Here is a 70,075-nt window from a genome sequence, read left to right as displayed (position 1 = left end):
AGACTAAAAAAAAAATAGAAAGAAAAAGGAAAGGAAGAAAGAAGAGAGAAAGAAAGAAAGAAAAAGAAAGAAAGAAAGAAAAAAGAAAGAAAGAACGAACTAACGAACAAAAGAAAGAAAGAAAGAATGAACGAAAGAAAGAAAGAAAGGAAGAAAGGAAGAAAGAAAGAAAGAAAGAGAAAGAAAGAAAGAAAGAAAAAGAAAGAAAGAAAGAAAGGAAGAAAAGAAGAAAGAAAGAAAGAAAGAAAAAGAAAGAACGAAAGAAAGGAAGAAAGGAAGAAAGAAAGAGAAAGAAAGAACGAACGAATGAACAAATGAAAGAAAGAAAGAAAGAAAGAACGAACGAACAAAGGAAAGAAAGAAAGGAAGAAAGGAAGAAAGAAAGAGAGAAAGAAAGAAAGAACGAACGAACGAACGAAAGAAAGAAAGAAAGAAAGGAAGAAAGAAAGAACGAAAGAACGAAAGAAAGAACGAAAGAAAGGAAGAAAGGAAGAAAGAAAGAGAAAGAAAGAACAAAAGAAAGAAAGAAAGAAAGGAAGAAAGAAAGAAAAAGAAAGAAAGAACGAAAGAAAGAAAGAAAGGAAGGAAGAAAGGAAGAAAGAAAGAAAGAAAGAAAAAGAAAGAAAGAACGAAAGAAAGAAAGGAAGAAAGGAAGAAAGAAAGAGAAAGAAAGAAAGAAAAAGAAAGAACGAAAGAAAGAAAGAAAGAAAGGAAGAAAGAAAAAGAAAGAATCAGGCGTCCTAGGAGGAGGTGAGGTCAGGGAGGTGGGCAGGGGACCACGGATTTGCTTGTGAACAGGCTGCATTCCTCATCTGTGAAAAATGAAGCTGATAATAATATATTTCATAGATGTACCAACAGTACGTGATAAGACTCACCATTGTGTAATGTGCCGTCAAGAAAGAATAACAACTGTCAATTAAACTCTGCCATGTCATCAATTGTAAAATATACTCAACTGTAAAATTTTGAGATGTTAAAATGTGAAAAAGGAAACAAAAAGTGTGTGTGGTAGAACCATTGAAATCTGGTGGTAGCAACCTATGGGGCAGAGGCAGAACTGGGGTTTCCCTGCAGGATCCCTCTTTCTGTTCTTCCATTGTTGTTTGATATTTGTGTTTCTTCCAGTATTGTGAAATTGTTTCTGTAGTTTGTTAGGACCATATCTGAGAGTGGAGCCAAGAGGTTTGACTCACCTGATGGGATGGAAAAAGTCACATGGGCCGGCTGCGGTGGCTCACACCGGTGATCTCAGCATTGTGGGAGACAGAGGCGGGAGGATCACTTGTGCCCAGGAGTTTGAGATCAGCCTGGGCAAAATAAGGAGACCTGCTCTGTACAAAAACAATTAAAAGTCACCCTGGCTTGGTAGTATGTGCCTGTAGTCCCAGCTACTCATGAGGCTGAGGCAGGAGGATTGTTTGAGCCCAGGAGGTTGAGGCTGCAGTGAGCTATGATTGTGCACTACCCTCTAGTCTGGGTGATGGAGTGAAACCCTGTCTAAAAAAAAAAAAGAAAAGGAAAAGGAAAAAAAGTCACGTGGTATAGTGTGAAAACAACATAAGTTTGAATTCCTCTTGGGCCCCTCAGCTTTGATGGGACTTTGGGCAAGGCTCCTGCCTTCCCTGAGCCTCTTTCCTCTTCTCGCTCTCCTGGTTGCTGTGAGGATTCGCGGAAGTGGTGTGCAGGAGCCTTTTAGCTCATACTCAACACACAGTAGGTGCTCTATCTGTTCCCTTCCTAGAAAGTGGGGAGAGATTGGAAAATAGGTCCCCCGAGATAAAAATAACCTTTGTCTCAACTCTCCTTCAAAACCCACCTGCCCTAATGAAGCTCCATCTTGCATTTTGCCTTTGAGTCAACAGTTCCTAGAAATGGACACAGCTTCTCAGTACTCTGCATGGTGGCTGAATCAGCTCTCACCAATCTATCACATGCAGCCGGACGTACTTGCTATTTCAGTCACACTCGCTAAGTGCTTCCATCTAAACCTCTTGAGGCTACAAGGTACCAAATGTTTTGAATTAATTGGCTTCTATTTTCCTTTCTGTACATGTGCTTCAGTGCCTTTTTAGGGTGAGATTGACTCACAGAGTCCTTCCTGAATTCTGGCAGCCCTGATTCAACTTGGAGTTAATTATCTCTAATATGCTGTACAATTCCCTCTGTACCTTTTATGACATGGAGTTGAGGCATAATTTATCCAAGTCTATCATTGGAGAATTTTTTTTTTTTTTTTAGAAAAAAAGAATGATGTGTGTGCCTTGTAAGAAAATCCACTCAGCCCATTAATTGTTTATTCACTGGGTGTTTCTTGAGGACAATCCTCTTTGCCCAGCATTGTGCAAATATGTCCCTTATAATTCATGACCAAGTGATAGGCATGTCACAAGCCTAGCAGTCAGTATTCTTACTCCCATTTTGCCAGGGAAATACTTAGTTTGGAATGGGGAATGGCTTGCTGTAGTAGTTCTTCTCCATTTGCTGTCTCTGTCATCTCTTTGTGCTGGGGTCCTTGTCCTCTGGGCTTCCTGCTGGGTTCAGCCGATGGAGGCACTAGCAGGAGAAGAGAGAAGTTGAAGTCTTTCTTCCCCATCCTTACCTAGTTAGGTGCCACCTGTCTGCCAGTCATTGAGTCCCTCCATGTGCGTAATGCCTGATAGACGCCAATACCACTGTTTCCTCCCTCTGTCCCGTCTGCTCTGGAGGGGTAACAACTCCTCCCTGTTGCTCTTCTTTGCGTGCTTCGTCATTCCTGGTTTGCTTCCTCATCCTCCCAGCACCTGTGTGGTCCCTTCCCTCTTTTTCTTTTCTTTTTTTCATTTTAGAGTAGAGAGATGGGGTTTCGCTCTGTCACCTGGGCTGGAGTGCAGTGGTGCAATCATAGTTCGCCGCAGCCTTGAACTCCTGGGCTCATGTGATCCTCCCACCTCAGCCTCCCAAGTAGCTGGGATGATAGGTGGGAGCCACAGCACACAGCATGTGGTCCCTTCCTTAACGTCTCTTCACCTGACCCATCTGCAGTGAGTGGCGTTTCCTCCAGGACCCTGACTGACACACTCAATCAAGACCACGCAGCTGATAGCCACATGGTGGGCCTGGGATTCCACATTCACCACAAGTCCACTGTCTCTTGAGTTCTGCCCTCCAGTGTCTGTTATCCTGAGAACTTGGGGTTTTCTCGGATAAGGAAAAGAAAGGTGTGTTTTATCTTCAAATGTCTTTATATTTTTGATAGGACACTTGGAGGAAATCAGGCTTTTTGAGAATTCAATGACAGCATATGTGTTTCACTCCCAAAACTCTATTCAAATTCATCCCATTGAAATCAAACCCCTAGTTCCTTTTGAAAGACTATTGTCCAGCGGTAGCTTCAAAGGCAATAGCAGGAAGCTATATCAACCTGCTAGGGCTGCCATAACGAAGTACCACAAACTGGGTGGCTGAAAACAATGGAAACGTGTTCTCCCACAGCTCTGGAGGCCAGGGTTGGAAAATCATGGTGTCAGTAGGTCCCTGTTCCTCTGAAACTCTGGGCAGATGCTTCCTTGCCTCTCCTCGCTTCCGGTGGTTTGCTGGTGATCTTTGATGTTCCCCGGCCTGCAGCTGCATCACTCCAGCCCCTTCCTCCGGTGTCATATGGTGTTCTTCCCTTATGTGACTGCATGTATGTCTCTTCTCCTCTTCTGGGAAGGCACCAGTCATATTGGATTAACAGCCCACCCTACTCCAGTATGACCTCATCTTAACTAATGACATCTTCAACAGCCCTACTGTCAAAGAAGGTCACACTCCAAGGTATGGGGGTCAGGGATTCAACACGTCTTTTTGGATGACACAACTTAACCCATAGCAGAGCTGTCACTGAGGACGGTACTGACTTGGGGCAAAGAGGGTCTGATGGCCACTTGGAGACTGGTTTAGCTCCAAGTGACAGTCAGACCCTCCTTGCCCCAAGTCAAAAGAAGAAGAAAAGATTTAATAAAAGAAAAAAATCAGGAGCTATGATAAACATTTAAGGGTGGGCAGACCTTTTTTTCTTAATGGCCACAGGCAACATTGTTTTCTGAGCAAAGCCATCTTTATATGAATTTCTTATCTGGAGTGACAGGGATGGGGTAGTGGAGACTTAGAGAAGTAAATGATTGGATAGTTCATCATTTTCACAGAGCTGAGAGGACCTGTGGAGGCATTCAATGTGTGTGTGTGTATTGGTGGCTGGGCAGTGGGGAGCTGGGGAATGAAGCAGATGTTTAAAAAAATTCCCTTTCCTGTCTTTCAGAGCAATATTTCTCAGTCTGCACCAGCCTGTACAATACGCAGGAGTGGGAGACTGCAAGGGTAGAGAGGACAAGAGAATCCCAGGGCAAGGGGAGAAAGGGGCATGGAGGAAAAGAGACTTTGGAGAGGTTCTAGAAAATTGCAAGAATCAGCACCTCTTCCTTCCTCTTTCCTCCTTCCCTTCCTGCCCTTCTTTCATCTGTTCCTCTTCCAGACTTCCCCTCCCCATCCTTGACTGGCTCCCAGTGCATCACATATCATGATCTTGCTAAAGAAAGATGAGGAATTAGGCTGCCTGGAGTCTGCAAATTAAATGATTGAGCCAAACACAAGTGAGGGCCACCGAGGCGGCATGTGGCAAGGAAGCTGTGACAGTATATCGAACATGTCATGTCCAGCAATGACAGGACATTGCCTGAGCTGTCTCCAGTCTGAGCAGGCATTTAATGAACAAATGCAGAAGCACCCCAAGGATCTGAGAGGAAACTGCCACAGGGGTGGAGAGATAGGAAGCCTCAGAGCCCCACTCTGGGTGCTCTTTTCAAGGCTTCTTGTTACAGGAAAAATGTGATTTACATCTTTTTTTGTGGCTGTGAATTATATTAATGAACAGCTATGTGCTCACTGAAGTCATTGTGACCCAGAAGAAATTGTTTCAACAGTATTTGAATTCCTCATATTTAAATTCTCTTTCTCTCTCTCTCTCTTTGGAGAGAGAGACCTGTTAAGAGAAATATTCACACAGTGCCAACAAGTACAGAGTAAAGCACACACTTCCCTTCCATCTCTGATTCCTGGTTCCCCAGAGGCAACCTCTATTACTCGTTTTCTTCAATTAGTTATCTTCAAAAAACAAAAAGTCTATGTCTTGTTTGTTTGTAGTGTTGTGACTGTTTCAAATGAAAGTGCTCTAAAGTAACACAAGAGGGTCCGCCACCCCTGCACCACCAAAATAAAACTTGTTTCTCTGGGGAGTAAGTTTTTCTTCTACCGGGTCATATCACCTCAAAGTGAACAAGCAGGGCTAGAACACATGACCAATTAAACCTGGAAATACCCTGTGAGGTGGGTGTTGTTACTGTCATCTGTAGGCGTAGTTATCCCCATTTTACTGATGAGGAAACTGAGTTCCAAAGACTAAGCAACTTACCTAAGTTCATAAGAAAGACAAAGTCTGACCATAGGTCTGGTGGACTCTCTTCAGCGCATTGAGCTGCATTCTAGTGTTTTCCAAGACTATTGGTCTATTTCATGGTCAATGATTCCCAAATAAATGAATAAATAAATGATTAAATCAGGCTGGACACGGTGGCTCATGCCTGTTATCCCAGCACTTTGGGAGGCTGAGGCGGGTGGATCACTTGAGATCAGGGTTCCAGACCAACCTGGCCAACATGGCAAAACCCTGTCTCTACTAAAAACACACACAAAAAATTAGCCATGCATGGTGGTGAGTGCCTGTAGTTCTAGCTACTAGGGAGGCTGAGACAGGAGAATTGCTTGAACCCAGGAGGCGGAGGTCGCAATGAGCTGAGATTGCATCACTGCACTCCGGCCACCATCTCTAAATAAATAAATAAATAATTGAATACATTGATCCCCAACAAATTTTTATTAAGCACCTATTATGTATCCTACTAGGTGATTTAGGAGGATATACAAGTAAGGGATGGTGCATATAAAGACGGCTGCACATTTTTGCTTCTCCTTTCATGAAGGAGAGGAGTCTATTTTGAATCTGAACTGGCCCTCTTGCTTTGCTTTGACCAAAAGAATGCAACAGAAGTGCTTCTGTGTAATTCTCAAGGTTGGGCCATAGGAGATCTGCAGCTTTCATTTTCACACCCTTTGAATATTCCCTTTTAGAATCCAGCTGCACATGCCACATAGAAAGACCACAAGGAGAACTGAAAAGCTCAGTTGACACCCCCAGCTGAGTTCCTACCTGACAGCCAGGACCAACCACCAGTCATGAGAATGAGCCATCTCAGCTGAGTTGAGCCTCTGGGAGGCTACAGCTCCTGCCAAAACCATGAGGACCAGAAGAACTGCCCAGCAGAGCCCAGTCAGCCCTGAGTCATGCTATACAATTGGTATTGTTTTAAGCCACTAAGTTTTGAGATGGTTTGTTACACAACAGATGACTGAAACATAAGGCACATCCTTTGCCAAACAAAAGGATGATGATTTACAAACAAAATTCTGATGATCTGCTGTGCTGCTGTATATCCTTTTTATACAGCTATTTTCTGTTTAAATAGATAGAGTTCTGATTGCAGTAGGAATCCTGACTGACACAGGAGACACTGAAGGGCTTTTTAAAAATTTTTTTCTGCTAAGAAATGCCAAGATTAAGTCTGCACTTTAGGAAGACCATGGCTGTGATGTAGAGAATAGCTAGAAGAAGAAGAAGCTGCAGGCAGGAGAACATCAGGAGGCCATTGGAGGTTATGATGGTGGGGAAGTTGGAGGATGAGCATGTTGGAGAGATACTGAGAATGCAGACTCTGTAAGTCTTGGTGATGCTGAGGTAAGACAGAGGCAGATGTTAAGGAGGATGTCCCTGACTTGATCAACTGGGTGGATGGCAGTGTCATTTCCAGAGATAGTAAACCCTGGAGAAGGAGGGCAAGTAAGTTTCCTTCTTTCTTTAGTGGGCAATAGCACAGAGTAGTTGCTGGGCTCCTATCCACCCTCCAATCATCTGGTCATGTCACATCTCTCCTTAAGGCCCTTCATGGTGTCTCCATTCTTTCAGGATGAAGCCCACCATCCTCAGTGACTTGCTTCTTACTCCCACAGCCTCATCCACAGCCTTCCTCTTTGGTTCCAGGGACATGTCAGTCCACACATACACCATGTTCATGCCTACTTCCAGGCCTTTGCTCCCGCTGTTCCTTTTGCCTGGATTGCCCTTCTCTTCTTTGTTTGGCTGATTCTTATTTCAAGATTCAGTCACCACCTCCTCCAGAAACTTCCCCATCTCAGGATAGGTGCCAGTCCTCCAAGACCCAAGAACACCCTATGTTTACCTACGGAGCTGCCCTGATCAGATTGCATGGTCATGAGCTGTTTCTCTCATGGCTCCCCTGCCAGACTGAGAGTCCCCTGAGTTTGGGTCTTCAGAGCTGGCACAGAGCTGGGATAGGGCTTTTCCCATGCAGGACCTCACTTCTCAGCTATACTATTATCAGCACTGTTCTTGTTGTTGTTGCTTCTACTTTGTAGTGAAGTGCTTCTGGGGAAATACCATCCAGATGAATTTATACATGGACTTAAAGAGTGGAAGAGGGGATGATACGGTTTGGATGTTTATTCCCTCCTAATCTCATGTTGAAATGTAATCCCCAGCACTGGAGGTGGGGCCTAGGGGCAGGTGTTTGGGTCATGGTCAGATGCCTCATGAACAGCTTGCTGCCCTCCCCGTGGAAATGAGTTCACATGAGAGCTGATAGTCTTATGTTTTGGTTTTTGTTGTTTCGAGGCAAGGTCTCACTCTGTTACCCAGGCTGGAGTGCAGTGGCACGATCTCAGCTTACTGCAGCCTTGACCTCCTAGGCCCAGGTAATCCTCCCATCTCAGCCTCCCAAGTATCTGGGACCACAGGCATGCGCCATGCCTGGCTAATTTTATTTTTTTGTACAGGTGGGGTCTCACTCTGTGGCCCTGGCTGGTCTCAAACTCCTGGGTTCAAGTGATCCTCCTACCTTGGCCTCCCACAGTGCTGGGATTACAGGCATGAGAGAACTGGTTGTTTAAAAGTGTGTGGCATCTCTTTCTCCCTCTTTTGCCCCCTCTCTTGACACATGATATGCCTGCTCCCCCTTCATCTTCCACCAGGATTGTAAGTTTCCTGAGGCCTCATCAGAAGCAGATGCCAGCACCATGCTGCTTGTTCAGCCTGTAGAACTGTGAGCCAAATAAACCTCTTTTCTTTATAAATTACCCAGCCTCAGGTATTTCCTTATAGCATTGCAAATGAACTAACACAGGGTACCAGCATTTCAGAGTTGAAAAGTAAGATCAAGAAATAGGTCCAAAGTTTATACACAACTTCTTCTGGTAGTGACTTGAGCTGGAGGACAATTAGTCCCCAGGTGGTGTTTTACAACTACAAGTCTCAGAGGGCATACGGAGACTGAAGAATATAAAATTGCATAGGAAAATTGGGGAACTTCAGGGGAAGCTAGCTTCTGGGAAGTAAAGTAGCCCGGCTTGTCCCTACCTCCTTAATTCCAGACCCTATCCCCAAACTGCTTGCTGGTTCAGGGCCCTCAAATGACACCCAGAGCTTTATATCCCAGCCCTGCCTTCTGGAGTCATGTCTCAAACTGCAGAGCAGTGGCTATAGAAGAGTCCTAGGGAGTCACAGTGATGTAGGCCCTGCAGGAAAATTCAAATTCACTCTGAAAGCTCCTACTGTCTTTTTTCTTTCTCTGGAACATTTGGCTGCAGGTTTTTGGGGCTAAAGAGGGGAATAGATGCTATTGGACCTTACCATTGGCATTGCAGTATTGGACACATGGGCACAGGATTCAGGTTGGGGGGCAACATGCCTGCTAGGACAAAGCAAGTGATGCAAATAGGTGAACTGGGCCAGGTGTAAGGCCATAGAGAATGATGGGAAATGAGGAAAATTAGGAAGCCCTGCTCCATCCAAAGGGAGCAGGCACCACTCAGCTCCCACAGATTCTTGCCACAAGGGCATGTTGGTCCAGGGTGGCCAGATCCTCTCATTTTTCTTCAAATGAATTTAGAAGTCAGAATTTGTATGTGAAGTCTTCCAATATTAAACATGGAACATGAATTTAAAAATCTTTTTAAAACTTTTTACCAAATGAAGCACAAGGCCCACAGGTATCCAGGTGGTGACCTCTCTTCTACTGACATCCTGTGCTCCAACTTATCATCCATATCTCCATGTTTGCTACTGCATAAAGTCACAGAATCTACCTCTTATACTTTCCAGCATTTGGGTCACTGGTAAATTTGCAGGTGAAGTAAGGTAGCAGAAAGATTTTGGGAGTCAGAAACAAAAGTGAGCTTTGAATCTCAGCTCCCCTATTTCCTAGCTATGTAGTCTTCACTGAGCTTTACTTTCCACATCTGTAAACCAGGGACAATAATTGTAGTAGACACTGTTAGTTGCATGCAAACAACCATCCCTACCCCCATGCCTTGATCCTTTCATGGTAATAGGAAATAATTTTGTTCAGGCATTGGAGGAGCAGCAGTGAGCTCAAGGGGATGAATTGTGCTCAGTTTAAGTCATTGTGGGGACCGTATTCCACTTTGCCAATGATTTGCCTAGGGACAGCCATGAGACCCGGCTTGGAGAATGAGTTGGGAAAGGAAGTCTGCTGAGGAGGTTCCTGAGATATATTTTCCTCTCAATAAAAGAGAAAGTCCAAATGAAGAAGAGTCCCCTTTCTGCCATCACCCTGACCTTCCTGTCTGGGATGCTGCAAGGTGAGACTGTGATGCTTAAAAGCTGTGGCAGCCATTTTGTGACCGTGAGGGAAAGGTCAAAAGAATCACAGAGTTGCTGAGCCAGAGTGCTGGCCGTGTGGAGCTTCTTCTGAACATTTTGTTGAGAAATGTTAGTGTCTCTATTGTTGAAACCACTTTTCCCAAACCTGCACATGCACCAGAATCATCTGGAGGGCTTGTTCAAACACAAATTGTTGCCCTCACTCCCCAGGTTTCTTATTCAGTAGGTCTAGGGTGGAGCCCAAGAATGTGCATTTCTGACAAGTTCCTGGGGGATGCAGATGATTCCAGTGAACCACATTTATTTTGTTTTATTTTTTTTTTTGAGACAGTCTCACTCTGTCACCCAGGCTGAGTGTAGTGATATGATCACAGCTTACTGCAGCCTCGATCTCCTAGACTCAAGTGATCCTTCTGCCTCAGCCTCCTGAGTAGTTGGGACTATAGGCACGCACCACCACACTCGGCTAATTTTTATTTTTTTATTTCTTTTGTAGAGATAAGGTCTTGCTGTATTGCCCAGGCTGGCCTCAAACTTCTGGATGCAAGCTATCCTCCTGTCTCGGCCTCCTAAAGTGCTGTGATTATAGGTGTAAGCTACCATACCTGGCGTGAACTATGTTTTGAGAGACATTTTTTAAGCCACTGTTAGCCAGATGTCCTATTAGTTGCTGCTGAACACCTCCTGACTGATGTAACGACACTTACCTGAGAGAGGCATGGTGGACGTGAATGGAGATATCATATGTATCAAGCAAAAGCATAGTGTTTATTTGCATAGACTTTAGCTTCTTTCTGCCTCTCGTTTTCATCTGAAGGTACTGTTGTCCATTCAACTGTCATCTAGCTTGAACCAACAGTAAAATGAACCTAGAGAGCTGCTCTCTCTCTCCCCCACCAAAAAAAAAAAATCCATGATGCCAATCATAAAGACAACGAAGTTTCCACAATGTAACTTCTAGAAGAAGATCTCACGTCCAGCATGTCTGGGAAATCTCAATGAAAAGCACATTATGGGACTGGCTTCCACCCTTAGTACAAGATGTCAGTTTACACCATTGGTAAATTTAATCTGTTGAGACACAGCTCTGATTTTACAATGTAAGGGCTTGTGATCAAGAATTCAATGTGTGAAATTTCCCTATATAGCTCTCTTCAGAAGCCTCCCATGGGCTTATCTCGTAGACTAGACACCTACCTGGTCATGCTCAGAAACCAGCACAAACTATTTACCGCCATCTCCCATCCCAGCCAGAGCCTTTGTAAAGCTTCCTGTTCTAGACCTGCCTCTGGGACTCTTGGCCTGCTGTGCCCCTGTGATCATGCTCTTTCTTGTCTTTTTTCCTTTTCACAGATGTCTCCACTCCTACTGCCTAGGAAGCCTGTTCCTATTCACTGAGCCCTCAGCAGTCTCTTTTTTCAGGCTATGCTGGTCTTTTCTGCCCAAGGTCAAGGGCCTTAAGGGGAGGCATTGTGGATCAGTAGGAAGAGTCTGGCAAAACTGCCCTTAAGAGGACCCCAACCCTGCCCCCAGTTCAGCTCTGGTCCTCTCTGGGTCGAGTCAGCAGGTCAAAGGGGTATGCTCAGGAACCTTCTACAGCAGCCAGCCTCTTTAGCTCTAATGTGCAGATCATCACCTGGCGATCTCGCTAAAATGCTAATTTTGTCTAGGTGGGGGCCTGAGATTCTACAGGTGCCACAGCTCCTACTTGACGACAGATGACACTCACAGTAGCAAAGTTTTAGACCTGCACTGCCAAACAAGGCAGCCACTCACCCAAGTGGCTACTGAGTGTCCAAAATGTGGCCAGCCCAATTGAGATGTGCTGTCAATGCAGAATACACACTGGATTTAAAAGATTTCGTACAAAATAATCTGTTGTTGTCAGGGGCTGAGAGGAATGGGGAGTGACTGCTCACAGGTACACAGCTTCATTTGGAGATGATGAAATGGTTCTGAAATTAGGTAGTGGTGATAGTTGTACAACTTTGTGAATATACTAAAATCCATTGCATTGTGTACTGTTAATGGTGAATTTTATGGTTTTTTGTTTGTTTTTGTTTTTCAGACAGAGTCTCACTCTGTCGCACAGGCTGGAGTGGAGTGCGATCTTGGCTCACTGCAGCCTCCGCCTCCTGGGTTCAAGCGATTATCTTGCTTCAGTCTCCTGAGTACCTGGGATCACAGGTGTGCACCACCATGCCCAGCTAACTTTTTTTTTTTTTTTGAGACAGAGTTTCGCTCTTGTTGCCCAGGCTGGAGTGGAATGGTGCGATCTCCGCTCACTGCAACCTCCGCCTCCCGGTTTCAAGCAATTCTCATGTCTCAGCCTCTTGAGTAGCTGGGATTACAGGCATGCGCCACCACTGCCAGCCAATTTTGTATTTTTAGTAGACACGGGGTTTCTCCATGTTGGTCAGGCTAGTCTCGAACTCCCAACCTCAGGTGATCTGCCCACCTCAACCTCCCAAAGTGCTGGGATTACAGGCTTGAGCCACCGCGCCCAGCCATGAATTTTTGTAGTTTTAGCAGAGACGGGGTTTTGCCATGTTGGCTAGGCTGGTCTTAAACTCCTGGTTTCAAGCGATCTACCCGCCTCAGCCTCCCAAAGTGTGGGATTAAAGGTGTGAACCACCGCCCCTGGCCTAAAATTGGTTTTTAAAAAAGAAAAAAAAATTAGTGCAAAATAGGATGTAACATTTCTATCACTGATTACATGTTGGAATAATATTTTGGATACATTGGGTTAGATAAGATATACTGCTAAAATTAATTTCACATGCTTTTTTTTTTCTTTTTGAGACACACGCAGTCTCCCTCTGTCACCCAGGCTGGAGTGCAGTGGCGCCATCTCGGTTCACTGCAATCTCCACCTTCCAGGTTCAAGCAATTCTCGTGCCTCAGCCTCTCAAGTAGCTGGGACTAGAGGCGTGTGCCACCACGCCCAGCTAATTTTTTGTATTTTGATAGAGATGGGGTTTCACTGTGTTTCCCAGGCTGGTCTCAAACTCTCGAGCTTGGGCAATCTGCCCAACCTCAGCCTCCCAAATTGCTAGGATTACAGGCATGAGCCACTGCACCCAGCACTTTTTTTTATTAAAAAAAAAAAAAAATGTGAGCTATTAGTATACAGTTGACCCTTGAACAACACAGGGTGTCAGTTGAACTGCATGGGTCCACTTACCCATGAATTTTCTTCTGCCTTTCCCACCCCTGAGACAGCAAGATCAGCTCCTCTTCTTCCTCCCCCTCCTCAGCCTACTCAACCTGAAGACAACAAGGATGGAGACCTTTATGCTGATCCACTTCCACTTAATGAATAGTAAATATTTTTCTCTTCTTTATGATTTTTTAATAACATTTTCTTTTCTCTAGCTTGCTTTATTGTAGGAATACAGTGTATAATACCTATAACATACAAAATATATGTTTATTGGTAAGGCTTCTGGTCAATAGCAGGCTATTAGTAGTTTGTTTTTGTTTTTGTTTTTGTTTGTTTTTGAGACAGGGTTTTGCTCTGTCACCCAGGCTGGAGTGCAGTGGCGTGATCACAGCTCACTGTAGCCTCAGCCTCCCAGGCTCAAGTGATCCTTCCTCCTCAGCCTCCCAAATAGCTGGAACTACAGGCTGCACTACCACACCCAGATAATTTTTCTTTATTTTTTTTTTTTGTAGAGACAGGATCTCACTAGGTTGCTAGGTCTGGTCTCAAACTCCTGGGCTCAAGCAATCCTCCTGCTTCAGCTTAGTAGATAGGTTTTAAGGAAGTCAAGTTATAAGCTGGTTTGACTGTGATCGGGGGGTACTGCACTAACCTCTGTGTTATTCAAAGATTAACTATATTTTAAATTACACATGTGGCTTGCATTTACGACTCACATTATGTTTCTATTAGATACCAATGTTGTAGATCATGGTCTACGCACACATTGGGGACTAGAATGCCTTGCCCAAACAGCTATGAGCTTATTTCCAGAAACTGCATGGACTCCTTCCCCAGGTCTGTCCTCCCAAAGGCTGAGCAAGCCGCCCATGCGCAAACCTTGAAGCCCGTTGGTGGCCAAGGGTAGCTGTTGGTCGGAGGGGAAATAGACAATGGAGTTTGGCTATGAGGCCGGGGCACCCTCAGGTGTTTTTGCCTGCACAAGGCCCATCTCAGTACAGATACAGACCAAGGCGGGGAGAGAAGTGGGGCAGGAGTCGGGCCTGGGGCTGGGGATTGGCTTTCCAACGTCACCACCTGTAGGCACAAAATGCTGAGGCATCTGAGATTTCTAAATTCAGTCTTGGCCTTCCAGATTGTTAGGCAGATATATTTTGTCAAGGTATGCAGCTAGAACATATTTTATTTAACAGTTCATTAGCTTGATTTATAACTTTTAATATTTAGACGTATAATATGTGGGTCTCTGTTTGTACTCTTGCCCTGGGCAAGTAAAGTAATTACCATACAGGTTTATAAGGGCCGAGATACAGGATGTACGTGGTGCAGTGGGAGGCTAAAGGAGGGACATGCTCTGCCTGGGACGGAGTGGCCTCTGAATAACAATGAAATCTAGGGGAAAGGGTCATGGCTTGGGACCACGACTACAGTGAAAAGAAGTCAAACCTATTTTTCTTTTCCTTGGCAGAAGGCAGGAGGAATACCTGGGCATCTGGCTGCTGGGCTGGGGACCCTGGTGAGCCAGCCAGTCTTACCCCCCTGCACTGCCTCACATTTGCAGCCATGGGGCACCTGCTTGTGCCCCATCTGTCTGGTTCTTCAGAGTAAGAAGAAGATGGATTCAATGCTGAGGGGGCCCAGAGTCTCATCTGGACCTTTTACCAGCCCTAGTTCTTTTACACTTCCCAAAGGCAGTACCATGCACAAGATGATACGACATCCTGGGGAAGACTTTGGGATAGACCTCGGTGTGGGACTGCTTGGGATTGAACTTCAGGTCCCTTTCTCTGGGTCTCAGTTTACCCATCAGTAAAATGGATTTGAAAATAATAGTACCATAAGAGAGTTCTTAGGAGATGAGCTGAGATAATATTTGTAAAGAACGCAAAGCACTGTATACACCCCAGTCCTTACTAATTTTATTGACAGATGGAATGCTGTGGGGTAGAAGGTAAGGAACCTGGCTTAAAGACCACACTAGGTTTCAGGACCGAGGTTTCAACCGTGTTCTCCTCTCCAAAGCTTGTGTTCTTTCCCGCTCTCACATGTGAGCATTTCTCAGCCACAAAGATAAATTCATCTTCTCTTGCGTGTGAGGTGTATTCATTGAGCTGGAGAGAGAAGACTAAAAATAACATTAGGTGTAAATTTTATCCAGTGAGAAGGGCTGTGCCTTGGTTGGGCTGGGCATGAAAGGAAAGGCTTAGCTCTCCATTTTCTCCTTGATTTTCAACCAAAGGCCTTTGGCCTGAAAACACACCTGAGCCTGTGATGAGTTTTGGAAACCACAATTGTGATGACAGGGCAGGAGACCTTGCCAAGGCTCTCCGAGACTTGACCCTGCCATCCCCGCTACAGAACTCCCCTCCTGCCCTCTCCTTCTCCTCAGAGTGCTAGAAGGAGCCAAGCGGGTGCTCTTCTCAAGATCTCATGTGCATGCAAAGACCCAGATCTTCCCAACGCTAGCCACTGCTCAAATGTCACAACCAGAGAGTCTCCCCGACCACCCTACCTCAAGCCTCTTCTACCTCCCCACCCCAACCCACTCTCCAGCATGGTGCCCCCTTTTTAAGTCTCATAGCCCTTAGAGCAATCTGAAATTATCTTGTTCATTTCTGCGTCAGTCTGTTTCTTGCATCCTGCCCCTTTAGCGTGGGAGCTGGAAGACAGCAGACCCGGTGTGTCGCTCACTGCTATGTCTCCAGAGCCTCCAACGTGCCTGATGCCTATTAGTCCTCAAAATTTTTTAGTAAATAAATGTATGCATGGAGGAATGAATGAACGAATAAATGAAACCTCAGTTTTGGTCCCGACTGTGCCACCAAATTGCTTTACCTCTGGGTCGCATTCTTCTCAATTATGAAATGAGAGGGCTGCATTCGATTAGGAAATTTTTAGCGGTACTTTGTGGGTAACACTGAAGGGTTTAAGCAGGAGCATCATGTGGTCACATTTGTAGTGAAGACAAAAAGAAAATGACCCTGGGACCCAGTAGAAAGTGGATTGAAGGTGCCTATTCTGGAGTCCAGGGAGTGGCCAGGAGCTGTGACAGACATACAGGCCAGAGACAAGTGAGTCACCCAGGTTTATCAGGAGACAGCAGATAAAGCTCACAAACCCTCTCTCAAGTGACAAACTGCTACCAGGAACCCAAGCAGATTCTGGAGTTCTATATGGGGTGGTTGAAGCCTCTCTGTCTCTATCTCTTCCCCACACACATATAAACACTGGCCATCCCCTCCCCTGCTTCATTGTCACCTGGGGCTTACCATATGATGACAGGTAAATCAGGTGATTGTGACAGATTACAAGAATATTTAATATTGATGAATCTTCTTCCTAGTGACTACTTATATATCATTGACCCTTTTCCATGTGGAGCTTACAGTAGTACCTATAATATTATGTATGTACAGTAACACAATACAATACAATAGTAAACTAGAAAGCTATACATAGAGAACAAATCAGGATTAGGGAAAGATAGATTTAATAGATCAGGACCAGGAAGGAAGTTAGGACATAAACAAGCAGACAAAGGATTCTAGGCGTTTATCAAAGTTGGCCACATATTTAGATTGAGCTTCCCAGTGGCCAGAACAAAAAGGAAAACATGATGATGCTTGAGAATATGAAAAAAAATATGATGCTACATTATTTGTGCCATATAAGGAAAAAGTATACTAATGTCTCAGGAGTAAAACTTTCTTTTTTTTTTTTTTTGAGACGTAGTCTCGCTCTCTCACTCAGGCTGGAGTGCAGTGGCATGATCTCAGCTCACTGCAACATCTGCCTCCTGGGTTCAAGCAATTCTCTGCCTCATCCTCCTGAGTAGCTGGGATTACAGGTGCCCACCACCATGCCCGGCTAATTTTTGTATTTTTAGTAGAGATGGGATTTCACCATCTTGGCCAGGCTGGTCTTGAACTCCTGACCTTGTGATCCACCCGCCTCAGCCTCCCAAAGTGCTGGGATTACAGGCGTGAGCCACTGTGCCCTGCCCAGAAGTAAAAATTTCTTTTGCACCTGAATTGGAAATGACTTACATTTTTTTAACATGAGATAATCCTATTTATTTTTAAAAACATAAGTATACATAGACAGAAAATTTTGAGGAAATACACCAAATCATTGATTATAACTATTTAGGTAGTAGGATGAGAATGTTAGTGACATATTACTTTCTCAGTGACCTTATGAATTTTCTAAATTTTCTGGAATACATGGTTATTGAATTTTTTTTTTTTTTTTGTATTTTATATATTCAGGCTGGAGTGCAATGGCATGATCAGCGCTCACTGCAGCCTTGAACTCCTGGGCTCAAGCAATCGTCCTTCTTTAGCTTACCAAATAGCTGGGACTACGGACACATGTCATCATGCCTGGCTAAGTTGATTTTTTTTTTTTTTTTTTTTTTTGTAGATTCTTGCTATGTTGACCAGGTCTTGAGCTTCTGGCTTCAAGTGATCCTCCTGCCTCAGCCTCCCAAAGTGCTGGGATTACAGATGTGAGCCACTGTGCCTGGCCCGGATGTTGAATATATAATCAGAAAACTACAATGAGTTTTTTCCAATTTTTAAATTTGTGGTAAATATACATGATATAAAATTTTACTACCTTAACTGTGTTTAATATATACAGTTTAGTGCCATTAAATATATTCATAGTATTGTGCAACCATCACCACCATCCATGTCCATAATTCTTTTCATTGCGTAAAACTAAAACTATGTACCCATTAAACTAGAACTCCCCATTTCCACCTCCCTCCAGCCGCTGACAACCACCATTCTGCTTTCTGTCTCTGTGATTTCTGGTACCTCTAAGTACCTCATCATGGGTTTTTATACAGGGAGAAATAAGTGATGTCATGTGCATTTTCCAATTTAAAAAAATAGAAATCAGTGGTAACAAAGACTTTCCTGAGACTGGGTAATTTATAAAGAAAAAGAGGTTTCATGGACTCACAGTTCCAGGTGGCTGGGAAGGCCTCACAATCATGGCGGAAGGCAGGTCTGAGAATGAGAGGCAAGTGAAAGCAGAAACCCCTTATAAAACCAACAGATCTCATGAGACTTATTCACTACCACAAGAACTGTATGGGGGTAACTGCCCCCATGATTCAATTATCTCCCACTGATTCCCTCCCACAACACATGGGAATTATGGGAGCTACAGTGCAAGATCAGATTTGGGTGGGGACACAGCCAAACCCTATCAGTGGTGTTAGCAATCATTCTATAGGAGGAGTAATTTTTTTTTATTAAGAAAGGGAGACAGGGCTGGGTGCAGTGGCTCACACCTGTAATCCCAGCACTTTGGGAGGCCGAGGTGGGTGGATCACGAGGTCAGGAGATCGAGACCATCCTGGCTAACACAGTGAAACCCTGTCTCTACTAAAAATACAAAAAAAATTAGCCAGGCGTGGTGGCGGGCACCTGTAGTCCCAGCTACTCGGGAGGCTGAGGCAGGAGAATGGTGTGAACCCGGGAGGCAGAGCTTGCAGTAAGCCGAGATTGCGCCACTGCACCCCAGTCTGGGTGACAGAGAAAGACTCTGTCTCAAAAAAAAAAAAAAAAAGAAATGGAGGCAAAAAGTGGAAGGACTGAGCTACTTATGTATCAGCAACATGTGTCTGAATTTTGGGGTATAAATTAATTAAGCCAATAATCATGAGTTTAAAATCAACTCTTCCTCTCAGTAGAACAGTGAATAAAAATAGCTACAATTTACTGAGTCTTTAGGAGGATATGTGCCAGGCACTTGACTAAGCATGGACAGAAATGAGCGCAGCCCTCCTCCAGCCCTGAGAGGTAGGGTTCTTGTCCCATTGAGAGATGGGTTTAGCTAGCTCCTGTGCTGTGTTGGAGTTACACAGCTCTTCACACTGGTCCTTCTGATCCCAGATTCCTGGCCCAGTGCACAATGGGACTCTTCCTCTCTTGGGACAGCCTGCTAAGTGTGCTGAGGATATGGGTAATGGTGGCAAAGCCCGTTGTGTTTCATACCAAACCAAAAAGGAGGAATCTTGCAGGAGGTTCCATCCCAGGATAAATGCAAAAAAATGTCCAGATCAATTTCAGGAGGAGAAACTGAGCAGTCCACCAAGATGTAGCAGATTACTACAGTTAGGGGGCATATATGCCTTACCTTGCTTGTAGGAGAGAGGACAATCTCGCTGATAAGCCCTGAGTAGCCAGGCTGTTCAGCAGGTCCCCCCAGCCCCTGTTTTTTGTTTTTGGTTTTGTCTACATGGCACCACAACACTGACCTCACTGGAAGACATAGTGAAAAGTGTTGTTGTTGGGAGAAAACAGCCACAGGGTGCTCTGTGTCTTCGTTCACACTTCATTGTAAGCATGGGTTCTGGAGTTAGAAAGCATTGAATTCAGGTTCTGACACTTTTCTCACTAGATTCCTGTGGCAAGCTACTAACCCCCTCTAATAATAATAGTGCTGACCTCATAGGAGTATTGTGAGGGTAAAGTGAGATGCTGGTTGTCAGGGGTTTTGCCCCATGTCTGGCACACAGCAAGTGCTTAAAAGGTGAGAGTTATAATTATTCACTAGCTTAGATTACAGGCCATCCCTCAACCAGCCATGCTGGCCAGGCGATGTCATGCTCTGATTGGGTAGCCCTGGGTCACAGTTGCATTCTGAAAAGATGATACTGTTGCATGGACTAGGTATTGCAGGAAGGCAAGGGTGTGGACAGTGACTAGGAGATATTGCAGGTATTCAAACAAGAGATGATGTGGCTTGAAAGAGGGGAGCGACTGTGGTGCCAGAGGTGAGGGCCAGGCATTCTGCTTCTGGAAAGCTGTAGGGAGTAAGTCATGAATTCTCTTTCGGTGCCCCAGTAGCTCTGCTTCTTCTTCTCCATGGGAACAGGGAAGGAGGAAAACACTAAGTATCAAAGGTAGAGGAACACATACCATCAGGCTAGCTTTCCTGTACCAGATCAGGCCACCAACATTGCCCTTCTTGGCATCTTGGATTTCTAAGAAAATGCAACCCCATGGAGGGAGGGCATATTGTTAAGCCAGAAATAGGCTCAAGAGCACACTGTCAGCCATGCAAACCACACACCACAACCAGCCCTTTATTCATGGGGTGCTGGGAACTATCTTCCTCAAGCCTCTACAACCCATCCTTGATTGCAAGCAAGTCCCTGGGTTTCAAAACAGGAAGTAGCCCAACTTGAGTTGCTCTTCTTCCTGGCAGCTTCCCTTCCCGGCAGTTCCTCCTCCAGACACAGAAAGAGGCAGATGTTTTGCAAAGAGCAAGACGACACTCTTCATGGAGCTCTGGGGCAGGAGACAAGATGTACAATGGCACAGGACAGGGGACCCGAGTAGAGGACAGCATGGCAGGGCTGAGGCATGGCCCAGCAATTCCGTATGAGGCACACCTGGAATTGATAAAGCAAGTATCATACAAGATGGAGAGGGACGTGTCTCATTTGACAGGCTTTGAGTTAGAACAGCCAGGATTCACATCTCAGTCTGACTCCAAAGGCCCAGACTTTCTTAGTCAACCACCTGATTGTTTTCACCTGCATAATACCTCATGACTCCAGCTGATATTTTTCCCGCTGGGTTGGATGAACCAGTGGGAGAGCAATCAGAGACCACTGGCATCCATTGCCAGGAGAAAAGAATGGCCTTGTAGCTGTCTATACACTTATATGCATGTACTTTGCATATTGCAGAACGTAATGAAAATGTTAGGGCTTATCACTATGAGCAGTTCTACCATTTATCATACTGATTCCTCTCTAAATTAGGACAGTCTAATTTCCTTGAAGTCAGAAAGCACCTCTATCAGTTTCATCTTGTTCATCCAAAGGATGGTACCCCATCAGTATCTCACACATGGCAGTTCATTGTATATTGCTTTAAATGGAAATGAATTGAATTATGCGTTTTATCTGTGCTCCACAGTTCTTCAGAATTTAAATGATTGCCTCATCGATGTTAAAGAGCTTTTCAGAAGCGAACATTTTCTCTAAACTCTGAAGGGGGTTGCTAAACATTAGTTTCAAGGAGTGTAAGGCCATGATATTGGGTCTCAATACACAGGGGCACGTTTCTCAGAAGGAGACTAAGACACGCATGACGGTGCTGTGTCCAAGACACTCATTGTGCCTCCCAGTTTGACTTTGACAAGAGTCTGACCAACACCCAAAGCCCTCCTCAGCTTAAACTAAGGCTTGTCTTGCCAGAAACCAAAGTTCCCAGCCATTAATCAATGTCTATTCCCTACCAGGCTGAGAATAGACTCCTTGCTTGTAAAGACATTCAAGGAAGCTGCCAGTGGCTTCTGGTAATCACCAGTGTGAGTGGGAAAGACACAAACTATCAGCGGGTTGGGGGAGAAATGGAACATGAGGGGCTACTGTTTTTGGCTTCATGAAAAGCAGGGTGTAATTTTTCAGAAAAAAATAAAATAGTGAAACACGAAGAACATAAGAAGGTCAGTGTCACTTCCTAGTTCACCCTGAGTTAGACTTCAAACAGTGAGTCCTTGTTTTCCGTCTTTTCTGTGGGGCAAGATGTGATTGCAACTGAAGTACATTGATTAACCCAAAATAACTTTCCCTCAATTTGCTGGATGCCTAGGAATACTCCGGAGACCCTGCTTTTGTTTTGAGTTAGCCATTTGGGAGCTTGGCACCGATCCCCGTGTAGCGATTCAAACTGAGTGAACCAGAAAAATGTCAGGAACTACACAAGGACATATAGTACAGTTTAATTAGTTTAGAGAGAGGGTGGGTCCCCCCCCTTCTCCCTAAACATCACTCAAGCAAATTGTTTTTTTTATGGTCTTGTTAAAATAATTTCATGGTTGCAGTTTTGTTCTCATACTAACTAAGCAGGACCGCGTGGGTTATTAAAAATGGTAGTCAGCCTGGAGAAGGTGGGTGCATTCTGTTTGCTTTTAAAAAACATAGGAGTTTAATCACCTGGCTTGTGCAATGACATATTAAAGAATGTCAGCGCAAGGCTGAAGCTCCTATTAATAATAGTCGTTAGCTAGGAAATTCTTCTGCTGACTTTAATCGGGAATTTTCCATAGTAACCAAGGCTGCCCACGGGTAGCCAGGCAGTACGGATTTTCATTCCATCACGCACATTTTTCTGTTCATTGTGATACAGAGAACATTACTTACTGGAACATGTGAGCAGAGCTATGCTCTCTGGGAGTGGAAATCTTTTACTGCTCCTCTTTCTTGGAACAGTTCCTCAAAAAGATTGGAGAACTGTCGTCTTTCAAGGAAGACGAGCCACCTGTTTCAAAATACAGGCCTGTGCAGTTAATTCCAGGCTTCTGCATCTTTCTGGCATTTCTCTCTCTTCTGACATAAATCTTGTAGTCGTGACAAAGATGAGAAATCAGGGCAACCCTTCTACCTTTTGTGGGAACCAGATTCTGATTGCACAGAGACATCATTCCCCGGCTGAAGAAACTTCCATGGCTCCCCATGGCCCATGCGATAAAGTTTGGACTTTTTTAGCCTGATGTTCAAGGCTGTTCATAATCTGGCCACAAACAGTTTCTGGCTTTCTCGTCCCACCAGGATAGACCTTAGTCACACTAAGCAGCTTTTTGGGGCTTCCTTAACGTAGGCCCTTCTCTTCACCTTGGAACATCATTCTCCATGTCTGTTGGACAAAATCCTTCTCATCTTTTGAGGCAAAGCTCAAACGGCATCTCCTATAGGGAGTCTTCCTTAAAGCCTGTGCAGTAGGGACATTGAAGCTGCCTCAACGGCGCCTTGTGTAGCTACTCCTGGCTATGGCATTTAGAGATGGTATGTGCGTTTCTGTGTGTGAGTGTGTAACATAAAACTACTTTTTATGACATCTACCCTTCAGAGAAGATGGTGACTCCCCAGAGTATTGCTGCTCTAAATGAGGTTGACCGCATCAGCTTCCTCTGGGAGTATATTCGAAATGCACAATCTCAGGCCTCACCCCAGATCTACTGAATCAGAATCTGCATTTCATCAGATCCCCAGGTGAATCCTTTGTGCATTCAAGCTTGAGAAGCACAGGTCTACAGGGCCCAAACATCATGAGGGTCTTGAATTCCTCCACAGTACATGGCTGCATAGCAAAATCAGCAAGAAATGCTTTCAATAGCACATATACTTAGGCCTTCCTTGATTCAGTAGGTCTGGGGTAAGCCCTGTGCATGTTTGTATTTTTAAAGACCACAGGTGATAAAGGTGCACAGCCAAGATAGAGAACCACTGGCTGAGCCCAGTGATCCCTAAACTTGAGTGTTATATTAGAAATCACCCAGAAGGCTTGTTAATATAGATTGCTGGGCCCCATCTCTGAGTTTCTGAACCATCAGGTCTGAGGTGGGCCTTAGAATTTGCATTTCTAACAAGCTTCTAACAAGATGCTTATGTTGCTGATGTGGGGACCATGCTGCAAGCCATTGTCTTAACACATAGGTAGGACATTTTTTTGGATGTGTAAGTGGAAGAGATGATTAGAAAGAAAATTTCGATTCAAAAAAGTCTAGTGTTGTAGTTATCAATCGCTGCATAATGAACCATTCCAAAACACAGGGGCTTAAAACAATTCATGTGTTATTTCTCACAATCTTGTGGGTTGCCTGGGCTTAGCTGGTATGGTTCTTTTGTTTCATAAGGGGTAGCTGAGGGCACTAATGGAGCTGCCTTCCACTGGAAGCTTATCTGCAGCCGCAATGCCGAGGGTGGCCTCTGATCTTCAAGGACTCTTTCCATGCTGTCCCCTCCTACCCCTTAGCAGTCTGGCTTAAGCTTCTTTACAGCATGCAGTTGACTTCAAAGTGGGAGAAGGTAGAAGCTGTTGGTTATTTTAAGGCCTAGGCTGGGAAGCCCTAAAATGTCATTTTTGCCACATTCTATTGATATAAACCAAACAAGTCTAAAGGCAACTTTAGATTCAAGGGGAGGGGAGACGGAATTCACCTCTTAATGGGAGGAACAGTAAATAATTTGTAGCTCACTGCATTTAGTTTATTGTAGAGGAAAAAGCAAGGGAGCTAATGAGAAATACCTAAATTCTGCTAATCTGTCATTTGGCCAGATTAGCAATATCTACTGCAGCCATCTGTTGCTCTCTATGCTGAGCCTCAATGGCTGGGAGTTCAGAGGTGGGCATTAGCTTTGCTTGGTCTTCCTGCTCTCCTTGTGATATCTTTTTTCGAGGTGGGGGAGATCCAACCCTGTTTCATCTATTTTGCCAAAGATGGAAGGGGCTTGGGAGAACTGTTTGTGGGTATTAAACAACACTTCACAGAGGGTTCTATAGGGCTCGGAGGCTGAGGTAGTGAAGGTCTCTATAAATAAAACACTGTGATGAATCTCTTTACCCTTGGTCATCAGGTAGACGGTTTTAAAAAAAGTTTGGGAATGAATGAAAAATGGAATGACAGCAACATAAGACCCTCCCCACTGCCCATTCAACTGGGAGTTTTTATGGTAATGATATTATTATTTAACAACAAATGGCTTTAATAGCTGAACTTTTGGTACAGTCTGCAGAGCCCTTTTCATGGGCATTTTCACATCTACTCTTTTGCAATCACCTGCCAGTGGATACTATTATCCTCATTCTGAAGATGAGGAAACTGAGTTTCTAAAAGTAGAAGTTGCCCAAGGTCATGAGAACTAAATGGTTGCTGAAATTCAAACCCAGGACTCTAGCCACAGGCCTTTTCCATGATTCTATTTCAGGAGATTCCTTCCTGGAAAAAATTTAACTGAACACCCTGCAGTCATCCTAACAGGTCAGGAGGAACAATAGGGTGATCTAGATCGACATGGCTTAAAGTGTCTGCTCAGACTGGTTAGCATCAACATGATGTGAACACTTTTTAGAAATGCTAGATCTTAGGCCCCAACCTAAATCTACTGAATCAGCACTTGTGTCAGGTTTTCAAAGTGATTTGTATGTACCAAAAAGTTCAAAGCACCCATTAAGGGTACAGTTTTGGAGTGGAACAGGCTAGAGTCAGATCCTGCCTTTGTCACTTACTAGCATTTGCATGACTTGGGCAAGTTATTCTCTAAGCTGCACTCTTATTGTCTGTAAAACAGTGATTTTTAAAAGCACCTGACTTCCCAAGGTTATTTAGAACATTCTACACGTTAATTCACGTAAAATGCTCAGCAGACTGCCTGGTTTATAGTAAATGCTCAGTACATGTGAGCTTCTGCTATTATTGTTAAAAATAATAACCTTCTTGATCAGCCAGCCAGATGGCTCATGATTTCTTTCTGTGAAGAGCAAAAGCCTATACACACACACACACACACACACACACGCAAGTACACACATACACACATGCACACACTGCAAAAGAAAGACAGTGCCTTTGCTTTTGAGTTGGTCTCAGAGCATTGAGGAAGGAAGGGCAGAAGCACAGAAGAACAGACAAGACAGCTTCTCCCTCAGAAGCACCCCGCTGGAGCCCACACTCTCACTAGCTAGATGGGCTGTGTGATGAGATGTCCTAAGGAGGAGGAACAGTTCTGGAGCTTGTTAACTAACTGATGAGTCAGGGGCGACAGCAACTGAAGCATGAAGGTGGAAATACACAAACAAGGCTCAGCGTGGCCAGGCCTGCCAGGGCACACTGCCCTCCCTTAGTTCCCCAGCCACGAGCACACAGAGAGGGCAGGAGGTGGGGGACAAGCCCGGGGGTGACAGGGTAGTGTGCAGTCAGGCTCGTCCTACCTGGGCCCTGAGGGGCTGGCTAAGTCAGGATTTATAGGGGAATGCTGGGCTTCAAATTGCTGGGAGCAAAAAAAGGAATTTCAAATCTGGGGACACCTCTCTGAGATGCATGTGCTATGAGTACTATAAGCTAAAGTGGGCTCGGCATGAGGGGCAAGGTCCTGAGTCAGGATAATAATAAATAATCACAACAGCATTTATCACGTGCTTGGTGTATGTCAGGATTGTCTATGAATGAACTCACTTCATTCTCACAAGCACAGTCCACACGAAGTGGGTGCTATATGCAACAGATGAGAAAATAGAGACATAGAGATGTTAAACTATTTGCCCAACATCACACAGCTAGTAAGTGGCAGAGCCGGGCAGTTTGGTTTTCAGAACTAGCACTCTGAACTATCAAACTAAGTTGAATCACCTGAAATAGAATCATGGAAAAGGTTTGTGGTTTTTGATGGGGGAAGAGATGTGTGGATGGGTCTGTTCGGCTGAGAAAAAAATTGGGATGACTTGTGATCCTGTCTTTTGAGGAGGTGCCCACCCCAGAGGTGAGCTCACCCTAGTTTCGCTTTGTCTCAAGTTTCAGTCCATACAGGGCAGATGCTGACTAAGCACCCATTCTGTGTCATGCAGTGAGCCTGACTCTGAGAGAGTGGTTGAGTGAGGCCCTGCAGTGGCCCTGAGGAGCTCAGGGCCTCCTGGATGCCTGTGGTGAAATGGAGTCAGATAGGTGCAGACCCTGGAGAGGCAGGAGAGGTTGCTGGGGTTCCCACTTTCTTCTCAGACAATGAAACCAAGATGGTGGAAGGGTTGGCACCATCCTTCTGTTTGTAATTTCCTCCATGCCTTGTGTCTTTGTGAGTCTTTTCCCCAAGTTCAATTCAGCCATACCATCTCTCACCTTTGCACCTTCTCCCATGTCCCTACATACCTCCTCAAGTCTTCTTGTTTCTGAAGATCACAGATCTGATTCCAAATAAGGAAGATTTGGCCAAATCTCAACTTCTCCAGCATGTAGTTAGAAATGACCCATAGGCCAAGAGAATCCTCTTGTGGGGATTGACTAGGGCTATTTGGTTGTAGAGGCAAATTGCCCTACACAGTGGTAGGAAGAGACTTGGACTCCACTTGGAGGATCTCTGTGCAAATCTCAGCTCTGACACCTATTAGCAGTAGGATTCTGGGTAGTGACTTACCTTCTTTAAACCTGAGCTTCCTTTTCCTATGTAAAATCCTTCACTTACCCCAGTTGCCTTTAAGGGCCCTGCATAATCTAGGCCCTGTTAACCCCTCCAGTCTCATTCCTCACAATTCCTTCATTAGCTAAGATTCGTGGAGCAAATAACAAATGAGCAGCGGCTTAAATCGCAAGGATGTCTGTTGTTTCTGTATTGAGAAGTCTGAGGGGTACACCCTTGCCGCGTGGCTTCAGCAGTAGCTCAGTGTCCGGATATCTGGATGGTCCCTTGGGTCCATGTCTCTCCAGTTCTCTTGGTTTTCCCCTTGTTATCTCAAGATGGCTGCCATGGCTCCAGGCATTGCACCCGCATGGGACAGTGACAAACTCTCTTCATGTACTTCTTTACTTTAACCTGAAGCTCCCCAGGAGACTTCTTCTGATACTTTTTTAGATGAGACCATATTACGTGGCCACTCTAGCTGCAAGGGAAGCTGATGAAGCACACATCTTGCTTTTCTTCTGTAAGGTAAGGCTGGTGAGGGAGAAATGGATTGCAAATGCCTGCTGAGTGGCTGAGCAACGTTGGCTGCTGCATCCCTAACCAATATCCTGTCCCTCTATCACACCAATCTGCTCAGTGTTCCCCCAAAACAGCATAGAATTTCAGGCCTCTGTATCATTTTATATGATGGTTTTCTCTGCCTATAATGCCCTTCCTTCCCTTCTTCATCTGGTAAACCCCTACTTAACTTCTAAGGTTCAACTCAGAGATGCCTTTGTTTAATATCACCTACACTCTCAAGTGTGTGTTAGATGGACCTCTGCTCTCTGGACAGAAAGTGTCCCTTTCCCACCTTCTTATCCTATTGTCAAGCATATAACCATATAAAACAGGTGTTCATTAAGTGTTCATTGAATAAATGAAGTTAATAGTCACTACCTTGCAGTCATTATGAAGTTGAAAATGAAATAAGAAATAAGAAATAATATACATTTTAATAATAATTGACATACTATTAATAACTTCAACTAGCATTAACTGTGTACTTAGCTAAGTGTCAGCCACTGGTCTAAACATCTAAAACACCTAACTCATCAGATCCTAACAAAAACCTTATGAAGTAAGCCAGTTTGTTGGCGTGAGCTAGGTTTTGCTGAAGTAAATACCAAAGATTTATTTCTCACTCCTGCTTAATATTCTTTGTGAGTTGAGGGGATCTCTCTTCACTGTAATCGCTTGGGAATCCAAGCTGGCCATCCTGTAGTTGCAACACTCAAATCACCTGGCCTGCCTCCTTGGTCAACATGGCAAGGTAGAGAGTGTGGAGAACCCATACCAGCTCTGAATGCTTCTATCTAGAAGTGATGTACACCACTTCCCCTTATATTTCCTGGTCATGGAAAGTCACATAGTCCAAGTTCACAGTCCATGCCCAAGTTCAAAAGATTATGTGTGATGAAAAAGTTGTTGGTGAGCTCTAGTGTATCTACCGCATAGGTGCTCTTAACAGCTTTACTTAACAGATGAAGAAACTGAAGAAGAAAATGAGGGTGAAACCATTTGCCCAAGGTCACATAGCTAGTAAGGGGTTAATGCAGAATTCAAATTTGGCCTTTGTGAATTAGGGCAGAGGTCATCAAACTCTTTCTGTAAATGGTAGGAGAGTGAATATTTTAGGTTTTGCAAGCCATATGATCTCTGTCACAGCTACTCAACTCTACTGTTATAGCACAAAAACAGCCACAGATGATATGTATATGAGCGAGTATGGCTATGTTCCAATAAAACTTTATTTACAGAAGTATGGGGTGGGCCAGGTTTGGCCAGTGGGCCATGGTTTGCTGACGCCTAAGTGAGAGTCCTTGCTCATGACCTCAGGGTTACCTTGAGCTCTGCAAATTGTGAGATAATGAACCAATGTGAGTTCTTACATCCATTTTCCACCAAATATCTGCTACAACATTACCTCCCTAGCTGCTCAGAGTTAAGCGGTTTCACAGACTTTAATGGGTCACTGAGCTTTCATCTAGCCAAGGTTAAGGGTAACCAGCTTCTCTTTGGGGCCTGGTTAATTATTACTGTGCAAGTTTAAAGGGAATGACAGACAGGTAATTTTCTTACTAAAAATGACAACAGGAACCATACCAAGGAGCAAGCAAGCCACTATTAAACTCCCATTAGCTGGTGGGGTCATTTCTAATGGCACATTCACCGATGGGACAATCGTTCTGCTGGCCTATGCTAACCAGCAATTGAAATCAATGGGAGGCTCTGGGCACCAAAGCGGGTGTTTTTCTGGGCCACCTAACCCAGACCTTGTTTTTCCAGCTGACACTCTGCCTGTGTCAGCTAATTCCTGCTTTGGAAAATGCATTCCAGGGCTAATAAGGACTTTAAAGTCACACTATTTTCTCACCATGTTATTAAAACCCAAACGGCTTTGCTTATTCCTAACATGAGCAGGAGATTCTCTGGCTAGCTTAGAAATTGCCCGAATGTCACAGAAGCTGGGGTTTCAATTGGGAAGACAAATCCTGAGGTTTATTTATTGATTTTATTAAATTAAGAATTTTGTTTTTAAATATTCAAGTGCTGTAATGGCAAAGCAGTGAGTTAGGTGCCATAAAAGAATCACATGAAGACCACGATTGGACTAGAAGGTTGATATGTTTGAACATCTGCAAGGCAGCGTTCACCTGCACCACTTACTTACTTGTGGTGGGAAGCTGGGCAAACCTTTTCACCTTACTGAGCCTCAGTTTCCCCACGTGTGAAATGGCGACAACGAGACCAGCTTCACGGTGTTGTCATTGATGGTGGCAATGTGTAAGTGGCCCTGAGGCCATTCCTGAATTGCAGCTACCATGGAAGCAGGAAGGTCCTAGGTCTGGCCAAGCCAGAAATAGCTGAGAACTGGCTCCGGAAAACTGGCAGAATCAAACCCAAGCTGTGTTCCCCAGTGCTAATTGGGAATTAATCAGGAGAAACAATGACCAGCCAGAACAATTAGGAGAATGAGCTAATGGAACCTGCCCACCCCAAGCTTTGTTCATTCTAGGATGGCAACCAGTCCTCCCCCAGGCTGGTCCACAGCTGCCTCGAGGGAGGAGGGCTGTGTGGGGGCAGAGGCAGAGTGTGCCTCATTTCAGCATGCCTATCTTTATCTCCACCATCAGTTCTCACGAATGCTGCGCTGAGCTTACCAGACGGGGCAGCTGGGGCCAATCATCCCAGCCTTAGGGAGACCTGTGGATGCTGGCAGCAAGGCAGGGCCGTAGGATGCAGACTAGAGTCAGGCGTTTCCCGGGCCCCTGCTCCTCAGTGGCGGAGCTACAAGCAGAATTTTCAGAAGCATGGATGGGATTTCTGAGTTCATCTAGACTTCACATCCACTTTGTTCAGATAAGAAAACTCAGGCCCAGAGACGGACAGTTAGTGATTTGCCAAAGGTCGTCTAGACATCAGGATTGCTGCCATCCCAGGAGCCAGACTCAAATCTCCTTACTGACCTGTCTATCTCAACATCCCTTTAGAAAGAGGACCGCCAACACTGGAGTTGGAAAGGCTAGGGGTTTGTTTGAACAGAGAAGGGATAGTGTGAGGTCAAGGATGCAAATTTCTAAAATTCTGAGCTGGGTTAAAAGAAAAATCTTTCTCTACTGTGGTAATATCCACATTGGAACAAGGGACCCTCCTCTCATCCCTTCATCACCAGACTATATTCAAGTCACGTATCCCCACCCAGAGGGAAAGCTTAGCTGCAGATGAAGAAGATGGAGCACAAACACTATTATTGCCTGATTCACTTCGTGGAAAATTTTCTAATCCTGGCCCTGCCATTTCCTGCCTGTGTGTCCTTGGGTAAGTTACTTCTCTGCTCTGAGCTCTGATTTCCCCACCTGCCAAACTGGGGTAGTGGCAGAACTGAGAATCTTTTGTAAGCTGTAATTTGTTAGATGAATGGAAGGTTTTGACCAAGGGGATTTTACATGTAAAGCAGACTGAGGCAGAGAATTTTTAGTTCATAGCAGGTGCCCCTGTTCCTTAAAAGAGGGTAAAGAAAAATAATGCCTGGCAGCCATCCTGCAGAGTCTGGAACCTCCTTCCTGTTTTAACAACCTCCCTGTAAACAGTCCAGGGGGTGATAACGTCTCCTTCACTGAAATTCTCTGGTAAGCTGCATTCCAGGCAGACTCACCAATCATTAGCCATGCGATCTTGTTTATCCTGCCCCAGCCTGGAATTTGGCCTCTTACAAAATCCCAGCTACAAAAGGAAAACAGGTTGGACCAAAACTGCTTAGTGAGTAAAGGAAGGCTTCCAAGAGGAAGGCTGGGGGATGTTTACTAAACAGACGCCAGGCCCAGGCCCACGCACCAGACCCTGGCCTGAAAGTTCCAGCTGACCTTCCTGTTGACATTGATTTGAAAGTTTGAGGTATGATCTGACCCCCAGAGACGACAGCTCCCAAACTTGGGTAATTGACTAGGCTCTGCCAAAAGTCAGGTCTTCGCTGCCAGTGATGGCCATGTTGCCTTCCATTTGCCCAATGGAGGGATTAACATTTGTTGGGTACCTTTTATGGGGCAGGGATTGTGCAGTTCTCATCATTTCCCTCAGAAGTTTTGACAGAGGCATAACTCGAGTCTCTTCTCATCTATTGAGTCATTTGCCCAAGGTCACAGGGCCGGGAGGGTGAAATAGACAGGGGTGGCTGCTGTTTGTGTCAGCCGACACATTTTCTGCCCTCTCCACTTTTTAGGATAGCAGACCAAGATAGCCTGTCCACGGAGTCTGGGCACAAGACCCAGGCTGATCCAATCCTAAGACCATATCCTCCTGGCAAAATCAGAGAGGAGCGTGCGACCAAGAGGGGCCATTCAGATGCTGTTTCAAACATTTAACGTATGTAACTACATTTATGCCTCACGCAATGGACTAAATGTTTCTGTCTCCCCAGATTTGTATGTTAAAATCCTAACCTCCAATGTGGTGATATTTGGAGATGGGTCCTTTGGGAGATGACTGAGTCATGAGAGTGGATCCCTCACGGAAGAGATTAGTGCCCTTTTAAGAGGGACTCCAGAGAGCTCTCTTGCCTCTTTCCACCCTGCAATGACACAATAACAATCTGCAGCCTGCAGCAGGGCCCTGGAGCCAAACCATGCTGGCACCCTGACCTCAGGCGCCCAGCCTCCAGAACTGTGAGAATAAAGTTCTCTGGTTTATGGTACCTATTAGGTTGGTACAAAAGTAATTGCAGTTTTTACCATTAGTTGTTTTTTTTGTTTGTTTGTTTGTTTTGTTTTGTTTTTCTTTTTTTTTGTGAGATGGAGTCTCGCTCTGTCGCCCAGGCTGGAGTGCAGTGGCATGATCTCGGCTCACTGCAAGCTCTGCCTCCTGGGTTCATGCCATTCTCCTACCTCAGCCTCCCGAGTAGCTGGGACCACAGGCACCTGCCACCACGCCTGGCTAATTTTTTGTATTTTTAGTAGATACGGGGTTTCACCGTGTTAGCCAGGATGGTCTCAATCTCCTGACCTCATGATCCGCCCACCTCAGCCTCCCAGAGTCCTGGGATTACAGGCGTGAGCCACCGCACCCAGCTTGCCATTAGTTTCAATGACAAGAACTGTAATTACTTTTGCATCAACCATATAGTTATTGCAGCCCAAACTAAGATACCTTTTAGCAACCCAATGATATAGATCCTTACTGTACAGACAAACAGAGTTGTTATGTAACTTACTGGAAGCTTACATAGCTAGTTAGTGGGAGGGCTAAGATTCAAACTCCGGAACCCACACTCTTAGCCACTAGGCTAGCCTGAGCCTAGTGACTGTCCTCTTTCTGTTCCACCACAAAGCTTCTTGTGACTTTGTTTTTCGTGAGACCTTCTAGGCCCTCCCCAACTCTGCTTTGAGGTGTTATTTAAACAATGTAATCGGGCCAATCTGCTTCTCATAACGCCTGACTCATACTCTGTCTTCTACAGTGTCAAGTCCAAGTAGCTCCTCTACTCTTGGGTCCGTGCTGCCTCCCCTCAATGGCTCACCTACACCCCCACACACACATACACACCCACACACACACACCCCACCCATGCTGACAGATCAGGCCACTGATGATTTCTGGAAAATGTCAGCTTCCTAGGGTGGCATCGTCCATACATATAATGTAAGTCACCTATGTAATTTTACATTTTCTAGCAGCTGCATTAAAAAAGTAAAAAGAGGCCAGGCGCACCTGTAATCCTAGCACTTTGGGAGGCTGTGGCAGGCAGATCACAAGGTCAGGAGTTCGAGACCAGCCCGACCAACATGGTGAAACCTCATCTCTACTAAAAATAAAAAAATTATCCGGGCATGGTGGCACGTGCCTGTAATCTCAGCTACTCAGGAGAATGAGGCAAGAGAATTGCTTGAACCTGGGAGGCGGAGGTTGCAGTGAGCCGAGATCGCGCTATTGCACTCCAGCCTGAGCAACAGAGCAAGACTCCATCTCAAAAAAAAAAAAAGTAAAAAGAAACTGGTAAAATCCCTTTAGTAGCATATTAAATATATGTACAATATTGACATTTCAACATGTAATCAACAGAAAACAAATTATGAATGAGTTTCTTGTTTTTGTTCTAAATTTTAGCAATCTGGCATATATCTTAAACTTATGGGCCATCTCAAATTGGAGTAGCTGCGTGTTCCTAGTGGCTACAGTACTGGACAGTGCAATTCACCAAATTTTTTAGGTCACAGCACATCTAGGAAATGACCATACTTGTATGGCGTCCCAGGGTAAATAGTCGAGCCTGTTAGGGGCCGGAGGCAACAGGCCAGATGCCCCAAGTTCCCATCGCCCCACCTTCTTCACTGTTCCAAAAGAAACCCCCCTTAAGGGCTGGACATTCAGAGGCTTTATGCATATTAGGAAAAGGCATCCTGTCTGGGGATTTCAGTCCCACTGCTCTTGAAGCTGAAGCTGGATGCCCTTGTTTTGTGCACAGCATGTACAACTATCTTCAGGTGTCTGCTGAGGGATGAGGGATCAATTTCTGGGCGCACATGTATCTAGCCATGGTAGCACAGGCTGGGAAGCTCTGTGCTGGAACTTGCAAGTTTGTGTGTGTGTGTGTATGTGTTACCTTTCTTCCTTCTCTTTACTCTCCTTTTCTGCCTTCTGTCAAGCACAGCCTGCCTGTGACCTCACAGCAATAAGTTAGGCCAGTGGTTTTCAAAGTGCAGTTCCCAGAATAGTAACAGCAGCATCACCTGGTTCCTGTTAGAAATGCAAATTCTCAGGCCCCACCCCAGACCTACTGAATCAGAAACTCTGGGAGTGGGGCCCAGAGCTCTGTGTTTGACAAGCCCTCGCTGTGATCCCGATGCTGTCTACACAGAATAGAAATACTGTGATAATAACACCACCACCACCTGCCTTTCACTGAGTGCTTTCTGGGAACACTTACTAAATGACGATGACCCTCATAGCCAGTCTGATGAGGGTGCCATAACTTGCCCCATGTTACAGAAGGGAAACTGAGGTGTGGAGGCCAGTGGTTTGAACAGGCCCCACAGCTGGTGTATGACAGTGCAGACACAGGACTTGAATTGAGTTATCTTTACTGGAGCACCCATGGTTGCAACTGTTTGGCTATGCAGCTTCTTTTTCTACTTCAGCCCAACTGATGGCTTGAAGTCTTTGGCTTGGAAATATTCTGTCCTAATCTCTCATTCGTTCATTCATTTATTCTGGATTGAGCTCCTAATCTGTGCCAGGTCCCATATGAGGCACTGGAGCTGCAAAGATAACTAGGATTTGGTCCTTACTCATAAGAAGCTTATAGAATAGTTAATTTCGGTCTTGGGAAGGCAAAACAAACCAAGAACAGTCCGGATTAAGATGAATTGGGGTCAATTGAATAATTGGAAATTTGGTAGTCATAGTGGTAATTTCTTAGTGGGAAACACATGTGCTTGGATTTTTCAGGATAGTATTGATTATGACTCAACCCCTCCCCTTTCTCGTGTAACCATTTCTTCATCATTGATTTCTCTGGAAGCAGAAATTTCATTTTATTGCTTTAGATAATAACTTGGCCTCACTTTGTTTGTCAGCTGAGTTCTAATGGTGCAAAGTGGAATGATTTTCCTGGACCCACTTTTTAGGGGTATGGATGTTGTGACACTTTGGGAAACTGGAAGTGATCCTATACGACAGTTTTGTAGGTCAGAATATACATGCAACCTGGAAGTCCACTGGGACTTCTCTGCTCCTTGGAGATAGATAAGCATTGTATCTGTTAGAAATGCCTTTGGATGCAAGTAACTAAAAACAAAGCCCAGTAGTTTATTCTTATTTATAACAAAAAGTCTAGAATGAACAGACAATAGCCTTGGTTCAGCAGCTTGTTAATGCCAGGGCCGGTGACTCTGATTGCCTCGGCCTCTCCCCTCATGCTTGTCCCTCAGAATCACAAGATGCCCTCATAGCACCAGACATCACATCTGTGTTCAAGGCAGGATGAAGCTCTGGGGACAGTGTTGTTATAGACAGGTTTTCTTTCTTTCTTTTATTCTTGCTGGGTGCTGTAGTTTGAATGTATCTTCCAAATTTCATGTGCTGGAAACTTAATCCCTAAATTCATATGTTGATTAGAGATGGAGCTTTTGGGAGGTAACTAGGACTAGATACGGTCATTAGAGTGGGGCCTCCATGATGGGACTGGTGGCTTTATAAGAAGAGGAAGAGAGACCTGAACATACACACAGTCTCTTGCCCTCTCTCCATGTGATACCTCCTGCCACATTTTGACTCAGAACAAGGCCCTCCCCAGGGCCCATGCCATGCTCTTGGACTTCCCATCCTCCAGAACTGTGAGCTACCTACATTTCTTTTCTTTATAATTTACTCAGTATGTGGTACTCTGTTATAGCAACAGAAAATGGACTAAGACACCAGGTAAGCAAAGCTTTCCCAAAGCCCCCACAATAGGCTTCCTCTTAAGCCCTATTGGTCAAAACTGTGTCATGTGGCCTTAAGGGATGCTGGGAAAATATTTGTCACAATTGGCTCAGACTCATAGTGATTTATCACTGCGGCTGGGCATGGTTCTGTGAGCAAGAAAATGGGGAGAATGGACAATCTGTAGGAGACTAAGAGTGTGTACTACAATCACCATCTTCACTGTCGTTGTCTTCCTTCTTTTTGCCATGCTAGCAAACAATGCTTTTGCCATGTGCTGGCCCCTATAGTAATTGTTTTGTAGGTGTTTCCTCATCTAATTCTCAGAACAATGGTAGAGATCGTTCTTAGAGATAAAGGAAGGTGATTAAGAAAGGCCATGTGATCTGCCCAATATCACTCAGCTACTAAGTGGAAAAACTGGGATTTGGATCCAGGCTGTATGTTGCCAGAGCCCACATTTTATTATTATTGTTTTTTTGAAATGGAGTCTCGCTCTGTTGCCAGGCTGGAGTGCAGTGGTGCAATTTCGGCTCACTGCAAACTCCGCCTCCCGGATTCAAGTGATTCTCCTGCCTCAGCCTCTCGAGTAGCTGGGACTACAGGCGCACGCCACCACACCCGGCTAATTTTTGTATTTTTAGTAGAGACGGGGTTTCACCTTGTTGCCCAGGATGGTCTCGATCTCCTGACCTCGTAATCTGCCTACCTTTGCTTCCCAAAGTGCTGGGATTACAGGCGTGAGCCACCGTGCCCAGCCCAGAGCCCACATTACTTACGCTTCAAGAGACTGTCCCCAGAAAGATGGGCATCTCTGGGCTGGAGCAACCCAGGGTCACAGCCTTGAAAGCCACAGCACCTTTCCATCCTTTTTTGTGATTTCTCTAGGGCCATGTCCTCAAGGTCCCCAGTGTCTCCAGCTTTTCCATGCTGATCTGATGCCTATTTTAGATCCATGTGGGCTGGAAACTGAGGCTTCATTATTAGTTTTTACAAATTATCAACTGACAACAAGCAGTTAGTTGGCTGAGTAGTTTTTACTGGACATTTGGAGGGACCAAGAGAGGAGGATCACCTCGGAGTACACGGCCTTCCACCATCTTGCTGACTCATACTGTCTTTTCCCTTTTCCAATCTCTGTTACTTCCTCCCCCCTTTCCAGAATTCCTCAGGAATTACGAATTCTTTTCCTTCTGTGATACCAAGTATTTGGGCATCTTCTCCCAAATGTGGGTAGCACGAAGTAGCAGTTGGTGTCAGCGTGGATGGGAGCTTATAAGACCAGGAGTCCTCTCTATTATTCCTGGTGTCCATTCCGCTGTGGACTTCCTATTCTAGTCTGAGGGTGACTGGTCTCAACTGGCCTTTGGGACATCATGTGGTCACCCATCGCTGAAATCCGTGGTCCCAATCATTGGCTTCTGGTTCTAAAGTCTACTCACCATCAGGCCTCCTCAGTGTCTGAATGTCCCTCATGGGGAGCCTGGGAACTTGCAGAAAACTTGCATACTGTCTGCTGCCTAAGGCTCATTTATCCAGCAGTTTCCTTCTGAAAAGGCTGTATGTTGTCCCTGCACCTGCTGGACATGGCCTTGTCCCACTCCCTTTCAGCCATGCAGCCTGCTTTCCAGGTCCAGGGGAGCTGCCACAAGCTGCCCACCTCCCCCACCCCGTCCCATGTTCTCAGAATCCTCTTCCCACCTGGATGTTTCCACCACACCTCCTCCAGGCTCCTCCCAGATCTAGGAAAAACAGCTTCACATATGGCTGGTCTCTTTATCCCCCACCACCATCTTCTCTGCAGAACAGTCTCAGGGGAGCAGAAGGACCAGAGCTGCCCTTCCTCGCCTCTTCTCAGCCCAAGACTTCCTCTAAGTTGTACCCTCTTCTCTACCCTAAGGTGGCCTTCATCCTGAGTCCTTCCCTGAGTCCTTGACAGACAGGCTGCAGGCGAATAGCAACAGCAACAAACCCAACAAGTTGCCAATCAATGACGGGAGATCCGCAAATGTGATTCTGGTTTTAGTTCCTTTTTCAAACCCTTCAAAGTGCTCAGCAGAATAAAGGGTGCCTATTTAACAGTCGCCATCCTTCTGAAAAGCCAGTCAGGGTTAGAAAAGACAATTTTTTTTCCCTGTTACATGCATTCAGTGGTGATGATTCTGGTGTTAATTATTCATTTAGTCAGTCCTGGAAGAGAGGTAAAATACAAACAATGCAATTAAGAAATGCAGCTAGTGTCAGCATGTAGGTCTCCTCTTCCTGCATCTTAGTGAGACAAACCCCTCCCAAATCCACTACCTGCAGTCACAGTTTCCTGCACTCTCTTGCCCTTGTATCCATCCAAGATATTCATTTTATTCAGTTTTCCCTGCCAAACAACTCATCAAGGAAATGGAAATTAAAACAACATTGAAGTACCAGTTTTACCTGTTCTGACAAAATACATAAAATTATGGTAATATCCAGTGTGTGAACCCTTTGACAACAACTTGGCAGTGAGCTGTGGGAGCTATTAAAAAATGTTCATACCCTTTGACCTAGAATTTATCTTGCAGAAATAATTCCTGAAAGAAAAAACTGTCACATGCATGTTCATTGTAGCAATATCTATAATAGCTCCAAATTGGTAACCTCAAAATCAAATGACAGGGAAGAGGTGAAGGAAAATACAGTACTTCGAAGCAGTGTGATATTATGCAGTCATTAAAAATGACGGGAAGATTATGTAGCAACATCAGAAGTGCTTGTAATTTGATGTTCGGTGTGAAAAAGCAGAATACCAAATTGTGTCTCTGCAAGTTCTCCCAACCGCTCACGGCCTGTGTTAACCAAATCCTGACCCGTTTGCTCTTTCCTTTCTATCTTCCAGGCCCAACTCAGTTCAGGCCTCATCACTGCCAGCACACATGTGATGGGAGTCCTTCGTATACCACACACTCACTGTCTGCTTATGTCCCCACCTCTGGCCCTAGATGATGAGATGTATTTTTGGAGGACAGGCACTCTGTCTTATCCTCTGCTCTCTGGCACATGATAAAGGCTTGCTAAATGTTTGTTGAATTACAGGATCAATGGAAATAATTTTGGCTACTCTTTATTAAGCACCTACTATGCAGTGGGCACTGTCGTTGGCGTTTTCCATATATTATGCCACATTATTTTATCCTGAAATAATCCTATGAAGTAGATACTATTATTACACCCGTTGTACAAATGAAAACTGAAGTTCAGAGGCATTTGCATAACTGAGGCCATGCATTTGTTAAGGTAGAGGGACAAGATTTGAATCCGAGTCTGTCTGACTTCAGAGCCAGTGATCTGCTCATTTCAAGATATATAAATGTGTTTGTGTGTGTGTGTGCGTGTGTGTGTGTATCTGCCTATGATGACACAAACAGGAGGAAAACATGGAAAAATAAAAAAGGATGATTTATTTGGCTGGTGAGGAGTGAGACGGTGGGTGGGTGAGTTTTTTTTCCTGTTTTGTATTTCTTGAAATGTTAAGGTGGGTTGAAAAGAAAGGGATCCACTGAGGTTCCAAGTCCTTCTGAGGTTGTCTCCGGTAGACTGAACATCTTAAAGGGAGGCAAACCATGTTGGTCAGCTAACTCCCTTTCTGTCTCCTTTTCAGGGCCCAGGGGACGTTCTGTTCCAGAGACACGATCATATGCAAGACCTGGGCCTGGGGTGCAGAAAGTATCTGCTGCAGCGCAGCATGCTGTGGCCAGCCTGGCCCACCTGGCCCGTGGCACAGGGGCAATTATTTTCTCCCCACTCCTGCCATTCTGCTCTCACTGCCTTTAGGGGAAGTTGCACAGTTGTTGTTCCAGGTCCCAACTCACTGCCGGGGTGTGTGTGCTGGGTGGAGGCAGGGGTGCGTGCGGGAGCGGACGGAGCATAAACCATGGCCACCATAGCAGTGGAAATCCTAACATTTAGAAGGCAGATATTATCTCTAAATGAATTGAGACCAAATTCAAAGAAGATATTCATCACACTGGTTTAAGCTTGCATCACATTCCTGTATCATTCTGGCTGTGCGTTATGAATTAATACTTTTAATAAATCCTGTAATTATCTTGTGAATAGTGCATAATTATGCTGCTTTGTATTTTTTTCAGTGTTGAAAGCACACCTTTGGTAAATGGAAATATTTAAAATATAGCTCAATTTTCCTAAATTTTGTTTCAGCATATCTTCATTTGAAATATATATACTCAAATAAACTACAAAAAAATTGAAGTGGCCCAGGTCCCTTTCACTCTCTTGAGAAGTCCAGGCCCCTGATGTCCGAACATGTGTGGAACAGAGGCAAGCTCTTATGTCTCACTGCATTTTGGAGTGTTCAATGTGCTTGGAGATAGAACCTATTATTTATATTAAAAATAAACTAAATAGGGAAAAATCAGGAAATAAGATGAAAAGAGCAAAATCTGTATTTTAAAAAGGGCACTGGGGAACTTGCATTTTAAAATGAAAATTACACTCATTCATTTATATCTGCTTCTTCCTCAAACCGCACTAAAATGACAATGATAATGGAATAAAGAAAGGTTTAAGTTTACAAAGACAAGGAGAATAGGAGATGAGGCAGGTCAATTACTCTTTTACTAAAAAAAGTTTAGTGTGTGTGTATATGTGCGTGTGTGTATGTGTGTGTGTGTATGTGTGTGTGTGTATGTGTGTGTGTGTGTGGTGGAGGGGTGGGCTTAAATAACATTTATTTCTTACAGCTCTGGAAGCCAGAGGCCCAAGATCAAGATGTAGGCAGGGTTGGTTCCTTTTGAGGCCTCTCTCTTCGGTTTGCAGATGTCCACCTTCTCGCTGTCCCCTCTCATGGCCTGTCCTCTGTGTGTGAGCATTCCTGGTGCTTCTCTGTGTCTAAATTTCCTCTTCTTATAAGAACACCAGTCAAAGTGGATTAGGGCCTACCCTAACAATCTCATTTTAACTTAATTACCTCTTTAAAGGCTCTATTTCCAAATATAGTCACATTCTGAGGTAGTAGGGGTTGAGGCTTCAATATATGAATTTGGCAAGGGGTGTGGGATACACAAAATTTAGCCCCAAACACAAGCCACCCTGAACCAATGACTGCAGAATGTGCTGACATACACAGTCCCGCTCTGAAGCTAAGGGCGGGTGAGAGCCCTCCAATAACATAGAAATGAATGTTATTTAAGACACACACACCCACACACACACACACACAGGTTGTGTGGGGTGGAGAGAACACTGGGTCCTACTGGGATGGAGGAAGGGAGAAATGGGACACTGAAGAGTCATCCAACAATGGCTGAAATAGCTATTGCAGGCTCAAAGCTGACCCAGGGAACCCATAGCATTTCTCTGACTAAAAGCAGCAAGAAACAAGGTACAAAATGAGTCTTCCACATAGGAATGCAGATGAAGGAGCTGTGGGGGATAACGAAAAGGGTGGGGCTTCCATCAAATGAAGAAGGGTTTACCTGGCAGACAAATTTCTCTCCTCTACTTACTGTCTCTTCCAAGTTGAATCTTCTTTTTTTTCCTGTTAAATTATTTTTTTTCTTGTTTAAACTGTTATTTTTAGCTTGAGGGTACATGTGCAGGTTTGTTGCATGGGTATATCGCATGATGCTGAGGTTTGGGATACGAACTGTCTCATTAGCCAAGTTGTAAGCATAGGACCCAACAGTTAATTTTTCAACATTTGACCCCTCCCTCCTTGCTCTGTCAAGTAGTCCCTACTGTCTATTGTTCTCATCTTTATCCCCATGAGTACCTAACGTTTAGCTCCCACTTATAAGTGAAAACATTCGGTATTTGGTTTTCTGTTTCTGTGTTAATTCACTTAGGATAATGGCTCCAGCTGCACCCATGTTGCTGCAAAGGACATGATTTCATTCTTTTTCTGGCTGTGTAGTACCCCGCGGTGTATATGTGCCACATTTTCTTTATCCAGTCCACTGTTGATGGACAGTAGGGTTGATTTTATGGTTTTGCTATTGTGAGAAGTGCTGTGATGAACATGTGAGTGAATGTGTCTTTTTGATAGAATGATTTGTTTTCTTTTGGATATATACCCAGTAATGGGATTGCTGGGTCAAATGGTAGTTCTAAGTTCTTTGAGAAATCTCTAAATTGCTTTCCACAATGGCTAAGCTAATTTACATTCCCACCAACAATGTGTAAGCATTCCCTTTTTCCACAGCCTCACCAACATCTGTTGTTTTTTGACTTTTTATTAATAGCCATTCTGACTGGTGTGAGTATCTCATTGTCGTTTAGATTTGCATTTCTCTGATGATTAGTGATGTAGAATATTTTTTTCTGTTTATTGGCCACTTGTATGTCTTCTTTTGAGAAGTGTCTGATCATGTCTTTTGCCCATTTTTAATGAGGTTGTTTGGTTTTTTTCCTGTTAAATGGTTCAAGTTCCTTGTAGATTCTGGATATCAGCCCTTTGTCAGATGCAAAGTTTGTAAACATTTTCTTCTACTCTGTAGGTTGTCTGTTTCTTCTGTGGATAGCTTCTTTTGCTGTGAAGAAGCTCTTTAGTTTAATTAGGTCCCACTTGTCAAATTGTTGTTTTTGTTGCAATTTCTTTTGAGGACTTAGTCATAAATTATTTCCCAAGGCCAATGCCTAGAATGGTATTTCCTGAGTTTTTCCCTAGGATTCTTATAGTTTGAGGTCTTACATTTAAATCTTTAACCCATCTTGAGTTAATTTTTGTGTATAGTGAAAGGTAGTGCTCCAGTTTTATTCTTCTGCGTATGGCTAGCCAACTGTCCCAGCACCATTTATTGAGTAGGAAGTCCTTTTCCCATTGCTTATTTTTATCAACTTATTCAAGGATCAGATGGCTGTAAGTGTGAGGCTTCTTTTCTAGGTTCTCTATTCTGTTCCATGTGGTCTATGTGTCTGTTTTTGTACCAGTACCATGCTGTTTTGGTTACTGTAGCCCTATAGTATAGTTTGAAGTAGGGTAACATGATGCCTCTGGCTTTGGTCTTTTTGCTTACGTTGCTTTGTCTATTCAGGTTCTTTTTTGGTTCCATTTGAATTTTAGAATAATTTTTTCCAATTCTGTGAAAAACAACATTGGTAGTTCAATAAAGATAGTGTTAAATCTGTAGATTGCTTTGGACAGTATGGCCATTTTAACAATATTGATTCTTTCAATCCACGAGCATGAGCTGTTTTGTTTTTTTTTTTTTAATTTGTTTGTGTCATCTATGATTTCTTTCAGCAGTGTTTTGTAGTTCTCCTTGCAGACCTTCCACCTTTTTGGTAAAGTGTATTCTTAGGTATTTTATTTTTTGTATGTGGCTATTTTAAATTAGATTGTGTCCTTGATTTGGCTCTTAGCTTGAACATTATTGGTGTACAGAAATACTACAAATTTTTGTACATTGATTTTAACCTGAAACTTTACTGAAGCCATCAATTAATTTTTAGAAAAATGAAAGCAGATGGGTGAATACTAATTCCTTTGGCAACTGGAGAAAGCACATAAGAGAGAAGGCAGAGGACCCTGAAACATCTCAGGAATTAGAGATATCAGGTGGCTCTGTGGTAGGGTGAGGAGTAGAACTGAAAACAGTAGGAGTCGTTAAAGCAAAAGATAGCACCATCAATGTATTTGTCCATCCTCACATTGCCATAAAGAAACGCCTGAGACTGGGTAATTTATAAAGGAAAGAGGTCGAATTGGTTCATGGTTCTGCAGGCTGTACAGGAAGCATGGTAGCAACTGCTTGGCTTCTGGGGAGGCCTCAGGAAACAAAACCGTGGCAGAAGGCAAAGGGGAGCCAGCACTTCATGTGGCCGGAGCAGGAGGAAGAGAGAGAAGCCAGGGAGGTGCTACACACTTTTGAAACAACTAGATTTTATGATAACTCACTCATTCACTATCAGGAGAATGGCACTGAAAGGATGATACTAAACCATTCATGAGGACTCCACCCCCATGATCCAATCACCTCCCACCAGGCCCCACCTCCAATACTGGGGATTACAGTTGGACATGAGATTTGGATGGGTACACAGTTCCAAACTATATCATTCACTATCACTGCTACTGTCATCAACAGCACCACCACAACCAACACCACCTCCACCACCACTGTCACCACTACCACTTTCATCACCATCACCAACCACTGTCACCACCTCCTCCACCATCACCACCACCACCTCCACCACCATAACCACCACCACCACCATGACCATCATCACCTCCATCACTGTCACCACTGCCACCACTACCATCACCATCACCACCTCCACCACCATTACCACCACCACCACCACCACCACAATGACCATTGCCACCTCCATCACTATCACCGCTGCCACTGCCACCATCACCATTACCACCACCACCACCACCGCCATGAGTGTCATCACCTCCATCACTATCACCACTGCCACTGCCACCATCACCATCACCACCTCCACCACCAACGCCATGAGTGTCATCACCTCCATCACTATCACCACTGCCACCACCATCACCATCACCACCTCCACCACCATTACCGCCACCACCACCATAAGCATCATCACCTCCACCACCATTACCACCACAACCACTGCCATGACCATCATCACCTCCATCACTATCACCACTGCCACCACCATCACCATCACCACCTCCGCCACCATTACCACCACAACTATCACCACCATCATTACCACCACCATCACCATCCCGCCTCCACCACCATTACCACCACAACTATCACCACCATCATTATTACCACCATCATCACTTCTACACTGCTACTACCAGCATCACCACACCATCACCACCATCACCATCACTCCTTCCCCAACCAGTGAATCCAAGAAAATGTTCCTCCTCTATCATAATAAAATACTGGATGCTTTTATTTGGGAGAAGATAAACCAGAAAAGACACGGGGCTCCACTCAGGACAGGGGCAAAAGTCTATTTTAGAGGGGTATTAAATGAAAGTTTCATATTGAATAGTGAGACCCACACTGGCTCCCAGAGTAATAGTTCCCAAGCAGCAGACTGGAGAAGCGCTTTCTAGGGAAGCTGACCAACCTAAGAGCAAAATCATTAACTTTTCATCCAATAGTAAAGCTCATCAGTCAACAAGATTATTCAAGAGCTTCTGAACAGCTTTTTGGCTCTTAGATACGAACATCAGCCACAGTCACTGGGCAATCAAACAAAGCCTCTGGAACAAAACAGAGGAAAAGGAACCCAAAGGTGATAGAGACATTACTGGGAGCAGAAGAAAACTGTGAACAATGGCTAAGAAGAACAATAACGGTATTAATATCAGAAAGAGTGGATATTACAGAGGCCAGGCATGGTGGCTCATGCCTGTAACCCCAGCACTTTGGGAGGCCAGGGCAGGCAGATCACTTGAGGTCAGAGTTCGAGACCAGCCTGGCCAACATGGTGAAACCCTGTCTCTACTAAAAATACAAAAAATTAACCGGGCATGATGGCTCATGCCTGTAATCCCAGCTACTCAGGAGGCTAAGGCATGAGAATCGCTTGAACCTGGGAAGTGGAGGTTACAGTGAGCCAAGATCGTGCCACTGCACTCCAGCCTGGGTGACAGAGTGAGACTCCCTCTCAAAAAAAAAAAAAAAAAAAAAAAAAGAAAGAAAGAAGAAAGAAAGGAAGGAAGGAAGGAAGGAAAAATTACTTCCCTAAGATTAGACTAAGAGGCTATAAAAATGAAAGGTCAGAGAATAAGAAAGAGCTCTTGTGAAAAGAAAGAATAAAACGGAGAAATTCTAAAGCCCTTTGACCCTTCCAGAATCTAGGGAGGGTAACACATTGGAAAATGAAGCAACCAGATTGGAGAGCAAAGAACCTCATTCCCATCAATCTGTGGAAAAGAGATCCATTTGAAAACCAGTGGGTTTAGCTATCAGATTTGGTCCTGGCATTTGTTAGATACTTAATCTCCAAAACAGTCCTGCTAGATATAGATTAATATCCTCATTTTATACACAGACTCTCAAAAAGGTATGTATTAGATTGAACCACATGAAATAGTTTTGTACGTCAGAGATAGTTGAGTGCCTGCAATTTCAATGATTCAACCTAATATACGGCTCAAGGTCACACTGCAACTTTTTTGGCCAAAGATATGAAATGTTAAAAGATAAGTCATTATCATCTGGGACCTTGAACATGCTCTGTTTTCATGTGTCATTCTTTTTTTTTTTCTTTTTTTTTTTTTGAGACAGAATCTCACTCTGTCGCTGAGGCTGGAGTGCAGGGGTGCGATCTCGGCTCACTGCAGCCTTGACATCCCAGGCTCAGGCGATCCTCCCACCTTAGCCTCTGGAGTAGCTGAGAGTACAGGCACATGCTGGTATGCCTGGCTAATCTTTGTAAATTTTTTTTTTTTTTGGCTAATCTTTGTAAATTTTTTTTTTTTTTTTTTTTTTTTTTTGGAGAGAGGGGGTTTTGCCATGTTGCTCAGGCTGGTCTCAAACTCCTGGGCTCAAGCAACTCTCCCACCTCAGCCTCCCAAAGTGCTGGCATTACAGGCATGAGCCACCGCACCCAACCGTCATGTATTATTCTTGAATCTAAAAGGAAAAAAGAATATGTATTTTTGTTGTGATTGCTGGAGCCCTCTTTCCTAGGTTGGCTGTGGTCAGTTTGTAGCAGTCCTAATGTTAATGGTGAGCGTGTGTGGGTGGGGGGTGGTTGCAGGGCGGGGATGGGTGTGGGTGTGTGTTTTCAGTGAAGAAATCAAATTATTGTGTCACCCAAAGTCGCAAGGAGCCTGAGCATACGTATTGGTGAGAGTGTGGGTTGGAAACAGGAATCTCGTTGCTGGATCTTTCTGCCAGGCTGACTGTGTAAGTAGGTGTAGCGCTTCGCAGAAAAGTGGAACTCCTTAGGTTCCAGGCGCGAAGGAACTTCATTTCTCCTTATGACTGTCCTCACAAACCGCCAGCTGGACTCAGACTCCCTGACCCCTGGGACAAAATCTTTGAGGGGTAGAAACTCAGCCACAGTTTCTTTGATCACTCATCTTAAACAATAAGTCCTCTAGGGAGGCCAGCGAGGCTATGGAGGAAGCCTCATGTGGTGCAGCAAGTGGGGCCGGGGGACAACTGATGGTTTAGCATTTGCAGATGAGTTCCCACATGCAGAAACACACAAATGTGCATGCATGCACCATGCCTATATGTAGAGATCATGTGTACAACTGCAGAGATCATTTCCACACACCATGCACGCAGATGCATATCTACGCATTTACATCCCAGCCTCATATTCTCTCCACAGGCACAAAGACTCATACACCAGCACCTTCTTCCAATGTATCACACCTACCAAGCACATACTTGCATATGTAGTACATTGATATAGCAATATACCCACAGAAAACATTTCTATGGTAATTTTGCAAAGATCCCAAGAAGCTGAAAACAAACATTAGGTGGCATATTCTCTGTCCATTCTAAAGTGAGGAGCTTGGGCTCTCACCAGCTTGAGAATCCCAGCATAGCCAGGCCATGTGAAGTAGCAGACACGCTGTGAGTGACAAGAGATTACAGCGAGCTCAGAAGTAGAGCAAGGTATTTATCTTCCCCCTCCCCATTGAGTAGAACTAGAACAAGGATTTGATTTTGCCTTAAAGCAAAAAGCCTCTCTTTTGGTTTTGCGTCTTAGCTGAATGCAAGGGGGAAAAGCGAGAGAGATTCCTGCCAAGATTATCGCATTTGTGAATCGAGGTTATTTCCCCCTCATCTTTGCACATGGGCCACATGAGCTGCCCATGTGAGTCTTAAGTACCTGCCATGTGACCCACTCATTCTCGTGTCTGCGGTGTTACAGGGCAATTAGAACGATCGCATCGAGGTCACTGTGTGTGCATGTGTGCATGTGTGTGTGCGTGCATGTGTGTGTATGTGTGTTTGGGCCCTTGGAGACGGCAATCAGGTATATGAATGAATGTCACTGGAATATGTCTTGGAGTCCGGTGGTCCATTTCCGTGGCAACGCAAAACGAAAGCTTGGGAATCAGGGAAATGCTGCCAGATGCTATGGCCAAGGCCTGGCTCACTATAGGGGAGGAAGAAAAAATCTCAGCTCAAATGGGGAGGTTAGCGGGGAGGTTTGTTCTCTGCTTGTAAAGAATGTGCTGTTCTTTCTGCTGCGTGTGACCGGCAAATCCAGTGTCTGGGGGACCAGCATTTGCACTTCTACTGACCTTTTCTCAGAGGATCCAGGACCCCACCCTGGTACCCTGGACAAACCCAGCCCTGTTAGTAAAGGTGCTAGCTGAAGGGGCTAGTTGCTGGGCAGGCTCTTCAGGAGATCGCTGAAGAAATGGGGAAAAGATCTACTTCTGCAGTTTGGGCCAATGCCATGCAATTACCCAGTAAATCCACCCAGCACAGTTGATTGTGAGGCAATTGCAACAGCAATGCCCTTTCCTCTAGGAAAGATGCAACACGGAGAGTCTCGGACATTCATTGACTCTTACAGCTGGAAAACTCACGCAGGTCACAGCCTCTTTGCAGACGGGCACACTGATTCACTGGATGCATATTTACTGAAGATCTACCATGTGCTTGGCACTGGGCTCTTGAGAACCATCAGTGCAAGAGTCAGGCAAGGTCCCTGACCCCATAGAGCTGACATTTTAGGGAACCAATAGACAATGTAAAAGAACAGTCAGTGAGACATATAGTGTATCAGATGGTGATAGACAAATACAGCAAGGTAAAGGGTAGACAAGGAGTTAGATCAGTGGAGGGATATGACTCCTCATAGTGGGGGCACAAAGGTCTCTCCACTAATATGGTCTGTGAGTAGAGATCTGTACAAATGGAGGAAGTGTACCATGGATATATCAGCAGGAAGATGGGCCCTGGAGAGGGAGTGCAAAGGCCCTGGGGCATATGCAAAGGCCCTGCAAGCATATGCAAAGAACTGCAGGAAGGCGGAGAAGCTGGAGCAGGGTGAGCCAGTGGTACCATGGTAGCAGTTAAAGTCACAGATGTGACGGTGCCGGAGTATGTGGACTTACAGGCACTGCAAGGACTTTGCTTTCACCCTGAGTGAAAAATGAGGCCATAGGGTGTTTTGATAGGAGAAAGGATACGATCTTCAGTTTTTAAAGGATCACTCCGTTTGCTGTGTCGGAATACATTGTTGAGAAGGGGATTCAAGATAAATGCAAGGAGATCACTGACAAGTCAATAACAGTAATCCAGGCAAAGGGTTTTGGGCTTGGAATGAGATGATAGCAGTGGAATCAAGTGGGTAGATTCTGAAGGCTGAACAGATGGGATTTACCGATAGCTCGAATGGGGGACATGGGAGAAAGAGAGAAGGTAAGGATGATTCCCAGGTTTTTGATCTAAACAATTGGAAGTGGAGTTGTTCACTGAGATAGGACTTTTTTTAGATGTACTAAATTGGATGTCTTCTATTGCTTTATTAAAATGTTGAGTTAGATGTTCAAGTGGAAGCATCAAGGAGAGAGTGGATATATAATGGTCTGGATTTCAGGGAAGAGGTGCAAGGTGGAGAGCTGTATTATGTATGTGTCTATGGTATTGATGTATGCATTAATGGGATGTGGAGCCATGAGTCTGGCTGAGGCCTCCTACAGAGTAAGTACAGATAGAAAAGGGAAGAGAAGGAATCACTGGGTCCCAAGCACATTAGCATTGATGGGTCAGGAAGCTGAGGAGGACCAGCAAAGGAGATTGAGACATTGAGGGTGGGGAGGTACAAGGATAACCAAGAGAGAGTCCTGTCCCTGAAGCCAGGTGAAGAAAAGGTTTCAGGAAGAAAAGAAGGAACAACTGCAACAAAGGCCACCGACAGTCAAGATGGGACCCCTGGATTTTGCACTGGAGAGGCCCCACAATAGCTCCCAACACAAAGCCTCCTTTGGAGAGTGAGTGCTGTTACCTTTTTAAACATTTGCTTCATTCATTTATTTCAACCGATGTTTATTGAGCATTCAGGGTAACACAAGCAAAGATATAACGTTTGTTAAGTACATACCACGTATCAGGCACTGGATTTTACATTAGTATCTCATGCAAGACTCAGGTTCACCCCACGAGACTGGTAACATTGTTGTTTCTATTTACATCAGAGTTCAGGTTGTAACCCAGGCCTCTCTTCTCAGAAGTCCAGATTCTTTTCCTTTTTTAAAACTGTAGTTTCAAAAAAAAAAAAAAAACACACACACACACATAACATGAAATTCACCATTGTAACCACTTTTGAGTGTACAGCTCAGTGGTGTTAAGTATATCCACATTGTTGTGCAACCCACTTCCAGAACTCTTACATCTTGCAAAACTGAAACATATGTATTAAACAACTCTCCACATCCCCTTGCCCAGCCCTGGCAACCACCATTCTACTTTCTGTCTCTTTGAGTTTGACTGCTTATATAAGTGGAATCATACAACATTTGTCTCTTTGTGACTGACTTATTTCACTTAGCATAGTACCCTCAATTTTCATCCATGTTGCAGCATGTATCAGAATTTTCTTCCTTTTTAAGGCTAAATAATATTCCATTGTATGGATATACCACATGTTGTTTATCAACTCATCTGTCAATAGACACTTGGATTGCTTCCTCCTTCTGGCTATTGTGAAGAGTGTTGCTATGATCATTTGTGTACAAGTATCTGTCTGAGTCCTTTCTTTCAGTTATTTTGGATATACAGTCAGTCCTTGGTATCCATAGTTTCTGCATTCGTGGATTCAACCAACTGTGGATGTAAAATATTCAGGAAAAAAGTGTGTCTGTACTGAACATGAGCAGACACTTTTCCTTGTGATTATTCCCTAAACAATATAACAACTATTTATATAGCATTTATATTTATTAGGTATTATAACCAATCTAGAGATGATCTAAAGTATACAGGAGAGGTTGGGCATGGTGGCTCACACCTGTAATCCCAGCAATTTGAGATGCTGAGGCGGGCAGATCACCTGAGGTCAGGAGTTCCAGACCAGCAACATGAAAAAACCTCATCCTACTAAAAATACAAAAAAAAAAAAAAAAATTAGCGGGCACAGTAGCATGCTCCTGTAATCCCAGCTACTCAGGAGGCTGAGGAACGAGAATTGCTTGAACCTGGGAGGCAAAGGTTGCAGTGAGCCGAGATTGCACCACTGCACTCCAGCCTGTGTCACAGAGCAAGACTCCATCTCAAAAAAAAAAAAAAAAAAAAAAAAAGTAAAAAGAGTATACCGGAGAATGTGCCTAGGTTATAAGCAAATACCAAACCATTTCATATCAGGACTTGAACATCCTTGAATTTTGGTATCTGAAAGAGAGCCTAGAACCAATATCCTACAGATCAATACCAAGGGATAACTATATACTGAAGTCTGGATTTTATTTATTTATTTTGAGACAGGATCTCACTCTGTCATCCAGGCTGCAGTGCAGTGGTGTGATCTTGGCTCACTGCAGCTTCAACCCCCTGGGGCCCAAGTGATCCTGCCACCTCAGCCTCCCAAGTTGCTGGGACTATAGACACATGCCAACATGCCTGGCTAATATTTAATTTTTTGTGGAGATGGGGGTCTCCCTATGTTACCCTGGCTGGTCTCGAACTCCTAGGCTCAAGTGATACTCCCTCCTAGCCCTCCCAAAGTGCTGGGATGACAGGTGTGAGCCACTGCACCTGGCCAAGTCTGGATTCTTAACCTGTCCACTATTAACACCACGACGGCCAAGGGAGGGGTGGTCCCACCTAAATAGAGCACCTCTGGCAGAAAACACAGACACTGAACAGGTAACTCCAGGAATTCTGAGTGCTATCCACAAAAATGAAGGCGTAGAGTCACCATAGACAGGAATGCCTACTGTGTGACTTGAAGGAGAAGAGAATGATGAAGAAAATCCAAACACTGCCCCCAAAATGCTCCCAGAGTATTAGATGGTAGCCAACCTCATTAATCAAAGGGACTTACAAGTTCAGATGGGAAGGTCTTATGATCTTAATGTGCCTGGGGCAGATAGAGTAAATATTTTAGATCTAGAATAGTAAAATAATGATGATGATAATGATGATAACTATCCTGAGCTGGATACAGTGTTAAAAGCTTAAGACGCATTATCCTGTTGAACCCTTACAATGACCTTGCAATATAAGAGCTGTTATTATCCTCCTTTTACAGATGGAGAAACTGAGACTGAGGGAGGTGAGCTCTTTCATTCAAGGCACGCCGCTGGCATCAGAGTTGGGGTTGAGCCAGCTCTGCTGACCCTCAGGCCAATGCCCTTGTAAACCACCACCCTGCCCACCCTTGGCCCCTGGCCACAGACCCCTGTGCCAGTATCTCCCATGGCAAGCTGAGTGAATGAGGCTTAGGTCCAAGTGCAGCATGGGCCACGCCCCATTCCCCAACAGGGCAGAGCCTTTGCCATGCACAGCCGCAGTGGATTTCAACACTCTGATTTCCTCATCTTCCTTTCCCAACGTGTGACCTGCTGATCCAACATGTGACCAGGCAGGGGCAAATGGGCTGAGATATGAGAAGGGGATGGGCCTCACCTGCTTCCTGGACTCCCACACTCACCTCCCCATAGCTCCCGTGGACTCCAGTGTCTTCCCTGGCAATCTCTGCTCCACAGCAGCTCGAGGGAGCTTGTATTTTATTTTATTTTATTTTATTTTATTTTTTTTGAGACAGAGTCTCACTCTGTCTCTCAGGCTGGAGTGCAGTGGTGCGATCTCAGCTCACTGCAAGCTCCGCCTCCTGGGTTCAAGCGATTCTCCTGCCTCAGCCTCCTGAGTAGCTAGGATTACAGGCATGAGCCACCACACCCTGCTAATTTTTTTATTTTTAGCAGAGATGGGGTTTTGCCATGTTGGCCAGCCTGCTCTTGAACTCCTGGCCTCAAGTGATCCACCTGCCTTGGCCTCCCAAAGTGCTGGGATTACAGGTGTGAGCCACCATGCCTGGCCTGAAGGAGCTTTTAAAAGTGTCAGTTTGATTATGTCACCCCGCAGCTACACGTTTTTGTAATTTGTCCACTGCTTAGAATAAGAGTCACACTCCCTGCTCTGGCCTCGAGGCCCTACATGCAACTGCCTCCCCACAACCTAGCTCTCCTGCCTGACCTCCCTCCACTCTGCTCCAATGTCCCTTCCCAATGAGGCCTTCCACAGCCATCTCAGGTGCATTCACTCACTCTCCATCTCCACTCAGTTACTCTCTAGCACATAACCTTTTTTAAAAAACGTCATTTTTTCAGCTGGGCATGGTGGCTCATGCCTGTAATCCCAGCACTTTGAGAGGCTGAGGCGGGCGGATCACAAGTTCAGGAGTTCGAGCCCAGCCTGGCCAACATGGTGAAACCCCCGTCTCCACTAAAAATACAAAATTAGCCAGGCATGGTGGCGGGCACCTGTAGTCCCAGCTACTCGGGAGGCTGAGGCAGAAGAATTGCTTGAACCCAAGAGGCAGAGGCTGCAGTGAGCCGAGATCATGCCACCGCACTCCAGCTTAAGCAACAAAGGGAGACTCCATCTCAAAAAAAAGGTCATTTTTTTGGTGGTAAAGCATACATATATAAAATGTATCTTTTTAGCCACTTTTAAGTATATGCTTCAGTGGCAGTAAGTTCATTCCCATTGTTGTGTGACCATCACCACCATTTGTCTCCAGTCGTTTTTTTCATGCCAAAGAGAAACTCTATACTCATTGAACAATAATTCTCCAGCCCCTGGTAACTTCTCCTCTACTTTCTATCTCTGTGAATTTGACTACTCTGGGAATCTCATATAAGTGGAATTACACGGTTTGCATCCTTTTGTCACTGGCTTATTTCCCTTAGCATAGTATCCTCAAAGTCCATGCATGTTGTAGCATATGTCAGAATTTCCTTTCTTATTAAAGGTGAATGTAGATACCCACATTTTGTGCATCCGTTCATCTGCTGATGAACAGGAATGTTGTTTCCACCTTTGGGCTATTGTGAGTAGTGCTATATGCACCTGTCAACAAGTGTCTGTTTGAGTCCCTGCTTTTAATCCTTTGGGGTGTTGCACAAGCTTTTGTATTGTGTCTCTAACACACCACTGCTTGAAATGATTTTGCTCATTGCTTTGTTTGCTGACTTGTTTTCTGTCTCCCTCCGGTCATCTCCTTGGATACAGGAGCCTCACCTGTTTGGCATTCAATTGTTATCACAGGCCCATAATGGTGTCCTGCTCATGCTAGGTGCTCAACAAATATTTCTTTTTTTTAATGGAGACAGAATCTCACTCTGTTGCCCAGGCTGGAATGCAGTGGTGCGATCTCGGCTCACTGCAACCTCTGTCTCCTGGGTTCAAGTGATCCTCCTGCCGTAGCCTCCTGAATAGCTGGGACTACAGGTGTGCACCACCATGCCCGGCTAAGTTTTGTATTTTTTGTAGCACTGGCATTTTGCCATGTTGACCAGGCTGGTCTTGAACTCCTGACCTCAGGTGATCCGTCCAGCTCAGCCTCCCAAAGTACTGGATTATAGGCGTGAGCCACTGCGCCCGGCCTCAATAAACATTTTTGAATGAAGGATGAATAACACTGCAGATGGCCCAGCCTGTCGGGCACAGGCCTAATCACCACTTCTGAGTACGTGTCTGAAACACTAAAATGCTCACAGGCATTCACAGGCAGCATTTAAAAAATTTCATTTATTTGTCAAATTTAATACAACATTTCCAAAAGTAACATGTACCCTGTGGTCCATGGAAACGAAAGGTGTGTGTGCAATCAACAAAGCCACAGGAACTGAGAGAGCAAGGTTAAATGCAGGAAACCAAGGAGTATTCCACCGATCCGCCAGAGCGTGTCTGTGCTGCTTAAGTCAGATAAGGTGAAGGTTTGGAATGTCCTGAGACGAGGGAGTGGTATTCCCCTCCCTCATAAAAACTCACCACCATGTTTTGGGCACATGTTCTTTGCCAGCGTCTGATTATCTGGGACTGCTGTGAACAGGAAGATCATTTCAGGGGAGAAAGCAGCCCCTTAAGCACCAATGAAACAACAGCATCATCATGCCCAAAACTCTTTCCTCAGCATAGCAGTGTCAGGAATAGCAGCCAGGACTCCTGCATTCAGCCTGCTTTGTCACCCTTGGTTGGGACTGGATGGGTGTTACTTGTCCTTTTTGCTATTCATGGCTTCTCGCTTTTTCTGAGCCAAACAAGGTCCAATCTCCCATATATCCTTTTCCTCACATGTGTGTATGTGAAAGTGTGTGAGACAGAGTGCCTGTGTGTATGTGAGTGTGTGAGTATGTGTGAGACTGTGAAGGGATGTGGGGTGGAAGGGTGTATAGAAGTGTATATATGGGCCGGGCGCGATGGCTCACGCCTGTAATCCCAGCACTTTGGGAGGCTGAGGCGAGTGGATCACCTGAGGTTGGAAGTACGAGACCAGCCTGACCAACATGGAGAAACCCTGTCTGTACTAAAAATACAAAAAAATTAGCTGGACGTGGTGGCGCATGCCTGTAATCCCAGCTACTTGGTGGGCTGAGGCAGGAGAATCGCTTGAACAGGGGAGGTGAGGTTGTGGTGAGCCAAGATCATGCCATTGCACTCCAGCCTGGGCAAGAAGAGTGAAACTCCATCTCAAAAATAAATAAATAATTAATTAAAAAATAAGTGTATATATGTACATGTGTGTGGATGTGTGTGTGCATTTTAACTGCAGTGACATTGGATAAGACACTTAAACTCTTTGAGCCTCTTTTTTGTTGTTCATAAAAACAGACAAATGAAAAAACCTCCTCCCTGCCCGGGGATGTGTGAACTCTGTGAGTAACATCTGTGAGCATTCCACATGGTGCTGGGCACATGGCAAGTGTTAATAAATGATACCTGTCACTTTCAGACTCTCTATCACTCAATCTCCTGACCAAGAATCTAGCTGTCAGTCACCTCTTAAGCTACATAAACTACACTCTGCTTTTATTCAGCTGGGGGTAGAGTGCAAAGAGGGGATATTTGTTGAAGGAATGGAAGAGACAGTTTTCTATGCTGACAGCATATCTGAGTGGCACATTTTCTCACTCCACTTTGTGTTTTATGTCCATTTTCTCACTGGATCCTCACTTCAGCCCTGTGAAGTTGCTTTAGTGATAACCAATTTACAGATGGGAAGCTTGAGGCTCAGAGAACAACAGATCACACATCCAGCAAGTAGCAGAGCAGGCATTTGACTCCAGACCTGGGCACCTCAAAGCCTCTGTTCCCTCTACTCTCCAACACTGAAGGATGGCTCCGGAGTCAGCCAAAGAGCCTGCTGGGGAGGTTGTGTGCCAGGCAGGGGACACAGGATAACCAAAGGCTAGGAGAAGAGAGAAATAATATGTATGTGATTCTGGAGCCCAAGGAGAATGTGAGGAGAGAAAGGGTGAGGCTTGAATTTAGAGTGAGGTTGAATTTTGCAGGGCCTTGAAGTCTGCATTGAGACGTTTGGGATTTATTTCAACAGAGAACCTAGATCAGATTTGAGTATAAGCAAAGTGATTTTGACACACCCAATAAAAATGATCATAGAGCTACCCCCAAGGAAGAATCCTGGAGAAATAGCAATGGCCTGGGCTGGGGCAGCTCTCAGAGAAGCTGGCTGGGAAAGCCACCACCCGCCAGGATCCTGCTGGAGCCTCATGCTGACCACCCGGCTCTAGGGCCCAGTTGCTCCTTCTCCATCTCTCACTGCTGGGAGCAAATGGATCTTGTGCTGCAAGCAATAACTTCAGGAACCCACTCAAATGTCAGTGGGGGATCTTTGTTCCATGGCCACAGGGGCCTTCTGGAAAAGAGAGGTTTCCAGAAGCAGTGGGTACTGTGGCCAGTAAGAACACCCTAGCTGATTGCCATGATGACCAGTGAGGTGTTGCCTTTCCTTTCCGTGCTCCTATACTTCCTCTTCCTTCCTCCAGTACAAACTAGCCCCATGCTACTAGAAGGTACTCAATGACAGGCTGCCTCCTCTGGCTTTGAGTGAAAGCCTGAACTTGAGTTATGCTGCAGGGCAGGGAGAGAGCCAAGTGCCTTTGAGTGCAATGAGACAGAGGGAGATTGACCAGGACTGGGTGGGGGTGGAAACTTCAGTGACCAATGCAAGTGGCTGAGTGGCACATTTAATTCAGGAAGGCTAGACCCTGGCACAGCAGTACAATAGATGCCTACCTATAGGGGCCCCCACAGAAGGGATGAGGAGAAGATCAGCAGTAGCCATGTCTGCGAGGTTGGACTGAAGACTCATTGCCCTGAAGAAGAGGGGTCCTGGGCCAGGCGTGGTGGCTCATGCCTGTAATTCCACCACTTTGGGAGGCTCAGGAGGGGGATCTCTTGAGCTCAGGAGTTCATGACCAGCCTGGCCGACATGGTGAAACCCCATCTCTACTAAAAAATACAAAAATTAGCTGGGCATGGTGGCACACGCCTGTAGTCCCAAGCTACTCCACTTTGGATTTTATGTCCATTTTCTCACTGGATCCTCACAAGAGGCAACAGAATCCCTTGAACCTGGGAGGCAGAGGTTGCAGTGACCTGAGATGGCACCACTGCACCCCAGTCTGGGTGGCAGAGTGAGACCCTGTCTCAAAAAAATATAAAATAAGAGGGGTCCCCCCATCTCATCTCACAACTGAGATCAATTTTTCAGCTACCTCAGCAAGAACGTGGAGTCAGGGTCAGATGTAATTAGACCTCAAGGAAATAATGTAACATTTCTTGCACAGTCAAGTTTATGGAGTAGGATGCATATCCCAGGATCTTAATTAATAGGACATAGACATCGTCATAACACTGAGGTCTTTATCAGGGACTATCTGGTTGCTAGAAATGACCTTTTACTAAGAAAAGTTTACATAGATGGGAACTAGCCATCAAGATTCAAAGCAATCTCACAACTGAGGCTGCAGAAAGTGGGCGGGGCTTCCAGAAAGCTAAAGCATCCTCTCCATGTCTCGCTGGGGCTCCTGGAGTGCCGCCCTGCTTCTCTCCGATCACATGCTCCATCACCATCTCTGCAGATCCGCATTGTCTGTAGGTTTTTTTTATTCTTGCTTTTCCAGAACTTCAGCCCATCTGGGATTTTAATGTACAGGGCTCAGATCTGGTCCAGCTCTCAGCCACCTCTAGGGGAGGCAGGAAAGTTATAAAGACCCAGGTCATATTCTGTCTATGGAACTTTGTTACTGCAGGTGCCAGTGGAGTAGCATTGCAGCCAAATTGCAGCAATGCCGACAAACTACATCCACATCCCTCCTTTCCCCACCAATCTATCCCGTGTGTCCATGTTGCTGAGAAGAGGCCCGTGCTGAAAACGTCAACCAACAGATGCTAATGGTAGATATAGGCTCAAAAGATCTCAGGGAATGTCCTTCCCAATATATAAAACCCATGTTCACTTCACGCCTTAAATTCTTTATCTGCTGTGTCAGTTCCAAGAAATGTTTTGTTTCAGAGTTAGTAGAACTTATTCGGAATTTCCTACTGGAATTTCAGTCCATGGTATATGGTATTTACATAAACAAAATAATATAGGTTCCTCTAGAGATATCTTACAGTTATTTATAGCATATACTATATATACCAAAAATGGAAATATTTAGGTTTTAGTATATTTTTAGTATATATAGTATGTACTATACTCAACTATACTAAATATGTATATTAATATATACTAAGCTATACTAAAATATTCTAAAACCTAAATATTTTGATTTTTGCTTTAAACTTTTTTCTTGGAGAATTGGGATGCATCATAACCAGCTACATGCCGTAATCTGACAAACCTGGTCCTTCATTAAACTTGATTTCCTCCTCTATAAAATGGGTATACAAACAGAGCTTAATTTGCAGGGTTGATGAGAGAACGAAATAAAGCTCAGCAAATGCTAGCCTTTCTTCTTCTTGCATCTAAGGGCTAACACTATCTAATTGATCCAGGGCCTGGATTTCTTGGTTTAAATTCTCCAAAGGATTCATCTGATTGGCTGTGAAGTGTGTTTCTCCAGGGTCAGGAATCTTCCAGAGCCAGGCTGGTGGAGAAGGATCATGTGAAGCAAGCATGCGTGCACAAGCTAACCATGTGGCTGGTGGGGAGGGTGACTGCTGAGAAGCCAGGATAGGCAGGACTGCCACAGCAGATGCAGAATCGACAATAAGAAGATTCTAGAGTCCTAGAGCTGGAAAGGCAATTGAGACCATCTGGCCCAGTCACTCCAGTTTTCCATGTTTAGAAACCAAGGCTCTGAGAAACATGGCGACCTACTTGAGTATTGGCCTACACAGTGAATCAGAGGCAGGAACTCTGCTCTTCCCAGCCTGCATCCTATCTAAAGGGGTAGGAGGACTGCCAGGCAGGGAGGCCAGCCCATCACTGACCCTCCCATCTCACCATCTCAGAGCCTCTGAGTGAGCTGGTGTTGCAGCCTCCTCCTGTCAACACCCTGGAATCCAGGCTACAGGAGGTGCTCAGTCTCCTGGTCTTCTGCCACCCAGCCCTGGCCACCTGTACAACCAGGTTCCACCCATTCCTCCCAGCTAAGCAGGTGAGATGGCCACATGCATGCCTCCCTCCATACCTTTGCTCAGGTAGTTCCCTTACCTGGAATGCCCACCTTCCACTCCCCACCCTCCTGAGTTCCACAGACTCTGCTGGAGGCCACACCCTCTGAGAGGTCTTCCCCGACGCATATCCCTACCCTACTCCAACCTAACAATTTCTGTGTCTTTTTCTCTCTCTGCGCTCCATCAACTGCCACCTGCCCCATCCGGGGGCACATAGTCACATATTGCCTGCCAATTTTAATTCAATTATAAGTTCTCTGTTGAGGTTCAAAACCTTGTCTTAATCATTGCAACAACAAAGCACTCGGTGCTGTGCTGGGTGCCTGGAAGGTGGTCAGTAAACATTCGTTGAAGGAGTGAGTGAAGGGAGTGAGTGAACAAAGTGAGCGATTGAGTAATTGATTGTCAGTTGGGAATTGGACCAGCAGGAGCCTTCCTGCTCCAGGATGTCCCGGGAAGGGTGGTGAGGTCCCTGGTTAGAGCAGTCCCGGCAAGTCGTTCACAGGGGCTGAATGCAAGCTCCTTATCACCTGCTGCTCACCACAGCTCACAACAGCCCCGTTATGAGGACACTGAGGCTCAGAGATGAAAGTGATTTGCCAGGGGCCGCCGGGGCAATGTGCACCTGAATGGGGATCAGGCCTCCGTCAGGCTGACTCCTTGACTTGGGCTCTGACCACCTACCCCTGCACAGATGCAAATGAGCCGGACACACTCTTGACCTTCAGGAGCACCTGGGGTGGGGGTTGTGGGGCTGGCAGAGTGTGGCTGGAGTCCAGCCCTGAAGAAACCATTGAAACCCAGGGGCCCACACACCCCTGGGATGGAAGCAAAACCAGGGGCAAGTGACCTCTCTTTGCATAGCAAAGTCTCTGGGTTCCCTTTGACCTTCAAAACCTCCCTATAACACAGGCAGGACGAGGGTCATTAAATCTGATTCACAGGATGGCAAACTGAGAGTCAGAGAGGTTGGTGGCTGGCCTTGGGAACCACTCGCAAAGACTAGATGGGGAACCAACTTTCCCAGCCTCCCTCCTAACCACCCTTCTCCCCACTGTCCTGTGGGGGAAACCCTGTTCCAGAGGGTCAGTCAACACTTGGTTCCCAAACACACTCTTCCTTATCCAGCTGCCTGGCCTCTGTTACCCCTGCCTGAATGCCCTTTCCCCACCCCAAACTCTGCTACTGCAGGGCCCAGCCCAGATCTCACCTCCTCTCCAAACTTTCCCAGGTCTCCTCTGATTGAATTGCTCCATCGACCTCAAAGTCTTTCTCTCTATATCATACTCTGATTTAGTACCTTTAAAAATAAGAACACTAGTGCCTGGCACAATGCCTGGCCCGTCGTAGAGCCCGAGGCAGTATTCTCTGGAATGAAGTGGTACTCAGCAAAGTTTGGTGTAAAGAACGTGTGAATGAGTGAATGAACAAATGAATGGGTCTCTTGCCTACATTTCACTGCTGTTGAGGGGATTCATTTCGGTGAAGTAACCTCCAAAGCTCCCAGCACAGAGCTGGGCACAGAGCAGGTGGCTAGTCAGTGCTCGCTGGCATGAGTCGGTTTGAGGCAATGCTGTCTTCTAGGCCACACCTAACCTAGACTTACTGACTGGGCCAAATGCCAGCACGAAGGCCCCAGCAGGCACAGCGCCGGGGAGCTGCCTACGGATCTCCCAAAAGGAGCAAAGCCTGCAGCCCCGCCTGCCTGCCCACCCTGTCCTGCCAGCTCAGATGCAGTCCGTACTGCCCCAGCCTCCTTCCTGGGCATGCAGTCTGGGGAAGAAAAAGGAGGAGGAAAAATCAGGTTAAACCATATAGTAAAGCTGTTCTTTTAATCAGCAGTCGTGGAGCCCTGGAGCGGACGCCAGGAGACATGGTTGTGAAGCAGGCCACAACGGCTAGTGGACAGGGGCAAAGGCCCCGGCATCTTCAGGATCTGGGTTCAAATCCTAGCCCGTAGGCTTCAGGTGTCATGATGCCGGACAAAGCCCACTCCCTCTCTGAGGCTTGGATTCCTCACCTGTAAAATGCAATAACAGTAACTTGCCACATGCTGGTCTGCAGACAAAAACTGACTTGGGACAAGTTCTTACCCTATGCAGCATAAACTAATGACAAATTACTGTATCTCCATATGTATGTGTATATATGTCAACATAATAGGTCACCAATTGCCCTCCCTTAAGAAGGATTGGCCCTTATTCTGTGATTATATTCTTTCTTTATTATTATTCTATTTTTATTACAGAAACAGGGTCTCACTCTGTTGCCCAGACTGGAGTACAGTGGCACAATCACAGCTCACTGCAGCCTTGAACTCCTGAGCTCAAGCGATCCTCCCACCTCAGCCTGTAGCTGGGACCATAGGCACATACTGCCATGCCTGGCTAATTTATGCTTTTTAGAGACAGTCTTGAACTCCTGGCCTCAAGCAATCCTCCTGCCTCGGCCTCCCAGTGCTGGGATTATAGGCATGTGCCACCTCACCAGGCCCCTTCTTTGATGATTATTTTTTCAGTGGAAAGGACTAAGGGCCTTTGTGCTGTTGTTCTCTCTGCCTAGAGTCCTTCCCCCACCCACCCCGACCCACAAGACTCACTGCCTCACTAGCTTCAGAACTTAACTCACACGTCTCCTTCTCAAGGACACCTTCCCTAATCACCCTATTGAAAATTGCCATCCACCCACAGTGTGCCTTTCCCCCTTGCCTGACCTGTTTTTCCTCCATAGCACTTAGCCCATCTGACCTATGATTTAGTTCCTGCTTGGGCCACTGTCTGACTCTTCCCAAGAGGGCAGGGATTTTTGTCTGTCTTGTTCACAGCTGTATCCCAAGGCTTGAAAGAATGCCTGGCACAGAGTAGACCCTCAGTAAGTATTTGTCAACTGAATAAGCAATTGAGTGGGTATTTGCTTTATAATGTCTTTCCATGGCAAAATAAAAAGTGAGCAGCCCTATGTCAGCTCCCAAAATTGAGGCCTTGGAAAGGAGAGGATTTCACTGGTCTATGAGGTCCTTACATTACTGAGAAAATGGAGGTAAAAAAAATGCAACATGGACAGTCGCGATGGCTCACGCCTGTAATCCCAGCACTTTAGGAGGCCAAGGTGGGTGGATCACAAGGTCGAGATCGAAACCATCCTGGCCAATATGGTGAAACCCCACCTCTACTAAAAATACAAAAAAAAAAAAAAAAAAAGTCTAGCTGGGCATGGTGCTGCGCACCTGTAGTCCCAGCTACTGGGGAGGCTGAGGCAGGAGAATCATTTGAACCTGGGAGGCAGAGGTTGCAGTGAGCCGAGATCGCACCATTGCATTCCAGCCTGGTGACAGAGCGAGACTCAGTCTAAAAAAAAAAAAAAAAATCAACACATATTATGGCACCTGGAAAAACTCACTAAACAGTAGTAATTATTCCCCTCCTCCTCTGGTCCCCTTCCTCTCCCCACATTCAGCGTAAGGTCTTATCTGTCTCCAAACTGCAGAACTTACAGGCCCATACCAGCTTTTCCCTGCAGTAAGCCAGCAGCCCTCTGTCCTTTCATTTTGCTTCATTCATTGATTTTCTTTAAAGATCCTGATGACAGACCTGGTTTGAGAGAACCAGCCAGATCTGTGAATGGGTCTGATGGAGGCCTGTCCTGCCTGGAAGACCTGGACACTGGTATAGGTGAGCCTGGTCAGGATTCCACAGCGTTCATGATCCCAGGTCACAGGTGAAAGAAATAAAAGGTTTGCATGCCTTTGCTTGCTTTTCAGTTCCAGGCTTGCTGTTGAGGGAAATCCAGGTGTCAAATACTAAAGCTAACTGTACCCCTGGAGGTGCTGGTACCAGGCAGAAAGGTTTTGCAAAGCTGATGACCCATATCCACTGGACTTAGGAAGGGCAGGACCAGCTTTAGGACCCTGAGCCAGAGCCAGAAGGAAGTGCAGAGACTAAATTGGTCGACTCTGGGAAAAGACTAAGGGCCAGAAACGTTGTGGGCCTTACTTCAGATCTCACTTGGAAATAGCAAAATAAAAAAGCTGATTTCCGGCTGGGTGTGGTGGCTCACACCTATAATGCCAGCACTTTGGGAGGCTGAGGCAGGCAGGTCATTGCAGGTGAGGCATTCAAGATCAGCCTGTCCAGCATGGTGAAAGCTCGTCTCTACTAAAAGTACAAAAAAAAAATTAGCAGGTTGTGGTGGCATGCACCTATAATCCCAGCTACTCAGGAGGCTGAGGCAGGAGAATCATTTGAACCCAGAGGCAGAGGTTGCAGCGAGCCAAGATTTCACCACTGCACTCAGCCTGGTGACAGAGCTAGACTCAGTCTCAATAAATAAATAAATAAATAAATAAATAAATAAATAAATAAAAACCCTGATATTCTTGCATCTCCAGTTCCCTGTCCAGCACTCTCTGATCAGGGTAAGAGGGGCTCCAGCCCTGGGCCCTGCATTTTAGAAGGTCTTGCTCAGACACTGCCCCTCCCTGCAAGTAAGGAGTCTTGGGGAACAAAGGGCTGTGCCCAGTTGGAACCCACATGCCAGAGGACACTCTGGGTTCCCAGGATCCTGGGGTTCCCTGTCCAAACGCCCATGCTCACTTCTGAGGCCTCCTGGACCTCTCCCATTTTCCCTAGTGTGGACCACATGGCCAGTGGGTGCTCCAGCCCTGAAGGCTGCTTGGGGTACCTGGGTAGAGCTTGGCCACGTGGGCTGAGTGCCCGGTTTCTGTTTTTCTCCCAGTGCAGGAAAACATGAAGAATGGGGAAAGTAGCTGCCGCATGCCAATGCGAAACTCCGAGGAGTCTAGCCATTCTGATCTGGCCTTCCAGGTCATTAGGAGGCTCTGCCATCACGTGAAGAGGTATGACATATTTTATCTAGTGGTTTGTTAGCTTGCTTTAAAACTTTTAATATTTAGACGTTTGGTTTGTGACCCTGCCAGGGAGAGTCTGCTGTCTGGAGAGCACACTGGTCTCCAGTGTGGGGAGAGAGAGCATTTTCCGGCTTTGCTGAGGAGGGTCTTCGGAAAAAAGAGTGAGTGGGCATCTCCTCGCACAGGTGCTTGGCTTGCTAGACCTAGGGTCATTCTCACATCACCTTTTCAGCTGAGGAAACTGAAAGTCCCAAGGTCACGCAGCTGGGAATATATGACCAAATGGCCTTCACCTTCCCCTAAATGATAAGTTTCAAATGACAAAATAAGGGGACAAGGAGAGATGGTTTTGTCTTTCTTCTGGGGGCACCTTCAGCACCTGCAGGCTTTCCTACCTGCGCACCTGCCCGGCCACTTTGTCCAGCCAGCCCAGGTGTGCAGGGGCTGTGTGTCTTTCCACCTGGCTGCTGCTACAGTCCAAACCTTCACTGTTGATTTGACTTCCTAGAAACAAGCCTGATTTGGGGGCTCTGGGGTGAGAATGCAGGAAATATTGGGATGTGGTTTCCCAGAAAGTCACACATCCCTTTAGCTTTCCCAGGAAGTGTCGAGTCCTTGCTAAGACGATTTCCTATGGAGGGAGACACTTGGTCTGCATGAGTTTCTGTTTAATTGTTTTAGAGAAAATGATCTGGACCAGAGGGAATGAACCGGGACCAGACCTCGACACTGCCCCAATTAAAGAACTTGAGACACTGGTCCCATCTTCCCCTCTAATGTCCCCTCTTCCCATCGCCTCTCCCGGTGCCCTGGGCTCCACTTACAGGCCCCTGAGCAACCACTGTATTTTTGCACATGCTGCTTCCACCTAGGATGGATGCCTTTTCCCTCCTTTCTTCACCCCACCAGCTTTCTCCTTCAGGTGCCAGCTTAGTCCCTGGCTCCTTGGGTCCCTCCCACTTGTCCCCCGGCTGTACCTTTTATGCCTCCTCCATACTTCCTAAGCTCCAGACTGTCCTTCTATAAACAGACTCTGTGTACCGTACTGTGGGCTGATTGCTACCTGTCTGTCTCTTGTCATTGCTGGCAAGCAATTTGTGGTAGGCATTACGTTTTATTCACCTCTCTGTTACAGTGTGCAGCTCGGACATGGAGGGCAGAAGTGCTCAGGAAGGATCTTCTGCATGCAGGAGCTTCCTCTCTCAAAAGGTGTTCTCCAATCATGAGCTTATTTGCTGTTTACATGCCTGAGGAGGACTGACCTTAGCAGCTATGATGACCTCATTTATCACTGTGGATAAGCACTTGGCCAGGGTCTCGGCCAGCACCCCGGGCCCAGCCTCCCGGTCTACTCGTTTCTGGGGGTGGGGGCATCTGCCCACTGTCCTGAACTTTTCTCTGCTTGGGTAGGGACAGGGAGCCCCAGCAGCACTTGTTCCAGGATGACCCAGCAAATTGCAAGGTGGCATTTGGCCTTTTTCTCAGCAATTGCCAGACTTTGTCCCAGGGTGAGGAGGAAGCCAATGGAAGAGCTGGGGTGAGGAGATCAAAGACCTTTCCAGAGACTCAGGCAGGGGCCCAAACCGAGGGCATTTCCAGGCGGGCACTGAGACCAGCCCCAGGGACACGCCAACGCAGTGCTGGGGCCAAGGGGAAAGGTTGGTTTCAAAACCACATGTGCGGCAGCCTCACCACTGAGTCATGCTTGTGAGGCCTGCTGGAGACCAAAGACAGGGGCTGCAAGCTCAAAACCCGCCTGGTTAGTGCTGACTCTATTGATTTCCTGGCCTTCCACTTCCAAACCTTCCTTGGATGGCTAAACTCCTTCTGGAAGACACACCTGTTTTTTATATTTGCCTGGTATACCCCACTTCTCTGAGTGACAGCACCCCAGAGATCCCCTTCTGCACTCTCACTCCATGTAGTTAAGGTGAGGTTGGATTCTCTCCTCCCTGTCCCCCCAACCCCCCTACCCCCAGCACTAGGGACCCAGGCTCAGCCAATCAGAATATCTCTCATGCCCATCATAGGCTCTAGGATGGGAGCATGATGGAAGAGTGGCCACTGAGGCTTCAGTTCCAAGACTTTTGTGAGAAATGCTGGGGAAGAGAACCTCTCTTTTCCTATAGGGATTGCTCACTGTGCAAATATGCCAGCCTGGGGCAGCTGGGGCCTCCATGTGCACAGTGGAAAATCAGAGAATCAGGTCACCCCACAGGAAAGAAGGACCATAATGGGGTACTAGGCAGAGACCTAGCCTCCTGGCCATGCACCTCTGAGCTGTGTGGAATGATTCTTTTTTGCTTAAGCGTGCTTTCGTTTTCATTTCATTTATTTATTTATTTTGAGACACAGTCTTGCTCTGTTGTCCAGGCTGGAGTGCAGTGGTGTGATTTCAATCTCAGCTCACTGCAACCTCCGCCTCCCCGGTTCAAGTGATTCTTCTGCTTCAGCCTCCTGAGTAGCTGAAACTACAGGCATGCGCCACCACGCCAGGCTAATTTTTGTATTTTTAGTAGAGATAGGGTTTCACCATATTGGCCAGGCTGGTCTCTAACTCCTGACCTTGTGATCCACCCGCTTCAGCCTCCCAAAGTGCTGGGATTACAGGTGTGAGCCACCGCGCCCGGTGAAGCATGCTTTCAAGTGGGGTTTCTGTCAACTGCAAACAGAAGATTTCTGACTAATATTCCCTGGATAATATTTATTCTATCTTCCTCTCCATTCTTACTCTCTGCCATAGCTTAAGCCTTATCATCCACTTCCACATCTCCTACCTTAGATGATTTTAGCAGACTACCAACTCAGAATTACAATGGAATCACTGCAGTAGATGACTAACTGCTATTTGCATGCATGTTTTATTTGTGACTGTGACCTTACAAATGGATTTTCATGCCTCACTAATGAAGGCACCAAGCATCAGGGAGACAAGGGACTTGTGTGCTGCCAGTAAGTAGCAGAGCTAAGATTTGAACTCAGATCGTCTGACCCCAAAATGCATGCTCTTTCTCCGCAGCTCACTGTCATGTCTTGCTTCTTTCGACTCTAGGTACTGCCAACAAGAAGGCCCAATCATGATCCTCCCACAACAAGAGCAGATTGTGAGGTAAGAACACTTTGATCCCTTGGAGAACACAGAGCCATGAGTGTGGCCAGACTCTCTCAAATATCTTAGACTTCATGGCTATAAGGCACAAATTCTAGTTTTGGTTTATCCTTTTCCTCCTGCCCTCGTCTGCCCTCCACTCCATTTCCAAGCTCATCTTTAATTTTGTTGCCATGATCTCATGGGCCAGGCTTGGGTGACATGCCCATCACTGAGCAATCTCTCAGGTCAGGGGATGCACTGTCCAATGCGGTTGCCTTAGGTCATATGCCCTGCCCTGCATCTCGGTCAGTCCCATTCAAGCCAGATGGACAGAAAGTGGGGAAGATGGTTCCCCAGAGGCAAATAAGGTGCTGTTACCAGGAAGGGTGGCCACTCCTTCTCACTCCCTTGCCTAAGACCTCAGCCACCCAAAGATCTATTTGGTTCTATAGCGTGGCAAGCTCTATGCTGAGCACTGGAAGGACAAAGAGAGATTGGGTATAGACTTCTCACTGATCCAGGTGATGAGGAGCTCACATCTGAGAGGATGTGACCATGGATGACCCACCAGAATGTCATGGGATCCAGCTACAGCCAAGGAAGCACAGAGCACCATGGGAGCGATTTGTTGTGCTTGGGGATGGGGAAGGGGACATGGGAGGAGCCATATTGAGAAGGTAACATGGGTATTTGGCTTCACAGAGTGTGGCAGCTTTCATCAGGAAGCGATGGTGGGGGAACAGCGTCTCTGGCGGAGGGAAGCAGCAGGTGCAGAGGTGCAGAGGTGTGAGGAATCTGTCACGTTCTGGGAAGGGAGTATGGTTGGGTGACAACGCAAGACAGAGAAAGCAAGGAGGGAAGGAGGGGCCTAGCCTGAGGAATAAAGAATAATAAAAGCAGGAAAACAATTGCTAAGAGTTTTGATACCTTTTTCTGGCCTTTCATCTAAGCTTTGCTAGCCAGCCCAAGAGAAAGCTGGCACTTCCCCTCCCCAAGCTTCCCTCGAAAGAGGAAGGGTTAATTCAGAACAAGACAAAGAAATGTCTGGGGACCTAAGTGTGAAAAGGAGAGACAGAGTCAGCCTGAAACCTGAAACTTGAGCAAATGAAGGGGGCTGGAGAGGAGAAGAGCAAGCCAAGGAAGGGACAAGTCAGTAGCTGAATCCAATAAAAACTGCCAGGTCTAGCCCTGCACTGGGCCTTGGGGCTACGGAGACAATAAGACAGGGCTCCTGGCCCTATGGCTCATAGGCTGCCCGGAGAGGCGCACAAGGACCCAGGCAAAGACAAACGAATGGGCTGCATTCAGTGGCAGCAGAAGGCCAAGGGGCTTAGGGAGCACCAGGAGCATCTGCTCCAACATAGGGTCTGGGGAAAGCCTTCCTAGAAGAGGGGACATTGGAGCTGGGCCTTAAAAAATGAATTGGAGTTTGCTGCTTAGACACTGAGGAGCTCTTAATTCCCTGTATCCCACCTTGTACTGTGACTGGCCACACTGTACTGCCGGCCTACGTCTCTCCTTTCTGCTGAGCTCCATTGGGTGGAAACTGCAGGTGGCTGTTTCATTGAGTTATCTCCCATGCCTAAAAGGGCACCTGACATACAGAAGATGCTCAATTAATGCATGTGAGAGAACAGCCTGTGCAAAGGCCCAGCAGAGGGTGTAGACATGGAGCTTGGTACAAGGTGGGTGGAGCAGGTAGTGTCCAGGGCAGGAATGGCCGTTTGCCCATCTGAGTAGTTTGGATTTTATCTTCTGAAAGGGGAGGAAGGTGATCAAATTTGCATTCATTCATTTATTTGACAAATACTTATCAAACACCTGCTACGTACCAGGTATTGTATTAGGCCTTACGGATAACATGGCAACAAGACCAACACTTCTCCACGTGGAGCTTACATTCTCATGGGAAAATAGAGACCAGCTTGTAAGCAATTCAAAAATCATACCTTGTCAGCCAGTGATGAAGTGCTAGGTAGAAAAATAAAGACTGGTAAGAAGCTAAAGTGACGGTGGAAGACAAGGGAGGCTCAGTGGTAGGTGGGGGTGTCTCAGATAGCATTGTCAGCTGCAGGGAGCAGAAAACCTGCTCACAGCTGCCCAACATGTAGCAGGTTATTTATATCTTGCAACAGGAAGCCCAAGAGGTAAGCAGTCCCAGGCTGGCTGGAGACTCCGTGGTGATGTCGAGAAAGCAGGTTCCTCCTTCCTGGTCCACCTCCTCAGCATTATCTCTGATGCTTTAACTCTTTTTTCTTTGAAATTGACAAATAATAATTATATATATTCATGGGGTACATAGTGATGTTTTGATACATATAATATATAGTGATCAGATCAGGGTAATTAGCATATCCATCGTCTCAAACCTTTATCATATCTTTGTGTTGGGAGCATTCAATATCCTCCATCTAGCTATTTGAAACTATATACTATATTATATATGAACTATAGTCATCCTGCAATGCTATAGAATACTAGAACTTCTTCATCCTATCTAGCCATCTAGTAATTTTGTATCCTTTAACAAATCTCTCTCTATCCTTTCCTTCTCCCTATTTTTTAATGAAGAGAATGAATCCGTGTATGTTATATTTAAAAGTACATAATTGAAAACACTGAAGTTGATATCTTGCTGACATGTGAATTTCTCCGTCCAGAAATATTCAGAAAAGCCTGATGCTCACAAAAATAACCAGCATGAGCTTTCTGATGTGAAAAATAGGGGAA

General features: G+C 45.5%; 3 long non-coding RNA genes across 3 annotated transcripts; 2 read left to right on the top strand and 1 right to left on the bottom strand.

Annotated features, from left to right (window-relative positions):
* Positions 1-14,833: 14,833 nt before the first annotated feature.
* Positions 14,834-19,378, bottom strand: LOC129037014 (uncharacterized). Its single transcript, XR_008502717.1, has 3 exons — positions 19,207-19,378; positions 17,904-17,950; positions 14,834-15,060 (listed from the first exon to the last, which is right to left on the bottom strand). It is a non-coding gene; the product is annotated as an uncharacterized LOC129037014 (long non-coding RNA).
* Positions 19,379-31,196: 11,818 nt separating this feature from the next.
* LOC129037363 (uncharacterized) lies at positions 31,197-39,944 on the top strand. Its single transcript, XR_008502778.2, has 3 exons — positions 31,197-31,293; positions 31,619-31,761; positions 39,449-39,944. It is a non-coding gene; the product is annotated as an uncharacterized LOC129037363 (long non-coding RNA).
* Positions 39,945-64,108: 24,164 nt separating this feature from the next.
* LOC129036484 (uncharacterized) lies at positions 64,109-68,255 on the top strand. Its single transcript, XR_008502573.1, has 4 exons — positions 64,109-64,242; positions 64,324-64,415; positions 67,307-67,363; positions 67,798-68,255. It is a non-coding gene; the product is annotated as an uncharacterized LOC129036484 (long non-coding RNA).
* Positions 68,256-70,075: the final 1,820 nt, after the last annotated feature.

Source organism: Pongo pygmaeus, chromosome 4 (genome assembly GCF_028885625.2).
Source record: "Pongo pygmaeus isolate AG05252 chromosome 4, NHGRI_mPonPyg2-v2.0_pri, whole genome shotgun sequence".
Taxonomy (NCBI): domain Eukaryota; kingdom Metazoa; phylum Chordata; class Mammalia; order Primates; family Hominidae; genus Pongo; species Pongo pygmaeus.
Note: the sequence above shows the minus strand (reverse complement) of the source record. Positions and strands in the feature narration are given on the sequence as shown.